The sequence below is a fragment of the Symsagittifera roscoffensis genome, chromosome 3 (genome assembly GCF_963678635.1).
Source record: "Symsagittifera roscoffensis chromosome 3, txSymRosc1.1, whole genome shotgun sequence".
Taxonomy (NCBI): domain Eukaryota; kingdom Metazoa; phylum Xenacoelomorpha; order Acoela; family Convolutidae; genus Symsagittifera; species Symsagittifera roscoffensis.
Genome location: NC_087064.1, coordinates 10,821,568 through 10,879,102, shown reverse-complemented (window position 1 = coordinate 10,879,102; position 57,535 = coordinate 10,821,568). Strand labels below are relative to the sequence as shown.

The 57,535-nt window shown below is 34.7% G+C and overlaps 2 protein-coding genes and 1 non-coding gene across 4 annotated transcripts; 2 read left to right on the top strand and 1 right to left on the bottom strand.

Moving 5' to 3' along the window:
- The first annotated feature begins 22,084 nt into the window (after window positions 1-22,084).
- On the top strand, window positions 22,085-25,497 carry LOC134842487 (glycogen-binding subunit 76A-like). Its single transcript, XM_063858850.1, has 2 exons — window positions 22,085-24,240; window positions 24,435-25,497. The coding sequence occupies exons 1-2, from the start codon at window positions 23,827-23,829 to the stop codon at window positions 25,305-25,307; spliced, it is 1,287 nt and encodes a 428-aa protein (XP_063714920.1). The 5' UTR covers window positions 22,085-23,826; the 3' UTR covers window positions 25,308-25,497.
- A 1,272-nt stretch (window positions 25,498-26,769) lies between these two features.
- Window positions 26,770-57,312, bottom strand: LOC134841445 (leucine-rich repeat and death domain-containing protein 1-like). Of its 2 annotated transcripts, XM_063857441.1 has the most exons (11): window positions 56,997-57,312; window positions 54,964-55,253; window positions 54,110-54,221; window positions 53,159-54,028; window positions 51,942-52,096; window positions 49,643-49,739; window positions 48,999-49,207; window positions 47,095-47,149; window positions 45,484-45,501; window positions 28,983-29,260; window positions 26,770-27,092 (listed from the first exon to the last, which is right to left on the bottom strand). In XM_063857441.1, exons 1-11 carry the CDS (start codon window positions 57,289-57,291, stop codon window positions 26,952-26,954), a joined length of 2,520 nt encoding a protein of 839 aa, XP_063713511.1. In that variant the 5' UTR covers window positions 57,292-57,312; the 3' UTR covers window positions 26,770-26,951. The 2 variants fall into 2 exon arrangements, with proteins under 2 accessions (XP_063713511.1, XP_063713512.1); XM_063857442.1 differs by lacking the exon at window positions 45,484-45,501.
- Trnam-cau (transfer RNA methionine (anticodon CAU)) lies at window positions 45,535-45,607 on the top strand. The gene has a single exon. It is a non-coding gene; the product is annotated as a tRNA-Met (tRNA).
- Window positions 57,313-57,535: the final 223 nt, after the last annotated feature.

The following is a 57,535-nucleotide window of genomic DNA, read 5'->3' as shown; positions in this document are numbered from 1 at the left end:
GTTTTGTAAATGCGCTTTCAGAGCAATTCTATGCTAATATCAAAAGAAGAGCACGGGTGGACAATGAAATTGTTTTTTGGTTAAAACTATCTGAAAAAAGTTTTGAGACATCATTTGAAAGTGATTTTTTTTAAACTTGAAATCTTGTTTATCAAAAATGGCAGTCAAATGGGTTTTTAAATCGAAATTGAATAAAAATCTTAAAATTTTGAAAACAAATTGGAGTAAAAACAGTTTTGGGCGCCACTTAGTTGATAGTATTATTGTGTGTGCAATTGTTAAACAATATTAATTATTATAAGTTTCGAGCTTTCTAATCAAGAAAAATTTATTTACAAGTACAAAGTTTACGTTTAAAGACGAGTAAAAATCATCCCATCAAATAAAAATTTATTGCGCATAAAAAGTAACTTACATCTAATTAATTTTTAAAATCAAAACATTAACATCATGGATTTTATTCAAATTTATCTGGTAGAATTTAAAAAAAGAAATACTGAATAAATTGCTTACAACTAGACAAATTATCAGTTTTTTTGAAGTTTCTTTCGAACCATGCGCAAGTACTTTTTCGTTTAAAAGGAATAGTTAAAAAGTTTTCTCCCCAAAGAATCAGGAAAGTAGTAAGCGTAACCGGGTCTTATAGAATTCTTAACGCTAATGACAAACTGTGGGTTGTCCCTGTTGAAGCACGCCTCTAGTTTCTGTTAGATTTCCGACCTTTGTTGTGATGATAGCAATTTTCCAATTTTTAGGAATTCCATCTTCAATGGATAGGAATTCTTCTGTGCCTGTCTTTAGCGCGTTTTTTTTTGTTTCAATGCTGCCCTGATGTCGCTGTTTTTACTTTTTCGCGAGCTATTCTCGAGTGCAATTTCTTTGGCTCGCATTCCCATTCCCTTGTGTTTTATTGAACTTTCCAATCTGTAATTGATTCATAAGCGCCGTTTAAGGTCATTCCGGAATATTATAGAAAAACAACTGCAATACTACATCATATTTACACGCGCTTCATTTAGGCTCTTCAGTTCTAAAAATTTATAGCTTTTTTTACTAACCATTGATGTTGCACAAGGTTTTTTTCACAGTAGTCCTTTCTAATATTAACCGACAATTAAGACCCATTTGACCCATTAGTGACTGAAGCTTTCTGATGAAGCATTTTAGCAGGCAATTGTAACACTTTTTGCATAATTTTAATATCTTTTCCATTTTATTCGGCTGAAAATTTAGAACCAAACTAAAATCGTTCCACAAATTGTGCTAGGGAGAGGGATGTAGCATCGTTAAATTTCTTAAAATTGCACATAATTGGATAAAAACTTGAAAACGTTGATAACGTAACCGATTTATGTATCAAACAAAACCTAAACGAAGAAAAATTTCTGTTTCATTCATTTAAATAATTATACCTATTGAAGTTTCAGTTAAAATTGTACAAAATATCTTTGGCAAACATAAAAAAGAGTTCAAAAATTTTTAAAACATGAATAAGAGTAAAAATAAATTGAAGAATTACATTTTGGACGTCATAATGTCAACAATGTTTGCATGGAAAATGTAAACAAAAATTGATTAAAACAAAAAATAACCAAAAATGTTTAAATTTTCAGAGCCAGTTTTAAGTTTCAACGGACTATCTACAATTCAAGACTAGCAGTTACAATATCATGGGGTACCAATAAATCATCGTCAATAAACGCTGCCAGATCAACCATGTGGGCTTTCAATGATGTCAATCAGTACCGAGTTTAGGAGTAAGGGAAAACTCAAGGATTCGACGCCCTCGCCACACAAAGGTCGTTGATGTGATACATTTTTACAACAAAAACTATGGCCGAACAAAACTGATGTTTTTGTAAATGCGCATTCAAAATGTAAACTGCTATTTAGTTAAAACTATCTATCAAAAATATTCCATCAAACTTTTCTTTTCAACAGTTGCTTCTTTTAGAATTGACACAAAATTCATCCTGATACGATAACGTTCTGCCTTTCTACGGAGAGCAACCATAATTTTAAAAAGTATCAATAAAAACAACAGCAACATTACTAACAACAGCAACACAATTAAAAACAACAAAAGAAGCAACGGCAGCAGTAACATCAACAACAACAACGAGCGCAGCAGCAATAGCAACAATAACTAAAAGCAGCAATGACAGCTTGAAATAAATTTGAGATGGATCAAATAATTTTGATTTCCTTCGCTGTCGAAACAGTCCAGACAGTCGAAATATACCCATTTTGATCGAGAAAGTCGAAACGTATCTATGCGGGGTCGACAAAAAAAAGTATTTTCAGAATTTATTTTGAGAAGATTAAACGTATCGAACCTTGGTCAACAAATTGAAACATAATAAATTTGGAGGAAAAATTTTGTGAAAATAGGGCCTTTTTGTCGATTTTGGAGATCATCTGCTAACTAAGAAAAATGAAAGGAAATCATCTATAATGGATTTTTGTGGTCTAAAATTTATGATTATACTCAATTCCGATGTTCTACTCAGAGGACAAAATGCAAAAATTAGCGATTTTAATCCATTGTTCTTATCAAAATCAAAATTAGTCACAATCCATTTAAAATCAATGAAAAAAAAATTTCCATTTCGTTGTAAGTTTCTGCATCATTCAAATGAGCACTGCGGAACACAATGACTGTACGGCCTAATTGATTTCCAAATCTTAACTTTCTCAAAATGCAAAACGATTCCATCGACATCTTCCCTCCCAGCCCCTCAACGTTTGTTCCTTTGACACGAGCATTCATTTAAAAATAATTATACGTATTGAAGTTTCAGTTAAAATTGTACAAAATATCTTTGCCAAACATAAAAAGAATGTTCGAAAATTTGTAAAACATGAATAAGAGTAAAAATAAATTGAAGAATTACATTTTGGCCGTCATAATGTCAACAATGTTTGCATGGAAAATGTAAACAAAAATTGATTAAAACAAAAAATAACCAAAAATGTTTAAATTTTCAGAGCCAGTTGTAAGTTTCAACGGACTATCTACAATTCAAGACTAGCAGTTACAATATCATGGGGTATCAATAAATCATCGTCAATAAACGCTTTCAATGATGTCAATCAGTACCGTGTTTAGGAGTAAGGGAAAACTCAAGGATTCGACGCCCTCGCCACACAAAGGTCGTTGATGTGATACATTTTTACAACAAAAACTATGGCCGAACAAAACTGATGTTTTTGTAAATGCGCATTCAAAATGTAAACTGCTATTTAGTTAAAACTATCTATCAAAAATATTCCATCAAACTTTTCTTTTCAACCGATGCTTCTTTTAGAATTGACACAAAATTCATCCTGATACGATAACGTTCTGCCTTTCTACGGAGAGCAACCATAATTTAAAAAAGTATCAATAAAAACAACAGCAACATTACTAACAACAGCAACACAATTAAAAACAACAAAAGAAGCAACGGCAACAGTAACATCAACAACAACAACGAGCGCAGCAGCAATAGCAACAATAACTAAAAGCAGCAATGACAGCTTGAAATAAATTTGAGATGGATCAAATAATTTTGATTTCCTTCGCTGTCGAAACAGTCCAGACAGTCAAAATATACCCATTTTGATCGAGAAAGTCGAAATGTATCTATGCGGGGTCGACAAAAAAAAGTATTTTCAGAATTTATTTTAAGAAGATTAAACGTATCAAACCTTGGTCAACAAATTGAAACATAATAAATTTGGAGAAAATTTTTTTGTGAAAATAGGGCCTTTTTGTCAATTTTGGAGAGCATCTGCTAACTAAGAAAAATGAAAGGAAATCATCTATAATGGATTTTTGTGGTCTAAAACTTATGATTATACTCAATTCCGATGTTCTACTCAGAGAACAAAATGCAAAAATTAGCGATTTTAATCCATTGTTCTTATCAAAATCAAAATTAGTCACAATCCATTTAAAATCAATGAAAAAAAAAAATTCCATTTCGTTTTAAGTTTCTGCATCATTCAAATGAGCACTGCGGAACACAATGACTGTACGGCCTAATTGATTTCCAAATCTTAACATTCTCAAAATGCAAAACGATTCCATCGACATCTTCCCTCCCAGCCCCTCAACATTCAACCCCTGCCCCAACGTGTGCCCATTTGCCCTCCCACGTGAAAAACACCCCCTACAACTGAACCACAGTCACCTTGCTGAAACTCAATCCCAGACACACAGACACCTGACCAACCCCCACCTGAACCACGAACATACCACCTCCCCTCGCCGCAAGAACCAATACCTTCACCCACCCTGATTTAGTCCAGGTTCTGTCAGGGGGAGTGTAGTTCAGATGGCGGGTTATGTGGTTCAGATGAAGGGAGGGTTGGTCAGATGGCGGGAAGAGTTGATAATTTCAAGTAACTAAAAAGTAGAAAAACGTTCATGTGCGTTAAATTTTGCATGTATACTCGACAAACCGAAACTAAAATTTCTACTTATGCGAAAATGAAGTTTGTCTGTATAAAAAATTTTTCACCATACTTTTTTCAAGCCTTTGCATTTTTTAGACCTGGCAACAAAAATTCATCCTGATACGATATCGCGTAGCGTTTTTACGGAAACCAACAATAACTACGAAAGCACAATCAACAACAACAGAAAAATTCCTAACGCCAGCATCACAAAGACTATCAATAACAACAGCAACAATAGCAACACCAACAGTAACAGCAACAAAAACAATGATCGCAGTAACAATAACAAAAATAACAGCATTGACAGCTTAAAACAAACCTGAGATGGATCAAACAAATTTTGATTTCATTCGCTATCGAAACAACCCAAACAGTCGAAACATACCCATTATGATCGAAAAAGTTGAAACGTATCTATGCGGGGTCAGACAAAAAAGTTTTTTTTTCAGAATTTGTTTCGAGAAGATTGAAACGTATCAAATTCTGGTCAAGAAAGTTAAAACTTATCTGAACTGGCTCAAACAAAATCAATCAATTTTTTTGATGGGTCGAGAAAGTAACAAAATATTTAAATTTTGTGGAGGAAGTGGAAACAGACCAAAAATTGACGCAGAAAAGATGGTTAAAATAGGGTCTTTCTTCACATATGGCAGAGCTTCTTCTATCTGAGAGAAATAAAGTAAATCAATTATAATGGATTTTTGAGGTCAAAAATTTATCAATGTATTCGATTCCGATCAGAGAACAAATTGCAATAAACTATCAATTATGTTCCATTGTTTTTATCAAAATTAAAATTACTTACAACCATTCATTTAAAATCAATTAAGAAAGGTTTTTTCCTTTTTCTTTTAAGTTTCTGCAGCAGTCAAATGAGCACTGCGGGAATGAGTGTACGGCCTAACTGATTTCCAAACCTTAAATCTCTCGAAATGCGAAACGATTCGGTCAACATCACCCCTCCCATCCCCCTAACGTTTGCTCCTTTACCACCTTCGTTTGCTCTATACCCCCTAACCTCCGCCTCAACATTTGCCCCCTTCGTTTGCTTTACCACCTAACCTCCGCCCCAACATTTGCCTCTTCGCCCTAACACCTGAACGACACCCGTACAGGTATCCATGCGGGGTCAGACAGAAAAGTATTTTCAAAATTTGTTTCGAAAAGATCGAATCGTATCAATTTTTGATCAAGAAAGAGGAAAATTATCTAAACTGGCTCAACCGAAATCAGTTATTTTTTGTTGCGTCGAGAAAGTAGTAAAATACCTACATTTTTTGAAGAAAGTGAAAACATGCCAAAAATTGACGCAGAAAAATTGGTAAAAAAGGGGTCTTACTTGCGATTTGGGAAAGCTTTTTGTATCTAAAAGTAAAAAGAAACCTTTTCTTGTACTTTGGAGCGTGAACAACTCGGCATTTTGTTTCCTTACCGATTAACACACTAATTTGGTTTACACAGGTGATGACAAATTTTTCTCGTCATATCACAGTGGATCGTAATCCACCGTCGGGTGTGTTGACAATTACTCGACAGAACCATGTTTTTTGCCCGTTGATGTTAAAATGTTATATCAAAAACAAAAATTTGACCACTCAGCAGTTTAGACAAGATTGTACTGTTTCAGTGTACATACTGTCTGTTAGAGCCCCAACTAAAACTTGTGACCTTTGAGGATTGAAAGTGTTGAAAAGTAGGTGGTTTTGAAATAATCCCATGTCCAAACTAGTCCCAGCATTTCGAGTTGGTTCGATTTATATTTTAACTAACGTCCTCCAATTATCCCCATGGTCTTCTTGTTCACAGTGTTTTTTTACAGTTTGTTGGCGGATCTTGTTCCCTATTCTTGAACTAGGATTAATGCCATATATTTCTTGGGTTTAAAACTTGGGGCTTTTTTCCTGATTTTTCACGTTTCTCTTTTTTGTTATGAATACTTTTCTGACTAGTTCCATTTTTTGGACTCCTGATTTACAATTGCTGCTAGTTTTGATGGTTCTTTCTGAAGGTTTCACAGGGCTCATGGCTTTTTCTGCGTCCAAAATGACTTACATTGTGCGTAGGTTAGATTTGATGTTATCAGAACGGTAATCTTCAACCAAAGTTCTGCAAAAATTAGATCTAAAATTTTTTTACTGGGATGTTTACATGCAAGACATTTTGGCCTTCTTTTTTTCGTGCTGAAATACAGTCGAAGATTGAGTTTTTATTGATGTCTCCTATCTGCAATTCATTTTTTTGTATTGTCTCCACTTTTTGGTTTATGGAATGACTTGGTTTGTCCCGAAGGATTGTTCACATTGTCTGTACCAAGAGGTTTGTGTAAACGTCTTCGCTCCTCTTTTTGTCCCATAACAAAACTTCATGTGAGTTGCTTTTATAGCAGCGTTCTTTTTTCTTCTTCAAAAATTGCCTGCTTATTTCTTTTTTTTCTGAGTCGTTCTCGAGCTTTCGAAATCTACAACTCTCGCCAAGTTTTGATAACTCTTGGTCCGTTCGCATAAAATTTTATGGGCTGTCCTTCTTTAGATTTTCTGATTGGGCTTGATTTTTCGATTTTCTCTTTGTTTTTGTTTCTTTAAATAATAGGTTTACATCTAAGGGCTTTCAAAATTGGGTTGGCAAGTTCTAGTGATTTTTTCTCTTCTGATCTAGATAGAACATTAACTGGAGAGCCCGATCTAATTTGCATGATTTTTTTGGCAGTAGCTATCTGATGATCCGGAGCTTCAGATGATTCGGAGCGTCCCAGTGTGATCTCCTCTCTCGGCACATAACCTTCCTATTTATATCTAGACGTATCAAAAGTTTTGTCCAAACTATTTTGTTTGGTGAAGAAAAACAGACTAAGTTGTGTCACATAGTGTTTAGCGTTCTATTAAAGGCGAGCAAATTACTGATTGTTGGATTAGTGTTCTTAGGGATTTTCAGAATTTAATCAACGCTAGTTTCAAAGTTTTCTTTGAAGTTTTTGAACCGTTATCAATAACCATTTCTTGACCATTTTAATTACTCGTTCGATCAAACCCGAATTTATGTGCTCTCACAATTCTACGTCTTGGGAAAACTTTTCTTGTACTTTAGAGCATGAAAAACTCGGCATTTTGTTTCCTAACCGATTAACACTCTAGTGTGGTATACAGACGCGATGACAAATTTTTGTCCTCCAATAGCAGTGGATCCGCCGTTGGTTGAGTTGCCAAATACTCGACAGAACGCATGTTTTTGATCGTTAATTGATGTAAAACTGTAATATCAAAAACAAAAACTTGACAACTCAACAGTTTAGACAAGATTGTGCTGTATCAGTGAACTTACCGTCTGTTAGAACCCCAATTAAAAAATTGTGACTTTTGAGGATTGAAAAAGTTGAAAAGTAGGTGGGTTTGAAATAATCCCATTTCCAAACTAGTCCCAGAATTTCGAGTTGGTTCAATTTTTATTGTAACTAACGTCCTCCAATTATCCCCATGGTCTTGTTGTTAAGGAAGCTCAGAAAACAAAATCTGATGTGCATATTTCACCCTCATTCTTAGTTTATATTACAATGGTGATTGGCTACTGTGTTGCTGATTTCTTCTTTGATTTTCTCAAATGCTACTTGATGTGAAGTTTGTCAGTTAACTTGCTTACTCTTCTGCATCAATTCCCAAATAATTGTAGATAAGGTCGTTTTTTCCGGTTAGTGTGACCTTAGCTCTCTGGAACTCAGTTGGCATAAATTGCAAGCCGTAAAAATCTGTTTCAAATCTGTACAAGCCGGTAAAACCGCCTCCCACTATATTCAAATCACATTGAGTTTTCATTTTTTCCGATAAGAGTATCTGATCAAAATCATATTCTAAATCAATTGATGAAAACCAGTTTTTAGTTTTCTTCAAGGCCGCTGAATGTCAAAGAGACAATAACGATTGATTTGATTATGATAAACATTTCATACTGTTCAAAATTATTTGTGTATTTAGAATCTTGAAATTCAAAGCCATGATTTTTGTGCTGTCAGTATTCTCCGTGATGACAATTGGGGAGATTAAGCAATCTTCCGGACGCTCAGAACATTTTTCTCTTAGCATTTCGTAGATGCCCTGCATCCCAAAAAATCTTACATAGTGCATAGATTAGTTTTGATGTTTTCGTAACGGTAGTCTTCAGTAACCAGAGTTCTGCGCAAAATTGATTTCTAAAACTTTTTCACCGGAGTGTTTACAGGTAAGACATTTTGGCTTTCTTTTCCCTGGGCTCAAATACAGATGAAGATTGAGTTTTTATTGATGTCTCCTATCTGTAATTCATTTTTTGCATTGTCTCCACTCTAGGTTTAGATGAGGATGGCTTGCTTGTTTCTTTCTTTTTTTGCTGCCCGACGGTTTGGGTCCTCGACCGCTTATATTAGCTCGATTAAAGAAAGAAAGAAAGAATTTTTTTCTCACTGTTCGATTATTAAGTATATCAGCTCATCGCTAACTGCTCGGCTTGTAACATCTTCGATGTGGACTGCATTTTTTCCTATGATCGGTAGCTGGAACCTTTCCGACCATTCCTCCCTCCCAATTTTGATTGTTATCAATCGTCGGGTTACTCCAAAAAAATTCTAGTGCACTAAAATTTAAATCAGTGAAGCAATTTGAAGCAAAATTTGAGAGGTTTGAGCGGTTTTTTTAGACGATTGCGCTCAAAATCTTGCTTCAAAATGAGCGGTTTGAGCGGTTTTTGAGCTGCTTATCTAAAACAAACCGCTTAAAAACCGCGCAAGATTTGAGAGCTTTTTGAGTGGTTTATCAAGAAAAGCCGCTCAAAAACCGCTCAAATCTTGCGCGGATTTTGAGCGGTTTTTTCAGATAAATCGTCCAAAAACCGCTCAAGCCGCTAATTTTGAAGCAAGATTTTGAGCATAATTGTCAAAAAACCGCTCAAACCGCTCAAATCGTGCTTCAAATTAGGTGAAAAATCTCGACTCGGGTCAATTTTGTCCCATTCGATAGCGCCTTGTTGAAATGCAAAAGGTTGAATCACAAAGGGTTAAGAGTTTAAATCGTTGAGTGGCGAGGCGATTCCGCAATTCCAGTACTGAAGACAACACTTTCTCTAAACATGCCAGCGATAGATTATTTACTCTGAACAGGGAAAATAATCAGCAAATGTTTTCTCAATTCCGCGACAAATTTTTTGTTATTCAAATAACTACTGAAAAAGCATTGGATGTGTAATCATTGGAAATCAATCTCATTGGACGTGTATTTGTGCCAACACCAAAGTCAAAATATTTCGCACCCTCTGGGTACCCCGAGCAACAACAAAAGAGCGTCTGTCTCGGTTAGTGAAGGTTTTGAAGGGTCAAGAGACAAAGGGTCAGCCACCCTCAACACACAGCTACACTTATAAAGCGACAGAAAAGCAAACAGAACATTAAAGCCTTTGTTGCTTTGATATTTCATAAAAATTACACGTAACCTAATGTTGCTTCTTAACTTTAGGGAAAAATAATTGGAAAAAAAATATATAAATTTTTATTTATTCAAAGTTATCATTTCTTGTTCAAACTTCTCGTCCTTTGAAAATTGTAAGCTCAAATTTGATGCAAAACACAAAGCATAAATTTTAGACTAATGATGAATTACAAGAAGAAGAACTATAGTGCTGATTTAAATTATCCGGACAAAACGAACAAAACTTGAATTTTCAAACGGGTTTTTCTCAAATTTGGTTTAGATTAGACAAAAAGTGAATAGAACAAAAATTGCTTAGAATTTCCTCAAAATTAATATGGTGCCATTTTTTCTCCGAAATTCTCAACAAAAATTTTACCCCAAAAATGGGGTCATTTTGACTTTTTTCAATTAATCAAGAATTACGCTGAAACTACCTTGATAATTGATATGAAAATTATATCACAGGAAGCCTCTTACGCAGTTCAACAAAGTTTAAGAAGGGTTAAATCTCCAAAAATTTGCGCAAATTGTTTAAAATTTATTTTTAAACAGAGATTCTGGGTTTTATATAGTAAAAATCACATTTATTGACTATCAAGTGAAAATTTTTTTCATTTATACTGGTTTTTGGAGAATTAACCCCTTCTTAAACTTTGTTGAACTGCGTAAGAGGTTTCCTGTGATATAAATTTCATATCAATTAACAAAATAATTTCAGCGTAATTCTTGATTAATTGAAAAAAGTCAAAATGACCCATTTTTGGGGTAAAAAATTTGTTGAGAATTTCGGAGAAAAAATGGCACCATATTAATTCTGGTGAAATTCTAAGCAACTTTTGTCCTCTTCACTTTTTGCATAATCTTAACCCAATTTGAGAAAAACGCGTTTGAAAATTCAAGTTTTGTTCGTTTCGTCCGGATAATTTAGATCAGCACTGTATATCATCTTTGAATGTTTTTGATTGATTTTTGTTCGAGCGTATTTTATGGGAAATAGCAAGTGGCTCTTTTTTACACCCCCATCAAAAGTAATCTTCGTTCAAGGGTATGTTTATAGAAAAACTATTCGTTTTAACACCCCACTAAAACCCCTTTCAATAATTTTTACGCTCACTTCACGAAATGGTCAGAAGAATCTTGCAATTTATGTCTTTTATCCCAAATTCGAACCAATAGCTCATAAGCAAGTAAACAGGTAAACCTTGTCAGTTTTGGTCTTAGCATTTCGTAGATGCCCTGCATCCCAAAAAAACTTACATAGTGCGTAGATTAGTTTTGATGTTTTCGTAACGGTAGTCTTCAGTAACCAGAGTTCTGCAAAAATGATATCTAAAATTTTTTCACTGGGATGTTTACATGCAAGCCATTTTGGCCTTCTTTTCTCCGGGCTCAAATACAGTCGAAGATTGAGTTTTTATTGATTTCTCCTATCTGCAATTCATTTTTTTGTATTGTCTCCACTCTTTGGTTTATGGAATCACTTGGTTTGTCCCGAAGGATTGTCCACATTGTCTGTACCAAGAGGTTTGTGTAAACGTCTCCGCTCCTCTTTCTGTCCCATAACAAAACTTTATGTGAGTTGCTTTTATAGCAGCGTTCTTTTTTCCTCTTCGAAAATTGCCTGTTTATTTATTTTTTTTTCTGAGTCGTTCTCGAGCTTTCGAAATCTACAACCCTCGCCAAGTTTTGATAGCTCTTGGTCCGTTCGCATAAAATTTTATGGGTTGTCCTTCATTCAATTTTCTGATTGGGCTTGATTTTTTGATTTTCTCTTTGTTTTTGTTTCTTTAAATAATAGGTTTACATCTAAGGGCTTTCAAACTTGGGTTGGCAAGTTCTAGTGATTTTCTCTCTTCTGATCTAAATAAAACAATAACTTAGAACGGAGAGCCCGATCTAATTTGCATGATTTTTTTGGCAGTAGCTATATGATGATCCGGAGCTTCAGATGATTCGGAGCGTCCCAGTGTGGTCTCCTCTCTCGGCACATAAGCTTTCTATTTATATCTAGACGTATCAAAAATTTTGTCCAAACTATTTTGTTTGGTGAAGAAAAACAGACTGAGTTGTGTCACATAGTGTTTAGCGTTCTATTAAAGGCGAGCAAATTACTGATTGTTGGATTAGTGTTCTTAGGCATTTTCAGCATTTAATCAACGCTAGTTTCAAAGTTTGCTTTGAAGTTTTTGAACCGTTATCAATAACCATTTCTTGACCATTTTAATTACTCCTTTGATCAAACCCGAATTTATGTGCTCTCACAATTCTGCGTCTTGGGAAAATTTTTCTTGTACTTTAGAGCAAAAACTCATCATTTTGTTTCCTAACCGATTAACACACTAGTGTGGTTTACAGACGCAATGACAAATTTTTGTCGTCCTATAGCAGTGGATCCACCGTTGGTTGAGTTGCCAAATACTCGACAGAACGCATGTTTTTGACCGTTAATTGATGTTAAACTGTAATATCAAAAACAAAAATTTGACAACTCAATAGTTTAGACAAGATTGTGCTGTATCAGTGAACTTACCGTCTGTTAGAGCCCCAATTAAAAACTGTGACCTTTGAGGATTAAAAAAGTTGAAAAGTAGGTGGGTTTGAAATAATCCCATTTCCAAACTAGTCCCAGAATTTCGAGTTGGTTCAATTTTTATTGTAACTAACGTCCTCCAATTATCCCCATGGTCTTGTTGTTAAGGAAGCTCAGAAAACAAAATCTGATGTGCATATTTCACCCTCATTCTTAGTTTATATTACAATGGTGATTGGCTACTGTGTTGCTGATTTCTTCTTTGATTTTCTCAAATGCTACTTGATGTGAAGTTTGTCAGTTAACTTGCTTACTCTTCTGCATCAATTCCCAAATAATTGTAGATAAGGTAGTTTTTTCCGGTTAGTGTGTCCTTAGCCCTCTGGAACTCATTTGGCATAAATTGCAAGCCGTAAAAATTTGTTTCAAATCTCTACAAGCCGGTAAAACCGCCTCCTACTATATTCAAATAACATTGATTTTTTTTCTTTTTTTCCGATGAGAGTATCTGATCAAAATCATATTCTAAATCAATTGAAGAAAACCAGTTTTTATTTTTTCTTCATGGCCGCTGATTGTCAAAGAGACAATAACGATTGATTTGATTATGATAAACATTTCATACTGTTCGCAATTATTTGTGTATTTAGAATCTTGAAATTCAAAGCCATTATTTTTGTGCTGTCAGTATTCTCCGTGATGACAATTGGAGAGATTAAGCAAGCTTCCGGACGCTCAGAACAATTTTGTCTTAGCATTTTGTAGATGCCCTGCATCCCAAAAAAAACTTACATAGTGCGTAGATTAGTTTTGATGTTTTCGTAACGGTAGTCTTCAGTAACCAGAGTTCTGCAAAATTGATTTCTAAAACTTTTTCACCGGAGTGTTTACATGTAAGACATTTTGTCCTTCTTTTCCTTGGGCTCAATACAGTTGAAGATTGAGTTTTTATTGTTGTCTCCTTTCTGTAATTCATTTTTTGCATTGTCTCCACTCTTTGGTTTAGTTAAGGATGGCTTGCTTGTTTCCTTCTTCTTTTGCGGCCCGACGGGTTAGGTCCTCGACCGCTTATATTAGCTCGATTAAAGAAAGAAAGAAAGAATTCATTTCTCACTGTTCGATTATTAAGTATATCAGCTCATCTCTAACTGCTCGGCTTGTAACATCTTCGATGTGGACTGCATTTTTTCCTATGATTGGTAGCTGGAACCTTTCCGACCATTCCTCCCTCCCAATTTCGATTGTTATCAATCGTCGGGTTACTCCAAAAAAACTCTAGTGCACTAAAATTTAAATCAGTGAAGCAATTTGAAGCAAAATTTGAGAGGTTTGAGCGGTTTTTTTAGACGATTGCGCTCAAAATCTTGCTTCAAAATGAGCGGTTTGAGCGGTTTTTGAGCTGCTTATCTAAAACAAACCGCTTAAAAACCGCGCAAGATTTGAGAGCTTTTTGAGTGGTTTATCAAGAAAAGCCGCTCAAAAACCGCTCAAATCTTGCGCGGATTTTGAGCGGTTTTTTCAGATAAATCGTCCAAAAACCGCTCAAGCCGCTAATTTTGAAGCAAGATTTTGAGCATAATTGTCAAAAAACCGCTCAAACCGCTCAAATCGTGCTTCAAATTAGGTGAAAAATCTCGACTCGGGTCAATTTTGTCCCATTCGATAGCGCCTTGTTGAAATGCAAAAGGTTGAATCACAAAGGGTTAAGAGTTTAAATCGTTGAGTGGCGAGGCGATTCCTCAATTCCAGTACTGAAGACAAACCTTTCTCTAAACATGCCAGCGATAGATTATTTACTCTGAACAGGGAAAATAATCAGCAAATGTTTTCTCAATTCCGCGACAAATTTTTTGTTATTCAAATAACTACTGAAAACTACTATTGGATGTGTAATCATTGGAAATCAATCTCATTGGACGTGTATTTGTGCCACCACCAAAGTTAAAATATTTCGCACCCTCTGGGTACCCCGAGCAACAACAAAAGAGCGTCTGTCTCGGGTAGTGAAGGTTTTGAAGGGTCAAGAGACAAAAAGTCAGCCACCCTCAACACACAGCTACACTTATAAAGCGACAGAAAAGCAAACAGAACATTAGAGCCGTTGTTGCTTTGATATTTCATAAAAAATTACACGTAACCTAATGTTGCTTCTTAACTTTAGGGAAAAATAATTGGAAAAATTATAAATTTTTATTTATTCAAAGTTATCATTTCTTGTTCAAACTTCTCGTCCTTTGAAAATTGTAAGCTCAAATTTGAAGCAAAACACAAAGCATAAATTTTAGACTAATGATGAATTACAAGAAGAAGAACTACAGTGCTGATTTAAATTATCCGGACAAAACGAACAAAACTTGAATTTTCAAACGCGTTTTTCGCAAATTGGGTTTAGATTAGACAAAAAGTGCATAGAACAAAAATTGCTTAGAATTTCCTCAAAATTAATATGGTGCCATTTTTTCTCCGAAATTCTCAACAAAAATTTTACCCCAAAAATGGGTAATTTTGACTTTTTTCAATTAATCAAGAATTACGTTGAAACTACCTTGATAATTGATATGAAAATTATATCACAGGAAGCCTCTTACGCAGTTCAACAAAGTTTAAGAAGGGTTAAATCTCCAAAAATTTGCGCAAATTTATTTTTAAACAGAGATTCTGGGTTTTATATAGTAAAAATCACATTTATTGACTATCAAGTGAAATTTTTTTCATTTATACTGGTTTTTGGAGAATTAACCCCTTCCTAAACTTTGTTGAACTGCGTAAGAGGTTTCCTGTGATATAAATTTCATATCAATTAACAAAGTAGTTTCAGCGTAATTCTTGATTAATTGAAAAAAGTCAAAATGACCCATTTTTGGGGTAAAAAATTTGTTGAGAATTTCGGAGAAAAAATGGCATCATATTAATTCTGGTGAAATTCTTAGCAACTTTTGTCTTCTTCACTTTTTGTCTAATTTTAACCCAATTTGAGAAAAACGCGTTTGAAAATTCAAGTTTTGTTCGTTTCGTCCGGATAATTTAGATCAGCACTGTATATCATCTTTGAATGTTTTTGATTGATTTTTGTTCAAGCGTATTTTATGGGAAATAGCAACTGGCTCTTTTTTACACCCCCCTCAAAAGTAATCTTCGTTCAAGGGTAAGTTTATAGAAAAACTATTCGTTTTAACAACCCACTAAAACCACTTTCAATTATTTTTACGCTCACTTCACGAAATGGTCAGAAGAATCTTGCAGTTTATGTCTTTTATCCCAAATTCGAACCAATAGCTCATAAGCAAGTAAACAGGTAAACCTTGTAAGTTTTCAAAATTGGAACCGTATTTTAGCCGTTCGAACCTGAATTAAAAAAAATTCTAAAAAATCATTCAAACAACTGTCTCTCAGTCCTCAGATTAATTGTATTTCAATTTTCATATCAAATCACCTAATATTCTCTCACTTGACAGAACTTTTTTTCAAAAGTCGATTATTCTTGTCAGCAAAAAACAACACAAAAAAATTGCAGCGAACAGATATTCTAGCGCAAAACACAAAAAAAACTTGAAAGTTTGAAACTATTTTTTGAGTTTATACTAAATTTTCGTGTTTTTTGAATTTTTGATTTTCAATTGTTGTATTATGAAACATGCACAACAAATGGCTATCCTTTTTACTGGTAAAAATTGTGTGCAAAACGCCTAACTGATAGAAAAAAGCACGCAGACTACCTAGGCTACTCCTTACACGTTTTTTTTTGCGAAATTAAATTTAAAAAATTTATTTAAAACTAGCGCTTGAGTTACAACGTAACAATTAATCTTGAGATTTTTGAAAATATTTAATAAATTTGGTGCAGATGTACAGATACAAACCCGGCAGACTAAAGCTGCAGTTTCAAACCACAAAAGCGCTTCAATTTAAAAATTAGAAAAAAACATGCTCTTTTAAATTAGTTCTTAGCAAAGTTAGATTTATTTATTAAGATTTCGGCTAAATGTTTCGCAGCGGGCCCCGGAAATTATTTGAAGAAAATTTGATTAAGACTTCCGTTTTTATAAAAAAAGATGCTGTATTAAAGGCAAAAAAAAGTCATTTTCAACAAACTTTCTGTACAAAATTCTAGAGGTCTTTTTACTTAATCAGCCCAAATTTCTCAATATTGCAATTTTGCTATGTTTAATGTATAAATACAGAGAACAAAACATTGATCGCACCGATTGCTTTGTTTAATACATTTGCGATCACTTTCTTGTTTAGCCGAACTCAAACAAGGCCGAAATTTGAGCAGATGTGAAGGTGGTTATTTTTTTCGTGGAGTTTTTTTTTGTGTTTTTTGCTGGTCTGGGAAAAAAAAAGAATCGTTTACAAAACATTCGATTTTTTTGCCGGTTAAGCTTAAACAAAATCAACCTAAAATTTGAGCAAACCATTTGAGTTGGTGCTGAAACTTGATTGGTTTATTCTAGCCAATCGGATTGAGTCAAAAATTTTCAATTCAAGCTGTTAAATTTTTGATTTTGGGCAGAATAATTAAAAAGACACAAAGGTGACGAGTCAGAAAGAAACCTCAGTTTTCCATTTACCGTTAAATTTTCGAAAAATTAGTTTTGTAATTTATAGCATCTAATCAACCCCAGGCTTTAGTAAGAACGTCAAAGTTTGGGTTTAGTTTTTCAAAAATTGTTAGTTTTTTTAAAAGTTTCATCAGAAGCGCATCTCTCTAATTAGTTTTTTTCATTCAAGTTCTCAGAAATACTTTGTCAGCTACAAAAAATAGTTATTTAATTTAAATCCGGGGTCTGCTTACAAAATCCGCAGAATACAAATTAAATATTTTTGTGTGGTTTTGTAAAACAAAATGGGATCAAAGCGATTTTGTCATTTTGTTTCTAAAGCAAAACACTGGAATCGAAAGAAAAAAATTTTTTTTATGATTTTGCAGCTCCCAGTCAGCCAATTTATCTTGAAAACAACTTTGAGCTGAATGAATTGCGTTTAAATTTTCTGATCGGGTTTCTGTCAGAACAAATTAATTTCGATACATTTTTCACCTATAAACCCTCTGACATCAATTCAGCAAATCTTTTTGGTGAAAATACCAAAAACATCATTGCATTGCAACATGACAGTCAACAAATTTATTAGCAGGCATAGCCGATTAATTTTTAAGTTTTTGCTTTTTGTTTGAATTTCTGAATGCTTAGCTGAAAAATTGAGGGTATTGAATAAGTTTTTACGTAAATAAAACTATGGAAAACAATTCAATTATTCTGTTTGTCTTGCAATTACACAAAAATTCTAAAAAAAAAATGCCTCAATTTTGCTTTAAAAGCGCTGTAACTTACAAATTGACCTCTTGAAAAGTAATTGTTAATCTTATACGAAAACCTTTTAAATTAAAGCTTGTATCTGCTTTATTGAATTAACAAAGTATTATAAAGTATTAAATTTGAGCGGCTTTAAAACTTGTTTTTTTTTTTGTTTTCAAACTATCTGTAAATAACGCATCATGAATTGAATTCAAAAACTGGAAAACCACAATCACAATTTTGCTTCTAGTGCAATGCATTTTAATTTAAGGCTGTTTACTTAAAAACATGTTTGAGTTCAGCTGAAGGAAAATATTGTTTTTTTTGGGAACATGTTTCTCAGATCCTTTTATACTTTTAAAAGATACTATTGATGCATTGAAGAGCGAGAAAAATTCCCAAAAAAGATTTTGCAAAGCTGCTTCTAAGTCGCTGCAGTTTAAAGTATAGCTCTTGAAAAAAAAACAGTCATAATTGTTTAGATTCTAACTGCTTAGGTAATTGTTTGCGGATTTTTGGGCTGAAAAGATTTCATGGAGAGAAACTCCATTGTTTAAAAAGCATGGGGAAAACATCCACTTATTTTTCTTTCGCTACAAGAATATGAATACCTTATCTTATATGAAAATCTCTTCTATTAAAGCTTGTACTTGTTTTACTGAAAAAAAAAACAAATTTTAATTTTAGTGGTTTCTAGAGCTAGTTTTTTAGTTTTCAACCTCTCTGTAAATAACGCATCAACAATTAAATTCAAAAATAGGAAAACCACAATCACAAATTTGCTTCTTGTGCAATGCAGTTGAAATAAAAGCTGCTCATCTTAATTCATGTCTAAGTTAAGCTGCAAAAAAAAGTTTTTTTTTGGGAAAATTTTAGCTTCTCAGCTAAAAAAACCTTAAATTTTAAAATTTGAAAGATGAAAAATCCTCAGATGAACTTCAATGATACTATTGATGCATAAAAATATTTTTAAAAAGTTTCGGTAGAAGTAAAAGTTTTTTGCAAAGATGCTTCTATTTCGCTGCAAACTTAACTATAGTTCTTGAAAAGAAAACAGGCATAATTATTGAGGTTCTGACTGCTTAGATAATTACCTTGCGGGTTTTTGAGCAGAAAAGATCTCGTTGAGACCCTCCATTGTTTGAAAAGCTTGAAAAAATATCCACTTAATTTTTCGAAAATCTGCATTCAATTTAGTGCAGTTCATTTTTAAAGTAAGACTCGCCTGATTTAAGCCTATTGGCTTGTTTTTTTTAAGGTCGCGTTTCTGGTTTTCTAATAAAGAAGTTGAGATTTTCTAAAACTTTTCAAGTTAGTGAGCTATTCCAATAAATTCATTTCTAAAGCACTAAGAAAAAAATTCTGAGAGCTTTTCACTAAATCGGCTTGTAATGCGCAGCAACAAAAATTTAGTTTTTAAGAAAAGTCAGCGAGCTCATTTTGAAATGTTAGTTGGACCAGGCCTCTGAAAAAGATAATCTGAGGATTTAAGACAAATTTAAGGGTTCAGAGGCTTTGGTTTTTAAAAATCTCAGCAGGGACACTTTCAGTCATTTGCTTCAAATGCACTGCAAATCTCCAGTGCAACTTGTGAAAAAGGATGTAGCACATTTTACTTAACAAACATAATCGTAGAAGTCCTTTAGCCTTAGGCTCTAAATAATCTAAAATTCAAAAAGCTTTTTTTTATCTATCTCAGGGCTTATATAACTTCTATATCTATCCCAAATTGGTTTCTTATGTAGTAAAATTTAGGCATTTAAACTTGATGCATATCAAAACAAGGACTGCCGGTTGTTGTGCAAGTCGCACAGATTGTTCAGACCAGTCTTAAAAAATACAAAATTATTGTTTTAAAATCGTGTCATTTTTCAGCGTGGTGTGATAAAGGAACATGAGCGAGAAATTGGAGCTTGGATCATTGTTAAACATGCAAAAAGGAAAACAATTTTTAAAGACAAATAAGAAAAACAAAAAAATCAAAAAAAAATCAAATACAATTTTTTAATTTTTCAAATTTTTCTCCCGAACATTTGAAGCTTTGTTTTCCTAAGATGAACTAGAAACTCCAAAAACTACTTCAATTGAGTAACACTAAATTTTGAAGGCTTAAATAAAGCATAAATAAGTTAATGTAAGCTTGCTCACACGCTCGAAATTAGACAAAAAATCGAAAATTTCAAATCAATTTTTCGCAACATTGAGACACTTTTTTGATTTTGTTTTAAGGTAGTTCGAATCACAATTGAAAAAGCTTAAATATAATATATCACTCAACCCAGTCCCGGTTGAGCTTCAATGTGATATATCACTCAACCCAGTAATTATATGTGGCACGGGATTTTGCATGGAAAACAAGAAAAAAACTAAAACACACCAGAATACAAAAGCTCTTCTCATTTTCAATGGTCGGAAGTTTTAAGTAGAAAAAGTTATGTAAAAATCACACCACTGGTTTTTTACCTGATAAATTTGAGACACTTTTACCGGTATTTACTTTATAAGAACGAAAAAACTTTCGCTGCTTCGATTTTCAATGCAATAACACGTCGAAGCAAAATTTCTTGATAACCAGGCCGCAAATCTTTTTCTAGCGCGCTTTGATTTTTAAATTGGCCGCTTCAAAACTTGAAAAAGGCATAGCCTAATAAATTTGAAACACTGCTCAGACCAGGCATCTGGCTGCTTTTATATAAAAAAAGGAGTTTAGTCGGTTTTTACGTTAAGCGCTGTAAAAAACGACATGTCTGTATCTAATGCACCAGCAATTAAACCCGAGAAGTCTTCCTCAAATCTGCATCTAATGCCCAGTTTTTTACAAATAAGGCTATCAGAAAAGATAGCGCTGAAAGTACTTAAGATTTTAATTTTTTCGTTCACACCTCTTCATTCTGAGTTGAAAAAAAAAAGAAGTTGCTTGTTTTTTTTTGCGTAAAAATTTTCTGGAAAACATTTCAAGTAAGTTTTTTCTAGAGCACTAATACATTAAAACAAAAATTTTAAACAGCAATTCCAGAAGTCTATCTTATACGCAAATCTACATAATTAAAAAATGGAACTCTAGAAAAGTAAAGCATAGCTTAGCAAAGCTCAAAACAGGGCGGATACAAGGTTTCATGAAGGATTAAACAGACCTTCTTTCTAGCAGATTAAACAGATTATCAGATTTTGTGGATAATGACGCCTAAGGCACTTTTGGAAAAAATATTCGTCCGTCAAAAATGAATGTCTTGAGAAAGTATCAAAGAGTTAAAAAGACCCCTCGGGTGGTGAGGTTGTCGAGTTCCTGTCGACAACTAGAAACCAATACTGTCTCAAATATAAAACTTTTGAGTGAAGCCTCTTACAGCTTAGCTAAATGTAAAAGCGGCGGTTGATAAAAATATCTGAAAAATATTTCCACGGATTTGCGTCTGATGTCTTGAGACAAAGGGGGAAATAGTTCTAGTCTGATGCTTGCAGGTTTTAATCTGTCCATAAAACTGAAACAGGATATCGCTTTACACGCCAAAATAGCACACTGCAAATTACATCAAATTTTTCCTTGGTTCTCAATTTATCGTTTTCTGCAATATTTGATACCACTTATAAGCTAGAAAATTTACAAGAATAAAGCTTCCGAGAATTGAAAATAAGAAGGTCCCATTTTTACTTATTTGCATAATTCATTGCTATTTTTAGCTTTTTTCTTATTCTTCAAATTACTTCGGTCGGCAAAATTTACATTTTAAAGTTGCCGAGGGAAGATTATTTGTGCCCGTTTTAATGTGTCAGAACGCTTCATTATAATAAACAATTTCAAATAGCTTTTTTTAGCTTTAGCGAAGAAATATGTAGGGATTGTTTTGCATGTTTAGGGCTAAATCTGGGCCATGAAACGGCGTCATGCGCTTTTTTAATTCGCACGGCGTCTTCATTCTTTTTGATTATCAAATTACATTTTGACTAACTTCATCCTTCAATACTAAATCGTTTAGTCGCTATTGTGCGGAAATCACTAATTTCAACTCAGAAAGATTTAACGGCATACATATTCTTTGGTTGATTATTTGGAAACATCAGGCGCTTAGAGTAGTTTTCCATAGTACGATGGTTAAAAACTTTTTTTGAGTTCGTAAAACGCATTCTCCTGTCAAAGATTTCTTCGAATCTATCAAAAATTTCTTCGAGTTTACACTAAACTGTCAAAAATTTCTTCTAGTTTAACTTGCAAACACTTTAAGCACTCTAAGATACGACTTATTTCATATTCTTGCTTCATATCTGAAAAAAAACTCTGTCAGTTGAAATTTCGGCTTAGAAGTTTGTCTGCCAATTGGCTGTTCACTTTCTGCAGGCAGAGTTTGTCCCTGTGTTTGATAATATTCCACGTTGCATTAATTGCCAATGGGGGACTATTTGAATTGAGGAAAAAGGAACGCGGCTGTTGTACTTCCATATAAGCGTGCGCCGACCTTATTGAGCAAAAAGAGGTCTTCCAAATTTACAAGGCAAGGGAATTATCTTGCGATTAGAGAAACGAGTCTTTGTCCTGATTTTGGGCCAAATTTGACGCAATCGTTTCCATTTTAGTGTTCTTAACATTCATTGTAACTAGCTAAAAAAACTTTCTTACCCAACGGCTATACCCACTCGCTAATTTTCCAAACATTCCTAAAAATTTTAACCAATTTTTTATCCTTTCAACGCAAGGCTTTCGCCGAAGGTTATTCGTCCTTCTTGTCAGCTTGAATTACAAATTGAAGAAAAAGCTTCCCGCAAAGAAACAACTTAATTATAGTCTAGAACTGAATTTAAACTTTTTTCCAACTATGTTCAAAAATCCAACGTTTCTACCAGATCTCGAGCACTGATTCTTTGTCGCGAGAGTTTCAAGGGGATTCGTTGATTACTTTGATTGGACGTTTATTTTCATTTTACAGATTTTAGCCTCGTGCAAAATATACTAATTTTGGTCCGACGTTTTGGTTTTAGTTAATCCGCAAAACCTCCACAGTTCCATAAAAGTATCATTCGGTTTCTTTAACGGGTAATTTTTTATTGATTCATTTTGTAGTCCACAGAAAGACAATCTTGCATAAATAAATCAATATTTATGATATCAATCGCACTTAACTTGAATTTCCCACCAGACTAAATTTCTAATTTATTCACGTTCATTAATTGACTAAATGTCAAGGACATAAATTTAATTTATCAGATTTTATAACCTTTATGTTCAAAATACACGCCCTTCTCAACATCGCAGATTTTCTTTGGGAGTGCCTGAAAATCAAAACGAGTCCAAATTTGTCAAATTCTTAGAATTCCTGAAAATAGTGGGTGTTATACACTTCGAGGTCTTGGTTGGTATCTAATTCAAACAAACTTCGCTTCAGTTTCAGTTCAATTTCGAAATGTTTGAAAGAATTTGGTATTTTACTATTGACGTATTTGAAGTAAGTTATTCGGAGGGTTTCAAATCTCTATCTAAATTCTCAAATGCGACACACCGTTTCAAATTCGTTGTTCTATTGGTTAATTTTATTTGTACGTTACAGTCAACTGAACTTTTCAGTTTACTCAAACTACATATTGATTGAATTTACTTTCAATCTGGTACCAAAATATCTTGTACGCAAAACGCTCTTTTAATATATTAAACTAGTCCAGAATTTTCTTGTTTTGTGGACGAACATAAAAAATTAACGTATATTTGACAAGAGCTAAAATCAGTTTTTTGGCTGAATCTCAATTACAGCGTTAAGAATTCATAACCTTTAGAAAAATCGAAGCTGTCAAATTATCTCCTCTGTAGATACCAAATATGACTTCTGTAGCTTGAAAAATTGACCAATTGGTGCATTACCATTGTCAATACCAATACCTTCTGCGCTGCCTCGATTTCGTCATTACTGCAGCAACAAGAATTACGTTTAACTTTGAATTCAATTGTTTGTCTCGTGCTGAGCTCCAACAAAGCAGTAAAAAACATTTTTTGCACTAGCACCAATCGCTTAAATTTACAATTCATTTTCAATTACATCAGCCAAGAATCTTGGACGTTCAACTCAATCTATTGCTCTTCAACAGAAAACATCTGAAAAGTAAACTTGCTCGATTTATAAAAAACTGAAACTTGCTGAACATGGCAGCCGATACTGCGTTCGTTATAAATGATTACCTGAGACGGGATTTCAGATTCTCCCAGTTGATAGCCCCATGCTTGGGGTCCCATTCTGGGGGTTGTCTAAGTGCCTCGTTGGACCAGATCAACAGGGTATGCAATGACAGCCAGCCTACTATCCAAGTAGCCGAAGAATGCATAAAAAGGTCATCAAGGTCACTTACAAACGGGAAGACAAGAACAAAGAATACACAGAGTAGGCTTGTAAATCAGTCGGCCGGCAGAATTTCAGATGTCCTGGTCTTCGATATCGGGATCCCGACTTTGCAATCAGAATCCCATAATGCCAGATCATCAACCGAGTCTCTCAATTCGATTTCCAGTCTGCCCGAGAACTCAGATTTTCAGATCAAGGCAAAACAGACCCCTTTAAACGTAAGTTCTAAGATTTTGTTTACTAATCTTGAAAACCCAACAAAAGAGATTTTTTGCGTATTTTTTGAGAAAACTTTTTTAGAGACTAGAAAGCTGCTTAAACTTGATAGGTATGCGGTTGGAATCTCAGTCAAATCTAAATTTAGCTTTTTTGCAAATAGATACTTTTTAATTTGATTATATGTTTGTTTCAGAGACTCTGCATCAAGCAAATCACCCGCAAATTGTCACATCCCATTAAAAATCCACTCAAACAGAGGTTGGCCAACAAAGGAACAACCAAATTAGACTCAAGTAAACCCACTGCTAATTCAAATGTCAGATCCAATTCAAGTTCCGAAGCATCAAATTGCAAACATGCCGAACATTTATTTGCCGTAGACGTTAATAACAATGAAACTGGTTCTATTTTCTCTGCAAACTTACTTGAAAAGGTCGCTCATTCTGATTCTAAAGCTATTCAAAATGAAAAAGAAATTTTTTCATTTGAACGATGTACAGGTGCCGAGTCTTTAGCAAGAACCGATGAAATCATTGAAACACATGTAAAACGACGACATTCGGTCAGTTTCGCCGATGATTTTGGTTTCGACTTAACCAAAACTCGCTTTTTCGAAACTTTCGACCGCCTATTCTTCGAAGTTGAAGAAGAAAATAACAAACCCAAAATCTTTTCACCGATCAAGAAAATGAGAACGTTTCTTCCCATGTTTCATTTGTCATCGAGACGTGACAACTTGCTTGAAAAAGTAGCTGAACAGAAAGTGAGGCTCGAAAGTGTTCACATTTTTGGCACGCTTGTTTCCGGTTCAATACTAGTCTACAATTTGACTTTTCAGAAGGAGGTTTCAGTAAAGTACACTACAGACGGTTGGGCCGCATACAACGAAATTTCAGCTTCGTATGCTTCAAAGCAGAATGAAAGTTTCGACAGATTCGAGTTCGAACATTATTTCGAGCCTTCCGCAATTGAAAAAGAGGTCGAATTTTGCGTTCGATATCAAAACCCGTCAGGAGAATTCTGGGATAGCAATGATGGGAAAAATTATATACTAAAACTCGACTAGATGTAGATAGTCAGACTGGCATTAAAAACTTGTGTGCTAATTTGAGATGTATAATCTATTTTTCTACTTACTTTGTCCAAACCCCAAGCTCACTTGCCGCATATTTAGCAGATTCGAAATATAACTCAAATACACATCAAATCTTAGAGTAGTTGCAATATTTTTTTTTCAATTAATGATTTCAAAACTCTTTTCCTTTTCTACGAGTTACCGCTTTTTAACTCTCTAATTTTTATGAAGTAGAGTGTTTAAAAGAAACGATTTCCTCAAAAAGCAAACAGAGGAGCTCAGAAGAGTTCAACAAAATTAGGTCATTGTTAGAGCTTCGAAAGATCCCAAATAAACATGGAAAATAAAAAAAAAACGATAAACCGCCATGTCAAAAATGCCGGTACCCATCACTGCATAACAGCAACCATACGTGAAACATATGTTACTTCGGTCATAGATTCTTCCACATAATTTTTTACAAAAAGAATTTTTCTTAATTATAAAAAGATGTCCGAATTTTCTGCAAAATATATCTGCAAATTAGGTTCAGACTAGTACGAAAAGGGGCTCAGAGAACTAAATATATTGGTGCCATTACTATCAAGAGACCAAACATTTGCACTCGAAACCAAGTAAACAATGCAATATCCGTTCTCTATTCTAGCAAGGCTAATCACAAATTACGTTTCCGTTAATTGATTTCAATTTGCTCTCGTGCCGAGGAGGCGGAGTTATGTCAGAATATAGACACGTCGTAAGCCAATCAGAATCGACAAAAGAAAGTACTTTGTACGCTTCAATACTAATCTCGATTCTAATTGGCTTACGAAAGTATATTTATGACCTGTCTACTTTTTGCTTAGTAACGCGATCAGGTGAAATTTTTCTGATTCTTCAGAACAATTTAACCTAAGTAGCTTAACCATCAATTAAGTTGATATCTCAGCAAACAAAAAGTTCACATGAACCATTCGACCTTAAGATCATTTTAATCATTTAAATTTAACTTCACTTTAATGGTAAATTTTACCGACCGATATGCAAATCAAATCCAGGAGCATATTTATTGATTGAGCGATAAATTCTTTCGAATGATGCTAGAGAAAAGCTTCAGTTTCATAGCTCAAGATAACGAAAAGCTTTAATTTCACTCCTTTGATTTTGAAATCAATTGAACTCCCACCAATAGCGCTTATAGCAATGCAGGTCGTTAGTTTTCACAGGGCTTTTATAGCTCGACCAATTTGATTTTAAAGATCATAGATTCCTAATTCAGCCCACCTATCAATATTGGAACATATTGGCGTCGAAAAGCGCATTTAGATGAAATTTAGAGTTGCGCGAGATTATGGCGTGATATGGTCGAATTCCCGAGGCATTAGGGACGTGCCCCCCCCCCTCCAAATCGTAAAGATGTATAAATCTTGAAGCGTAGAAAAGAGCCTCCGCCCAAATCGAATAATCAAAAATAATTTGTATTCTAATTTTTAAATTTTCAAGTGTCCATTCGCTCATATTTTGACATATTTACATTTTTCTACATATCTGCAATTTTTTATTCACACCCTTTTTTACAGACTTTTTTTCGATAGACATTTTTTTTCCAATCTACAGTGGAAAATGCTCAGAAAATGCTCACACTAAATGCTCAGTTCAGAACTTGAAGTTCTGGGCGAACACTTTGGTGGCTGTGAGTTTGTCGGCCAAATCCTCGTAGCCAATCAGCTTCAGCACTCTGATTAGCTCCTCCTTAGTTGCAGCACGCCCCTTCTCTTCTTTCCATTGCAGAAGAGCCTCAAACGAATTCAAGAATAAATAGTATAATTTTCCCGCAAATCGATTTAATGCGAGGGGGGAGGTTGGTGGTGGATAAAACATGCGTTTGAGTTTTTCAGAAATTAACTTTGAGAGCAAAATAAATTGATCTAATTGATAACTCAAATAAAACAAAAGATTGTAAGAAAATCTGTCTTTTCACTTATCCGCCCTATATAGTTTATAAGAGCCCATCAATAAGTAATTTAAGGAGCCGATCAACTTTCATTTCTCAACCCGTTGAATCCCCTGCACTACTGATTCTGGGGTTATGGTTGCGTTTCAATTCATCGCAAAAACGCCCCGACCACTAGCCAGCTAATCACAAAAATTAAAAACGTCTGTCGCCTGGCGACACGGCATCAAATTTAATCAGCTACAGCTTCAGTCCGCGAAAGCATGATAAGATATCAAGAAAATGGCGGGAAACTTTTCCAGCATCTCTTAAATGATTACTTTTTTTATGAAATATCAAATGTCCACGTCTCTTCTACAAGGTGCTAAACTTTTATGGGTCTACGACAATTCAGTTAGAAATGACAGCCTTTTCAAAAGCGTCATAGGTTTTGGATCACCCAGTGTTGCGAAAAGGGAAAACAATTCTTTGCTAACTTCGAAACCAGTAGCGACTTTTCGAAAAACCCACCGCTCTTAGAGACAACCCTAGATCAGCGTCTGGTAGAAAAGAAATGAAACTCTAGATCAGCGTCTGGTTTTTCGCTCAACAAAAAACGCTTTTAACGACGTCACATTGCGACAAGAAGATTAATCTTTCCATTAGCTCTAGTATTGAATTAATTTTCACGAAAAAAGCTTAAATCTCCATCGATGAGAATCTGAATTGCACATAAAAACTTCATCTGCAGATGGCACTTCAAAGATCCTCCTACATTCCTGAATTTAACAAACATTGCTATCCCAACTAATTGAATTTTACGCCTTCCGTTCCGTTAGTCCACAGGAATTATTTGAACTATTAAGTTCAAACCACGACGCTTAATTCACTCCAGCCTATAGAATTGCAAATGAATCGCGTGACATTCCTTCATGCGTACTGCTCGTTCTACCATTTTAGGTAGAATAACAACAGTATAAGCCGTCTATTGTACCAATTCAATGGCTAGTAGTAGGTCACATGTTTGTATTTTGGAATTAACATGGGACTTAGAGGTTAGAGGTAAGCAAATTTGAACCAATAAGAACGTCTGTAAATACACACCGTCAGATGACGATAACTGAAAACAAAAAGACTCAGAACAGCACTGCTTTAGACAGCAACAAATCGACCGCACGGCCAAAAGATTTTTTTCATGAGTTGGTGCACGTATAAGAAGTCTTCGCCGGCGGCCAGTGATTTATCGTCATGATTACTTTGCTAATGTGACGGAACGGCTCTGGCTTAAGTAACCGTAATTACGGACCAATTGATATATAATGTATCAACCTCCCACTGACACAAAATTTTCAAATCTGAAAACTATAATACTTGAAAATGCACGCAAGTTAAAAACAATATATGGGACATGTTTCTATTTTTGGTAAACAATCGTAAAATTGTTCTAATAACGTCTAAATAAAAAAATTTGGAAAGAGTGCGCGGAAAAACGTGATCGAAAATGTTCCCCAAAACCCCTAATCCCAAAAAAATCTGCAGCTCAGAAAGTTAGGGTCTTTAAATAGGGAGAGCACGGAAAATTATTTTGGTCGACCTGAAAAAAAGGACAGTGTTTTTTTCGACAAAAATCCCCTCTTCTTGAGAAAATACACGCCTCGTTATCATTAGCACTAATGATAACCAGGCGTGTATTACGCTTTTCTTTCGCACTAATTCCATCTCAGGGTGGGGGGTAAAACATGACGTCACCCTACCCTGTATATATCGTCCTTGTTCGGAGGGGGAGGAGTCCACTCTTCTTCCTCCTCCGCCGCCTCCTCTTCCTCTTCATCTTCGTCCCCATCCCCACCCTCGTCAGGATCCTTCTCCGCTCCCCCTTCGTCACTACCCTCGCCTTCTCCTTCGGGGGGTGTCTCTTTGACAGGGGGTTCCACAGGGGGCAACTCGATTTTTAGTCTGTGAGCTAGATGGTGCAGCTCAATCGGGTCGATGTCCAAAGCAGCTTGCTGCATCAAGATGTTGATAAGTATATCTAAAAAAACTATTTTATGAAAGAAAGAGCCGAAACAAACAAAAATAAGAAAAAGAAATGGCTGGGATGCAAAAAAATCAAGTGATAACTAAGATCTGAAAAATATATGCTTAAGGCGGAAACAACTACAGATAGCGGAGGTGAACAGGGGGGGGGGGGTTTAAGAATGAACACAACGGATGTAAATTTCGCAATAATTTTTCCTGACACCCTGAAAATGACAGAATTTGCCTTTATTGACGATTACATAATGATTATGTAAGCTTTTGTTTCGTTGGTATTAATGCCTCAGCTAATGTTGAGACCACTTTCCTATGTAAGGCTAGCAGACCGGCCTATGATAAAAACAGGTCTAAGATAAAAACAGGTCTAAGAGCAGAATCGATTGAAACGAAGAACTATTGCCATTGGTTAATAAAAACTAGCGCGTAACGCACCTCCGTTGCTTCGAATTTTCAACAACTCAAAAAACCGTTCTTTGAATGTACTCTGAGAGCACCTAAATACAGGGTTCGTAATTACAAATTTTGCAAAGTTTTTTATTCAAGTTTTTTATACAAATTTTGAGTAACCATAAATTTTGTGAAGTTTTATATAAAATCTTCGACAAATTTAAAATGAACTAAGAAACGTCACATCTGGGAAACTGAAAGCAATTGAGCAGTCGCATTTGGACGCAAGATTTGCAACTCCTTAGAGTACTCTTACAGTACCCAACTACAACGTTGGGAAATTCAAAATTTGAGAAACTTCACCTGAAGTTTTCTAAAAAAAGGTATTCACATCTCAAAAACTACCAAAATTTGAGCAGTCTTCTTTGATGGCAATAAGCGCAATCTTTGAAAGTACACAACTACAGTGTTGGGAATTTCACTTGAACCAATTATTTTGTAATTTGAGTTTTTTTGAAAATTTCCAAAAATCACAAAAAATCTTCGTATCTCTTAAACAAAAATGATTTGGGCATTCTTAATTGGAGGCCAAATTTGCAAACCCTGAGATTACTCTGACAGCCTCCCAACTACAGGTTAGGAAATTCAAACTTTGAAAAAAAAATTAATTTAATTTCATGAAAACTTTTTTTGAAAAAATCACAAAAAACATCATATCTGGAAAACTACAAGGATTTGAGCAGTCAAAATGGGACGCAAAACTCGCAACTTTTGAGAGTACCCTGACAGAGCCTCACTACAGATATGAAAATTTCAAGTTTTGTGAAATTTTTTATACATAAGTTTTCTGAACAATTTTGAAAAAAAAAAAACCTAAAAAACGTCATATCGCGAAACCTACACGAATTAGAGCAGCCATATTCAGAGGCAAGAATTGCAATTCCCTGAGAGTACCCTCACAGATTCCAATAGCAGGATTGATATCTTCAAACATTTGGAATTTTTTAACTTTCTAGTTTTTTTGAAAATTTCGGAGAAAATAAAAAAAACGTCATATCTCAGAAAATACAAGGATTTGAGCAGTCATACTTAGCGGCAAAATTCGCAACTCCTGAGAGTACCCTGACAGAGTCTCACTACAGAGATGAAAATTTCAAGTTTTGAGAAATTTTTTAAATCTAATTTTTCTGAAAAATTTTTAAAAAATCCAAAAAAAAACGTCATATCTCGAAAACTACGAGGATTTGAGCAGCCGCAATCAGAGGCAATGATCGCAACGCTTGAAAGTACCCTCACAACATCCAACAACAGGATTGAGATCTTCAACGTTTTGGAAATTTTTAAAATCTAAGTTTTTGAAAATTTTTTGAAAAATTCATAAGAAACGTCATATCTCGAAAACTAAAAGGATTTGAGAAGTGAGAATTGGAGGCAAGAATCGCAAAACCTGGGAAAACTCTGACAATATCCTACTATTGGGTTGCTTATTTTAAACCTGATGAAATAAACACTGAATTTAAACTGGAAAATCGAAAAAAACTTAATCATTGCAATATACGATATAGCTTAAACGTGAAAAAAATTCTTTTTTAAACATGCAAAAATAATACGTTGAAAAAGCTTAAACATGGCGAGATAGTGAAGCCCGCATTTAAATATATAATAGATAGATTACGGACGTGACTGCAACCGCAACTAGAAATTGAAACTGAAAGATAAATATAACTAAAAGACATTGAAATTATCTCGTTAAAGATGAAAAGGCAAATCCCATTGTGCATACTCAACTGGTGCGTATTCATACCAGATATTCTGTATCAAAGTGAGATGCTGAGCCCACAGGTTATAGTGAGCCTTACATGTTAATAAATATCGAAACGCTAGCAACTAAGAGTACTTCAATATGATACCTCACTTGAGCACCTGAGAGTTTTTTTGGGGTAGTGAAAATCAGCTAGGAAAAATCCACCCATGTCACAGTTGCTTCGCACTCTTTGGAGAGTGGTCAGAACATGAAGCAGCCGCATAAATACCAATATTATTCAATTGGATAAAGAGTAGTAAGTTAACTATTTTTAAAATTAATTCTAATTCTTAGCGTAGATTTGAGATGAGGCCCAATACACGCTACGTCAGGGCCAAATGGTTACTTGAACCACATTCAAAACGTAAGGAACACGATAATCTATACTATATTTAAATGCGAATGACAGCTATCTCCCATTTTTAAGCATAAAAATTTTGCATGTTTAACGAAAGAATTTTTTCATGTTTACGATATCATATATTGCAATGCTTAAGAAAATCTTTCAATTAGTTTTCCGCAAGGTCATTAATTTTTCAGTATTTTTTTTCGAGGCCAAATTAAGTCTGTCTGTATTTTAATTAAATTGATTATGTCTGTCTACCCGTCGCCTAGTTTTTTTTTACTTTCATCTATTATCTTTTATATTTTTAAATGCGGGCTTCACTATCTCGCCATGTTAAAGCTTTTTCAACGTATTATTTTTGCATGTTTGACAAAAGAAGTTTTTCACGTTTAAGCTAAATCGAGTATTGCAATGGGTAAGGTTTTGTTTTCGATTTTCCAGTTTAAATTCAGTGTTTATTTCATCAAGTTTTAAATTAGCAACCCAATAGTAGGACATTGTCAGAGTTTTCCCAGGTTTTGCGATTCTGGCCTCCATATATGAATAACCAAATCCATTTAGTTTACGAGATAGGCAATTTTCAAGATTTTTCAAAAATTTCTAGAAAATTTAAATTTAAAAAGTTTCTCAATTTTTGAGATTTTCACCCTGTAGTTGGGTGCCTTCAGGGTACTCTCAGGGGTTGCGAATCTTGCCTCTGACTATGGCTGCTCAAATCCTCATAGTTTTCGAGATATGACGTTTTTTTGGAATTTTTCAAAATTTTTCAGAAACTTTAGATATAAAAAATTTCATATAACTCGAAACTATCATCTCTGTAGTGAGACTCTCAGGAGTTACAAATTTTGCCGCCAAGGTACTCCAAGGTACCGAGGTATTTTGCCGCGAATTTTGCCTTCAAGATACTCTCAGGAGTTGCGAATTTTGCCGCCAAATATGACTGCTCAAATCCGTGTAGTTTTCGAGATATGACGTTTTTTATGATTTTCTCCGAAACTTTCAAAAAAAGTTATATGTTAAAAAATTCCAAAAGTTTGAAGATCTCAATCCTGTTATTGGAATCTGTGAGGGTACTCTCAGCGGGTTTGGAATCTTGCCTCTGAATGTGAATGCTCAAGTTCTAGTAGTTTTCGAGATATGACTTTTTTTAGGTTTTTTTTCAAAATTTTTCAGAAAACTTATGTGTAAAAGTTTCACTAAACTTGAAATTTTCTTCTCTGTAGAGGCTATGTCAGGGTACTCTAAGGAGTTGCGAGTTTTGCCTCCCAATTTGACTGCTGACATCCTAGTAGTTTTCCAGATACGACGTTTTTTGTGATTTTTTCAAAAAAAATTTCAAGAAAACTAAATTAATTTTTTTTCAAAGTGTGAATTTCCTAACCTGTATTTGAAGGGCTGTCAGAGTAATCTCAGGGGCTGCAAATTTGGACTCCAATTAAAATTGCCCAAATCATTTTTGCTTGGGAGATACGACGATTTTTGTGATTTTTTTGGAAATTTTTAGGAAACTCAAATTACAAAATATTTCGTTTAAGTGAAATTCCCAGCCCTGTAATTGTGTACTTTCAAAGATTGCGAATATTGCCATCAAAAAATACTGCTCAAATTTTGGTAGTTTTCGAGATGTGAATACCTTTTTTTTAGAAAACTTAAGGTGAAGGTTCTCAGAATTTGAAATTACCAACGTTGTAGTTGGGTACTGTTAGAATACTCTCAGGAGTTGCAAATCTTGCGTCCAAATGCGACTGCTCAATTGCTTTCAGTTTTCCAGATGTAACGTTTCTTAGTTCATTCTAAATTTTTCGAAAAATTTATAATAAAAATTTATGGTTCTTCAAAATTTGTATAAAAAAATTTGCAACATTTGTAATTAAGAACCCTTTTAAGTCTTTTGAGTCGTTGACAATTCGAAGCACCAAAGTACACGCTAGTTGTGCTTTAAAAGATGGGAGCAAAGAAGGCGGGGAGTAACTGTTTTCGAGTGTGTTTTATTTTTAAAACCTTTTTCCCTAAGCAAATTCAGGTACCATAAGTACTCATTGGAATAGATCGATGACATATTGTAACAATTGTTGTGAGAAATTTATTTAAAAAAAGCTTCAAAAGCAGAAATGAAAAATAACATGAATCTTGACGGAGGCGAATAAGAAGCCTCTGTCAACAATACTAGTTCAAAATAAATTATTAATAAACCCCGCTGGTCTTAACTCTCTAGAGTTTCCTCAAGAAAACTTTGGACTTGCAATTGGCAACAATTATCGCAAATTTTTGAGGAAGTCAAAATTACCAACCACTATCTATGGAGACAATGTGATTTTAAAGCTAGCAGTGAAGCAGAACTAACAGAAGGATATAATTACAGAGACAATGCCATAAAATTTAACTCACAAAAATGCGCATGTCGATGAAAACGGGAGAAGAATGTATGCAAAAGTTACCCAAAAGCCGCTGAAACAAGCAAATTTATCGAAATCTGAGATATCAATTGCCCAACGACTGCCTACAAAAAAATCACGGAGAACCAAGACCGTTCGCTAGGCAAGAAGAGTCGGTGAAGCAAATCTTTAAACGATCCAACATAGCCGGCAATTGTGCAAGTAGCACAGAATGTTCCGACCCTAATCGAATTAGTGCCGTTTTCTCTGCGTGGGGTGACCAAAAACAATGAATGAAAATAGATAGGCAAATTCGACTGTTGCGAGTAATGAAAGCGGGGAGTAATTGTATTCGAATGTGTTTTATTTTTTTAAAACTTCTTCGCCGAGCAAAATCAGGTACCAGAAGAATATCATAATGGAAAAATTGTTGTAAGAAACTTTTTAAAAAGCTGCAATTAAAAGCAGAAAATAAAAATAACATAAATCAGGATGCGGCCGAAAAGGAAGCCTCTGACAACAATACTAGTTCAAATTAGATTATCATTAACAGAGGGTATATTAATAACTTAATTTGAACAAGTATTTTTGACAGAGGCTTCTTTTTCGCCCGCATCAAGATTCACGTTATTTTTCAATTCTGCTTTGGAAGCTTTTTATTAAGTTTCTCAACAATTTTTCCATTACGATAAATTCTCTAAAATCATAAAATTAAGAAGGGCATTTTAGACGTGAGCCATAATCCATAGTTTGCCTTTCTTGTAGCAAAACAATTAAAACTGAAAAGAAGGATAGCCGGTTACTGAGCAAGTAGCACATCATGTTCCGACCAGTCTAAGAAAAGTTTAAAATTTCTTTTCTTCAAATTATTTTGTCGTTTTTTTTCCACATGTTGTGAAAAAAAAAGATCTGAACGCAAAAAATAACTAAGGTATATTAGACCTTAATATATTGAGAGGTAAAAAACTCATTCGGAAAACAGTTTTTGAAGAAAATTTACTGGAAAAACGAAAAAAAAAAATGGAAAAACAAGTTGACAAAAAAAATTTAAACAAAATTTCAAAAATTGTTGCAGAAATTTTTGGAATTTTAACCTTTGTATAGAAAATGAAGCTAAAAACTCCAAAAACTACTTTTATTGGAGTACAAACAAATTTTCACGGCTTAAAGTAAGCTGAACTAAATTGTGAACCTACACGCTCACACTATAATAGCTCGAAATTACATGTTAAAGCGACTGAAAGGGCTTCAACATTATATATCACTCAACCCAAACCGATCAACATTTGTGGTACCTGATTTTGCGTGGAAAACAAAAAGCAAAAAAAAATTAAATAGCCGGTTACTCTGCAAGTAGCACAGAATGTTCCGACCGGTCTTAAAAATTACAAAAAACTGTTTTTTACAAATTGGTGTCGTTTTTTTCTGCATGTTATGATGAAAAAATCAGAACGAAAAAATAGAATTTAGACATATTTGAGACTAATAGTAAAATAAGTCAATTGGAAAACAGTTTTTACAGAAAAACTACTAGAAAAACGAAAAAAAAAAATTAAATTAAAATTTTCAAAAAATTCCAAAAAATTTTTCAAATGTTTTTCGCACAAAGTTTTGAATTTTTAAGTTTTGATTCCCAAAATTGCACCAAAAGACTGCAGAAACTAATTTTATTTGAATAAAACTAAGTTTTCATGGCTGCAAATAAGCTTAAACAAGCTATTGTAAGCATATACCGTCACTTTATTAGCTCGAATTTAGACCAAATATCAAAAACTTCAAACCAGTTGTTCTCGACACTGGGAAAATGTTTTGGAAATTTTTCAATGTGGTTCGAATCACGACTGAAAGGGCTCTGTTATAATATATCAGTCAACCCAGTTCGATGGTTATTTGTGGTACGTGATTTTGCGTGGAAATCAAAAAGCAACAAATAACAAAACAAAGCAAGGATAGCCGGTTACTGTGCAACTAGCACAGAATGTTCAGACCAGTCTTAAAAAAAGCGAAAAATTTTTTTTTACAATATGTTGTTGTTTTTTCGGCATGGTGTGATTAAAAAAAATCTGGACGAAAAAAAAAGAGTTAAGCCAAAAACAGCTGTTGTCAACTTTTGGAAGCTGCCAAATATAAATATTAGATCTAGTAAAACACCATGAAGAATTAGAAGCAGGCTTGCCTCATCACTTATCAACTCTGAAATACAAAAGAAAGGCCAAATATAATCAAGCCATTGGCGAATTATCAGAAAAAAAAACCATGCAAGCTTACCTCTCAAATTGATTTAAGCAATGAGAAAAAAATTTGAGTACCGTTATACCTCAAATATCACTGTATGTATCGAGCAAACCGATGCATATCGCTTTCTCGTTTTAGCAAACTCACTGTTGTTTGGCTGAGACTTTGAAAAGTTGAATAAATGAAGAATTTTTGATCAGAAGAAGAGAAATTTGCATACTTTTTTCAAAACTTCGCCAGAAAATGCAATCATAGTGATACTCACAAAAAGAACTTTTCGATATTTCTTCATGTTGGTTTCATTCTTTCCCTTGAATTCATCCCACGGCAAAATTCGAACAAAATGGACAGGTTTTGATTTAAATTGAAGGTTTCGGATTTTGAAACTTTACTCGGATGTTTTTATGGAAGGTCTTTTCGCAAGCATGAGGGATTTAACACGACCATAAAATGCGAAAACATGAAATGAGGCAGGAACCAAATAAATGGAATCCAAAACAGCTCCAATTTTTTTTTTGAAAAATTTGAAAGTTCAAAACTTGGAATGACGAGCTGAAACTCCCGCCAAAAACAAAACAAGCATTTCGTGAGCGGCGCATGTCAACTCCTCTTTCTCACAACAAGACGGCAGTGTTTCGCAAAAAAACATTGAGAAGGAATCGTTCTGTTTGCGGAATGAAACTAAAAGGAATTAAAACAATTTGCTCAATTTATGTTCGAAAAAAGTCCACGATGGGAAAAATATATTAAGAAAAAGAATATCGCAAATCTGAACATGAATAAACGGCTGCTGAGCAAGTAGCACAGAATGCTCTGAAGCACAGAAAAGATCTGAATGAAAGCCTAAAACTTGATCATAGGTTATATTTGACTGTCATAGTGAATTGCATAACAGTTTTTGACACAAAATGCCCCGAAAAAATCGTTTATTCCCATAATGGCACTAAAAAACTTCAAAAAAAAAAAATTTATTAGGTAAAAACTAAAGTCATACTGTTTAAAATTCTATAATGAGCTTTGTAGCTCGCGTTACTTGCTCGAATTTCAATTAAAACTCAACATATGCCGCGTGCAAAATAATGTAATCTGGTTGGTACGTAGTGCGAAAATGTCAAAACCGAATCACGAATTGTTTATGAACGCCCCTGGCGCAAAAAAAGGCAACTAGGAGAAAGTAAAAGTGCACTCAGAGCAAAGCGTTTAGCAAATGGGATTGAATAGGTTTCGCACTATGCTATTTAATTGATATTTATCTAGCATTCAATTCCTTCATAAAAATAGCCCCCATTAAAATCATTTCTCTGTTAACGTTTGCTCAAAATTGTTGTAATTGATTTTCACGAGGGCTTAGCGAGAAGCATGTACGCCTATTACCATGTGATAAGTGTGTTAATTATACATTAAATCAGACGAAAAACAATTTAGCCTATATATTTTTTTTAGCTCAAGTGCATCATCAGTGGTTAGTTCTCGGAACTAACACTTAATTCTATTTTTATTCAATTTTCAGCGATGTGTATGCAAGTTTGAGTTACTGAGAAAGTAAATTAGGTAGCGACAAAACTGCATTTTTTACATAGGCATGTTGACCGACATACATGCTAGTAGGCGGGAGTCCCTATCCATTTTTTCTTCGTTTTCCTCACTTGAATCATTTCTGTCCTGAAACCACTCTCATCACTTCACTCTCTCCGCTACTTTATTCGGGCTACTCCAAATTGAAATTTCGTTAGTAAAGCTTACTTCAAAAAAACAGTTGAGTTCATGGTATTATGATAATGGGGTTTAAGACAAAGATCAATTTCGAATTAGATAGCAATGTTTTGCTTGTTGGGTTAAACTTATTGGTATGAAATTGCCATGCTTGTGGAAAAGACTAACGAATTAAGAAAAAACATAAGTTCATTGCTCAATTTATATTTAAAAAATCATATCGCGGAAAACCTCTTTAACTGAGGGACCGAAAATGGGGAAAAAGCCAATCAGAAATGGGATTTACAAAAATTTCACAACATAAGAAAAACTCCAAGACAGAAAATAATTTGAGGAAAGCAAATTCAAAATTTGCCGAAGAGAAATTCTGCAGATAAGGCTATCAGGCTGACACAATGTCCAAGATTGTCAGAGCCGAAACACGAACAGAACAATTTAGACCTGCTAACCGACCAACATGACGATAGATTGGTGCCGAATCGACTTCCCCTGACTTTCTGTTCTTTTTCACTGGGACTTCAACAAGCTGACGGAATTTCAAGTCGAAAAAATTTCAAATCAGAAACTCAAATTTTAATTTTCAAGAACTTCAAAACACTAGAACTATATAAATAAATTAAAAACAACAATTTTGGCAACAAATTTTACCATTATAACCAAGCAATATTCAAAAATTGCACCCACCTGGCACCCACCCCATCAGGCAAAAGTAACCTTTGTTGTTATCAAACTTGGTAATTTCGAGGAAAAATTTATCACGTTGGAGCTCATGATTGGCACATTCTTCTCAGAATTACCCCAAGTTGCTTTTAATTTAAGTTTATAAGTTAAGTTAATAGTAACTTAATAAGTTAAGTTAAGTTAAGTTAATAAGAATAAGTTAATAAGTATAGTTGATAAAAAAGTAAATTAGGGAGCGAGAAAACTGCATTTTTACATAGGCATGTTGACCGACATACATGCTAATAGGTGGGGGTCACTATCTATTTCCTTTCTCTTTTTCTTCGTTTCATGCTCTTGAATCATTTCTGTCTATCGACCACTCTTATCAGTACACTCCATCTGCGGCTTTATTCGGGCTACTCCAAATTGAATTTTCGTTAAAAAAGCTAGCATCAAAAAAATGTTGCGTTCATGGTATTGTGATTTCGGGTTTGGGACAAAAAGCCGACTCGAATTAGATAGCATTGTTTCGCTTCTCCGTAGTAAACTTAACTTCATAAAATTATTGGATTGATGGTATCATGATAGTATCTTAGCATAAAAAGCAGACTCAAATAATGTAGCTTGTTTACACTGGGAAATCTGAAAAATGACTTTTTCGTGACTTTCAACTTTTACTGCTCGATGGAATTGCTCTTCCTTTTAACGAAGAAAATGAGCTGCAATTGAAAAAAAAATCATGCGACCAAATCGCGAAAAAGTAAATTAGAGCCTGTACAAATTTTAAGACTTTTCTTTTAAAAAAAATCATCACGACCTACATAAGAGTCTGAACTATGTCATCGACTAATAACAACTAAACATAGCGCTTCTATCTGCGAGTCTCAGAAAAGCCATCAAAGGCTGTGCAGTCCGTCTAAGGATACTCTGTTTCGTATTATTTACTCACACTCCAGACTGAGTCATTTTGTTAATCCGGTTTTTTTTGCTTCTCAGGGACGTTTTTTTATCGGACGATATTTTTGTACTGGCAAAAGATTGAATACATGATCTGATACTCTGAGAGTGAACGCCCAACCAGTATGCTAAGAGCCTCAGATCAAACCAATTATTTTTTGATTAATCCAATGAGTCTGTACTAGCAGGCCTAAATCGCAAACAAAATTGATTTTGTCCGCAAAACTTGAAGGCATTCGCAAAATATTAAACTATAAAACTTCTAAACAAATTCAGTTGATAATTTTGATCAATTTTTTCGACTTATGTTTTCCAAACGCCTGTTCAGCAAAAACATGTTGCATTCAAGTTGTTTCTGGTAGCTTCACACCACTGCAATAGCTTTGCAAAAAAGTTCACGAAAGTTGATTCGCAAAAACTACACAATTCTAAAGCAAAATAATTACAGGAAAAAATTTCAATTGTGTTTTAACAACTTGTTTCATAAAATGATGTACGGTTAGAAAATCAATCTTAGAAAGCGACATAACTTGATAAAAATCTATAATTGATTTGAAAACAAAATCGCAAGAACTTAATTCCCAAGAAAGTTATTCCAAAAAAAAACGATTTTTAAAAAATTGTTTTGATAGTTTTTAAACCAGCAATTAAAACAAACTTATCTTTAAAAAATTGAAGTTGCCTTAATGGCTTGAAAATCATTAAGTCATTAGGCCACAAACACGGCCAACTTACGTTGGAAAAGTCAAAGAGCTCAAAGAAACAGAAAAAAAAGTTGACTTTTTTGTTGAAAACACTTCAACTTTCAAATCTCAAACAAAAAAACTATATGGCTTAAAAGCTCTTCGAACTTCAGTAGCAAACTTTTCTGGGCACTTTTTGATTAAAATAACCCTATTTGAAAAAACATGATCAATAAGTAAAATTTTTATTTCGCTGGGAAATCTGAAACTCAATTCCACTTTCGAAACTAGAAATCGATCACGCTTTTTGTTACCTTTTAACTTTTACTGTTCGATAGAAGAGTTGGACCTTTCAAACTAAAAATGACCTGAACTTAAAAAAATTCAAATGTGAAAAAGAGAAAAAAACAAATTTTAGCCTGACATATTTTAAAACTTTTCCTGAAAACGCAAAAAAATCACCACCCATATTAGAGTCTGAAACACTTGATCGACTATTAGTATGCTTGAAGTGTTTTGAAAGAAGCTGTTTCAGAGATGAAAACTCTAATCATTTCACTTTGCTTTGGTAGCCTGCAGAAATGGTCCGCAAAAAACAGACTTTTAGCTATCTATTGAAGCGAACAAATTTTTTGAAATAGTTCGATTTAATTTGATACTTTGAAAAGCTGCGCAAAACTTTGAAACTCTTCCTTTTTACTAAAAGACTTTTTTTTCGATTAAACTTCGAATCAATTCAAGTTGCCTTGATAGCTTGAATTCATGCGCAAAAAATCGACGATTTTTGAAGCAGACTCGTCGAAAATTAAACTTAGGCATTTTCAAGTTGTTTTGATAGCTTGAATTGATTTTCATAACACTAAACCCTCAAAACACTTACTACCACTAGGCTATCATACAATACATATTTTTGAGCGATCAGAAACATAAACGATTTAATGTTGCCTTAAAAGCTTGGCAAGAATGACTGATCGTTTTTCAAAGCAAGCAAGTCAATCGATGACACTTTTCAGCAGTTCTTCTTATTATTAAGAGCTCAATTGTTTCAAAAAAAATTTTCTGACAGTTTTTCTAAAATAAACAACCAAAAAATTAAATTTTGGAATATTTCATCTGGTTTTGGTAATTTGATTTGTTTTTAATTAAAGCTAAACTTTTTTGAACCAAGCTATTGAAATCGTCAAATTTTGGTTATTTTCAAGCTGTATTGAAATGCATATTTTACAGAATTATCTTTCAGAATTAATACATGCTTGGGGATGTCATTTTAAAGTGGGGGGGGGGGGGGGGTAATTGTTCTATTGATCCAAGTTAAGGTTGTTTTGAGCTTGCTAAACAATTTTCACCCAACAAAACTCACTGGAACGTGTACGATAGTTAGAAAAACGCTACGATAACAAGAAAATTACACAGAAATCTTGGATCTAGTTAACAATTACCCCCCCCCCCCCTTCAAAAAAAGGGGGCCAATTGTAAATTTAGTCAAATTTTCGACAAATCAGAAAGCAGCCGAATTCAAATTTTACATAGAACGCTCTAGTGCTATTTTACTACCTTTTTGAAAAGGGGTTTCAATTCTTAAGTAGATGACATAGAGAGAACAATTGTCATGTGGATCCGAAATCTTAATTAGGATCAAATTCTTGTGCAGCACGACCAATTTGGAAAAAGCTTCAAGTTTTTCTAAAGCGAGTTTTACAAGTTTTTTCAAATTTTTCAAACTGTTTTTAAAGTGTTTTAAGATCGGTTCGCGAAATTGGTAATTTTTTTAAGCAAGCTAATTGCGCAATAAGACTTTGAAGTACGTCATATTATTTGCATTTCCTGAATCGGCTAACAAAAATTTAGATCTTCAACTCAAGCTCATTGAGCGACTAATTTTTATAGTAATTCAAGTTATTTCAGCGTGATTCAGATCACAGAAATTCAAAAATTTAGCAAGCAGGGATGATATTTCGAAATTTTCCAAACTCTTTCAGAGAGCACATCGGTTGGCAAACAGTTAAGTTTTTACACCTAGGTTTTTCCAAGAAAGTAACTTGAAAATTTTCAAAACACCAAAACGCAAATCAATTATCGAAAAAATTGTTCCCTAAAGAATTTTTTTAACCCATGTATCCTATAAACTTTGTGTCTAGAGAGGATTTGGCGTTAAGTCTAAATAATTGATGCCTACTTTTTATCATGATCGACATTGGTGTCTTCACACTTACTCCGCCCAAAAAAAACTCACGAGCGCTTTACTCCGCCCAAAAAAAAAAACTTTACTCCGCCCAAAAAAAACTCACGACAGTAAAAATTTAATGTCTTGTGCAACTTTGCTTGAGTCGCCAAACGTAGATAATTCCAACCAAATGGATTGGAGAATTTTAATTTCTTCATTCTTCATTTCATAATTTTGAATTGACGAACTCGGGCGGAATAAGTTAAATGCCCAACCATGGTGATCCTAAGTTTTGCAGGTTTTAATTTCAACAACACTTTTAAACACTGCAGATAGGGCTGGTAGACTGTAGAACAGCAGTAAGTCTGGGTGCCAATTTCCACTCTTTTCCACAACCACCCCCCCTTTCAAATTTTTATTTTGTTTCCAACTTTCTATATTTGTTTTACGTGTTATTATGGCTAGCAGCGTGATGCTACGATGCAAGGTACGAAGAAAAAATCTAATCACCAATGTTATTTTGCACCAGTTTTCAGCTCTTTTCAATAACCCCCCATACCCCCTCACCCCGCCGCTTTCAAATGTTCTATTTTCTCAGTAGTCTTAGAAGTTACTATAGTTGAATGCGTGATTTTACGATGCAAGGCATGGGGATAAAGTGTGTCCTCAGTCTCCTGACAAGAGACCGACGCGATTTGAGGACAAACTTCGAACTGTTCAAGTCGATCAAAACAGTAGCTAAAATAAGTATAAATAATTTTCTGAGATAGTTAGAAGAATATTGATACATCACAACGGGTGCTTTAACTATAATTCCGGTATCTTGCGTATTCATAGGTCCCAAAATAAAAAAAATAAGTCCCATAGGTCCCAAAATAAAAAAAGCTGTCGCATAAGTCGCAATTCTTTTCAATTGGTCAAAAGACTAAATTATCCGAGTCTCGGTTTGAGGTCGCCGGTGGGCGCGCTACGCCGCTTCGCAGCGATAACCGGCTCTAAATTTTGTGTTTACCCTCTGTTTACAAGCTAGCAACACGGTTGCTCGGCTGCGGCGGTCACTATTCTGCAGCTTGAGCTTATGCTGCTTGAACTGTAAACAATCAGTCCATAAATTCGATGGCTCAAATTTCAACTAATCAGAATTTAACAAGTTAAATTGGTACTAATATGATAGTGGTCCCTTGAAAATAACCAGGTCCCTTGAGAATAAGACACCAAGAGCTCTCAAATCCTTTAATAATTATGATTTCGTCATACAAAGATGTCGCTGTATATTTCAAACAAATTTTATTTTTGTTATTCGTAAAATCCCCCCCCCCCCCACTCGCCACTTTAAGGAGGAAAATTCAAAAAAACAACGCCAAAATTGAATTTTGATGAAAATTAAGGTAACCCAATTATGTTAGTTAAACTGTAAAATAAACAAGCGTGCAAATTTCTTGATATAAACAATGAATTAATTACAGTTTTCAATCTGAAAAGTTATTGACTGAACATATTTTGCAAGATTTTTGAAATGAAAAATTTATACACAAATTAGTTTTCAAAATTATAACATGCGAAATGCATGCGGGACCTGTCTATCATAGTTGCTTTCTCGGGGGACCACTCTATCATAGTAGTACCAAACCCCTGATTCGGAATAATGGTGAATTCCCATAGGTCCCAAAATAACAAATCAGTCACATAAGTTGTAAAATTTGTCGGTACTACTATGATAGAGTGGTCCCTCGAAAAAGCAACTATGATAGACAGGTCCCGCATGCATTTCGCATGTTATAATTTTGAAAACTAATTTGTGTATAAATTATTCATTTCAAAAATCTTGCAAAATATGCTCAGTCAGAAACTTTTCAGATTGAAAACTGTAATTAATTCATTGTTTATATCAAATTTGCACGCTTGTTTGTTTTACAGTTTAAGAAACATAATTGGTTGACCTTAATTGTCAACAAAACTCAATTCTGGCGTTTTTTTTTGAATTTTTCCTCCTTTCAATGGTGAGGGCGGGGGGGGGGGGATATACAGCGACATCTTTGTATGACGAAATCATAACTATTAAAGGATTTGAGAGCTCCAGGTATCTTATTTTCAAGGCACCACTCTATCATAGTAGTACCAGGGTTTTTTTGGGTCTTTATATCAATAAGTTTTTGAAAGACCCGTCCTAGACCTGACTCTTTTCCACTAACCCCCCCCCCCCCAACGTTAAATAAGCTTTTCAAAATTGAATTTGAAAGGGGGACTTTTTTCCAGTCCCCCCCCTTTCAAATTCAAATTTGAAAAGCTTCTTTAACGTTATCATAATTCAATGAAATTTGGCGTGGTGAACAAATCGACAACTGTGAACAGATTTGTTATTCATACTTTACAGGGTAGCATCAAGCATTTAGCCGTGCTAACACGTAAAACTAAAATAAAACTCGGTATTTTGAAGGGGAGAACTGGAAAAGAGCCGAAAGGGGGAACTGGAAAAGCGTTCGAGATCTTATATCATTTTCCTGGTTAATTTCCTGGCTCTTTTCCAGTCCCCCCTTTCAAATTCAATTTTGAAAAGCTTAATTAACGTTGTCATAATGCAATGAAATTTGGCGTTAGCCATAATAAGACGTAAAACAAACATAAAACTCGGTGTTTTAAAAGGGGGGAACTGGAAAAGAGCCAATTTCCTATTTTGTTTATTATCTGACCAGAAATAACCAAGCTTCATGCACGAGTGCTAGTGACAGATGTTCATTACAGACTATTACTCTCGACCGATCCGAGATGCAAAGATAGAAAATACAGATAAAGAATTTAACAACTATGAATACGTGAATATAAAATTACGTCAAGCTTGGCGAGGCCAATACTAGACGATGCAAAGATAATACAATGACCATTCAGCTTACCATTATGCCGCTGCCATTCTAATCAAATAAAACACGGTAACCTCAATTTTAGGCAGGATGGCGCAGCTGGAAGCGTGCTGGGCTCATAACCCGGAGGTCGGTAGATCGAAACTACCTCTTGTCGAAGTCTTTTTTTATATAACAACTAAAAGTAATTTTATTACTTCAACATTGTAAAAATCATATAGATTTTGATCGCTTTTTTAAAACAAACATTTGATTCAAATCTATTTAAAATGGCTTTTGATACTTTAAACTGGAGTAATAGGTGTCAAGCATGAACAAGTAAACGGATATTTAAAACATTTCTCTGATGCAAACCGCCGTATGAACAACTTAAAAACAATTTCATTTTTAATAAAAACAAATGGCGAGATATCGTTCAAAATTGCAGTCTACACACTGCACTGGAAAGGAGCCGAGGTACAAGTGTGGGGTCTTATGTACTTAACGGCCCAAAATCACTATTTCTTCATCTTTCTTGAATTCATATTAATAAGGTTGAATCTGATTCGCAATTTATACACTCAATTCAAATAACATGGTCCTGCTCCTGCAGTTGAATTGAAATTTCAAGCAGATAAATTTGTTGGCCGGCATGACCAAAACAAGAAAAGGCTCTTTTCCACTTTCCCTCAACCTTTTAAAATATCGATTTTTATGTTTGTTTTACGTGTTATTACAGAGCCCAAGAAAAATTTTAATCTGATGAAGCCATTTTTTGAATTTTTCTCGGCAGAAAAATTTACAATGTGACTTGAAAATAATTTTATTATTAGGCAAAGTTTAACATTTTGGTATTTTCGGCTACAAATTTTTTCTGCTGGAAGTTTTGATTGAATTGCCTGGCCATGTTGGTTCAATTGGATTGGCTAATACTAGCCAATCAGATTCGACTGTATAAATTTCGGCTCAAGATATAAAAATATTGATTTTGGGCCGTTTTGTGCATAAGACCCAAGTGTGATAAGAGGTCCTGGTAAAAACCAAGTGTGTGTGTGTGTGAGAGAGAGAGGGTGCTAGGTAAATAAGACGACAGGCCATTAAGATGACAAGACACAAAGACAAATAAAATAAGAGTAAATTAAATGTAAAATGAGCAGTTCCAATTTAAGCGGTTTAAATTTCTCAAAAATTCTATGTGGAGAATTGCGTGGAGCGTCGTCTGAAGTCTCATCAAAAACGGTTGTCGTCTTAAGAGCTGTCGTCTTATTTGCTGGTCACTGAGAGAGGGGTCAGCCGAAATTACATAAAATTTAGGAAAATACCGCAAATAAATAACTCAATATGCACCGGTTGGTCGTTCTAAAGCTTTTTCTCAAACGTAATTAACCTGCCTCAATCGCGCAAACTTATACGATACTTTAATTGACGTCATCAAAGCATTAATTTGAATAACTTTGATGTACTCTATTTACATTAGGGACCCGGTTAGTTCCTTGAGACCCCTCTATCACAATTTTACCAGGAGCCGTTATTTTTGCGATTTATAATCATTTTTTATTTGGTTTTGAGTAGATTGTCGGAAATTTTTCTAAGCATGAAAACTGAGGGCGAGGCGGACTAGATATACCAGAAGATATCACAAACCGTGTAAAACTATATACTCACTTTCACGCTGCTCTTCAATGCCCAAGTACTCCCCGATCGCCCGAGCACTTTGGTTCTAAAATTCAACAATTTTCGTAAAATTTACAAACTTCTAACAAAAACAGCCGATTGCTGTGGAAGTAGCACAGATGTTTTCGACCATATTCTTTAAAAATTTCCAAAAAAACTTTAACATTAGTTTTTTTGGCTCTTTTCCAGTTCCCCCCTTTCAAAATACCGAGTTTTATATTTGTTTTACGTGTTATTACGGCTAAATGCGTGATGTTAAGCTGTAACGTAAGAAGAACAAATCTGTTCACAGTTGTCTATTTGCTCGCCACTCCAATTTTCATTGCATTATGTCAACTTTAAATAAGCTTTTCAAAATTGAATTTGAAAAAGGGAACTAGAAAAGAGCCATTTTTTTGCGATTTGTATGATGAAAAGATCCGAACGAAAGCCTAGAACTTAGGTACTTCCAATTGTCATAGTTAAATTGGCATATTGGGCAACAGTCTTATTCGGAAAATGACCCAAAAAACGTCAATTTTGTTTTGCAGGAATTTTTCTGATTTTTTTATTCCCAAGATGACGCTAAAAAAACTTCGAAAACTAACTTTACTGGATTTTCCAGGACTCAAAAATATTGCCAGGTTTTGCTTCACTCCTAATACTGCCACCAGCCACTTTCGAATTTCGAAGTAGAAAAAATGGCCTTAAAGATCTTTAAGTTTCTAAAAAAATGTATGAGTGACACATTTTTGATAATTAACCCAAATTGAAAAAAGTGGACCAAAAGGTACATTTTTTTATTTCGCTGCTCAATCTGAAAACCAATTCCATTTTTGAAAGTAGAAGTCTATCGCGTTTTTTTTTGCTGTCCGATAGTGGAGAATGCCTTCGTTTTAACAAAGGAAATGAACAGAACTTAAAAAGAAATCAAGTCATACCGACAAAATTAATTTGAGCCTGAACAAATTTCAAGGCTTTTCCTGAAAAAAGAACAAAAAAAATCATCACGGCCAACATAAGAGTCTGAACTTTGTTCATCGACTTTTAACAACTATATATGGCCCTTTTAACAACTAAATCTGCGAATCGCAGAGAATCTATCAAAAGAGACTTTGGAAACTTTTTCCTGAAAAAATAGGCAAAAAATCACCAAGACCTATAACGGAGTACTCACTACATTCATTACTCTTTAAAAATGATTGACACTCGAAACAAAAAAACTAAGTGCTCTGATTGGTCATGTTTTCTTCATGTTTTGCTCAACTATAAAAATTGACCAATCAGCGTTGATTTGCAAAATTTTTTATTGTTTTCACTAAATAAATGTTCAGTATAGTTAAAAAGAACCACCTTTCATACTTTATCAGTGGTAACTTTGTTACTTCAAAATTTTAGTGATGTTAGTCTACAAACTGAAAAATATACCAAAAAAACAGGCACCCGAAATATATTATGACCCCCACCTACAGTAACCGGCTGTATTTTTGAATTTTGTATGATTCCACTGACTAAACACTAAAATCGACTCGACTTTGGGTTCGAATTTAGGGCGTTCTAAACAAAGGATTTCCTGTCGGACACTGAAATATTTGACCACCTCGGTCAAAACAAAATTCCCAAATCTTGAATTAGTCCCAAATATCTCTCTAGCCCCTCACGATCACACGGGATCTTGAAACATCGGGATCTTGTTAACACAATTCCCACCCCCTTTTTCCAAAAAGGGGGATTCGTTACAAAATTCGTATATGCTTAAACTGTTTATTTCTTTCTTAATAGGGGGGTGGTATTCGTTACAAAGTACATCAAGGGGGGGTGGTATTCGTTACAAAGTACCACAGGGGGGGTAGGGGGGGGGGGATAGTAAACAAGGTCCGAAACATGATCTTGTGTAGAATGTTTTGCGAACTTACCTTGCATACAAAGAGTGGCGGCACACGGATGTTGTTGTTTTCGATGTCCAAATCAGTCATGTTGGCGAAGTTTCCGAAGTCGAAGGGCAGATTTTTCAGCTGGTTGTTGTTCAGGTTCATGCTCTGCATCTGCTGCAACATACACATCTCTTCTGGCAGTTGACCCAGCTTGTTGTCTGGCATCGAGAAGTGGATCAAGTTGCGCAGTTCTAAACAGTGGTAGGCAAACTATATGAAGATCTAGGCAGTGGTTGGTTGGCTGGAGTTCTAATTTGTCGCCCATGAATGTCAGTTCATTGGTCTCCTTTTATTCAATTAATTCGTGCCTTTCTACTATTAGCCCCTGGAAATCACAGCGAGCAACCAAAAACCTGATCAGCAAGTAGTCAGGCTTAGATTACTTTTCTAGCACCTATCGGCTATTATCATTCCGACATCCCGAAACACTCTTAAAGTATGAACCCCAATATCTCATTTAAGCTCAGGGCGCCGATATTTTCAAAAGGGTATAAAATATCACGGTGTGAAACTACTATTTTGGTAAATTTTGCATAAAAAATGTTTGACTTTGACTTTGGTGAGAAAAGCACTGACCACATATCACTTTATAAATTGGAAGGCTTAAAAAGGGGTGTATATCTCACTGGCGATTGTGGGAGGCAACTCGGCGATGTCGTTGTGAGCGAGGTACAGCTCCTTCAGATTTGTCAAATGCATGATGTCTTCGGGCAGAGACTCGATCTAAAAAAAAACACTCAATTTTACATTCCAGAGTAGAAGCCGATTTAGAGGGAGGCGCACGCCGTGTTTTTTCGGTTATAATCCCTTCTATAATCGGAGGGGGTATAATCGAAAAAAAACTCCGGATGCCCCCCCCCCCCCCCCCCAGGGTTTCGATCAAAGCAAAGGTTCCCCTTTGGTACTTTTTAAGAAACCCAATTTTGGCTGACCAACCCTAAAACTTTTCTAAAGGCGCCTTTGGTGGCAATATATACTATTTTTGAGTGGGAGCGCGCGCCAACAAACAGAATTTTTTGTTTGAGACTTTTAAAAAGTGCCTAAAAACCCTTTTCGGCCTGCTTTTTCAAAAATTCAATTCGAAAAATCAATTTGGTCGACCTTAAAAAAAGTCGACAAAATCTTTTGATAATCCGCCCCCCCCCTCCCCTCACGAGAAACTTCTAGAACCACCCTGTTTCAGACAACTCATTTTCGTTCTCATTAGTTCTGCACGAAATATTTTGGTTTTTATCAGTAAATAAAGCGCATTATCACATTTTTACAGTAAAAACTGACTTTGATTCCCCAGTTGATTCCCAATTGTGAAATTTGAAGGTTTTGTAAGAAAACTTCGCGTTATGCCATATCGGATACTACCAAAGATTTGAATTAAGTAATACGAAAACTTAAGATGACTTTACTAAGTTCATGACAAGATATAGTCAAAATTTTTTAAATAATTAAATCCTACACTCTTGTAAATGGGTCTAGGACAACAAGCCGACAGGACTTCAGGCCGAAATTTATACTTTAAAAGCACCTCAAACACTATTTTGTCATCTGTAAAATGGTATTTTTCAAAATTTAGGCCAGTTCATTCCACAATTAGCGTTATTCATGACAATGCACCCCTTAGGAATGGCATCCATAATTTAAATCTGCCGGATTGATCTCGAATTGAATAAATTGTACAAATAAAAAGCGCATACAACAGTGTTTTAATTTTCAACTTTCCTAAATATCAATTACAGACAAATATTTTCCGAAAAAGCGAAAAGATGGTTAAGGAAGATTGTGAAATTGAGAAATTCTTCAAACCAATCCTTCATTTTAATCATATTTCTTGACTTTTAGAGAAAATTTTCGGCTTGAAGTCCCTTTTTTATGATTCGGCTTGAAGTCCCATCGGCTTGATGTCAGGCAACCCTTGTAAACGAAAAAGTGATAATACAATGGGGGCCGGATATCAAGCCAATGGGACCTCTAGCCCCATCGTAAAAAAAAGGGACTTCAAACTGAAAATTTTCTCTTAAAGTCAAGAAATATGATTAAAATGAAGGCTGGTTTGATAATTTTATCGATTTCATGATCTCTTTACCTTTTCTGGCTTCTTCGAAAATATAAGAATCTAATTGAAGTTTAGGAAAGTTGAAAATTAAAATTTTGTTGAACGCGCTTTTTATGTTTATAAGTTATTGATATCAAAACCCCGCCGATGTAAAATATGGATGCCATTCCTAAGGGGTGCATTGTCATGAATAACGCTCATTATGCACTAATCTTGCCTAAATTTTGAAAACTACCATTTTACAGATGAAAAAATGGCGTTTTGAGGTGCTTATAAAGTTTAAGGGATCTTGTTAACTATTCCCCCCCCCCTATTTCGATTTTCAGAAATTCAACTTTGGCGGCCACATTTTCAATAGCTTAAAACAATTTTCAGAAAAGATAGATAGTTAAAACTTTTTATGTGAGTAATACAAATACGAAGCTCGAAAATGAAAATCACCATAATTGTTGACATTTTTGAAATGCATATTTTATACAGAAATGGTTGTCAAAAATAATACAGGCATAGAGGAGGGCGGGGGGGGGGAATAGTTAACAAGGTCCAATAGGGGGGAAATAGTTAACAAGATCCAGTTCAAGTTTCGGCCTGAAGTCCCTTCGGCTTGATTTCATGTCGGCTTGTCCTAGACCCAAGAAAAGGTTTGATAATGCTCATATTGTTTTATTGTTAATTCATGATCGCCTTATTGTTGATTCATAATCGCATTAGGGGCGTGATCACGCTCAAGTTTTGACGTAAATGAAAAAACAACAAAAAATAGGAAACTAAGGAAACAAAAGACTATCCTTGACAAGACCTGTTTTGAATAACTCTTTTAAAAATCCCCACCTCCTGGTTAAATAAATGACCTTGAAAGAGTTTGTCTCGCTAACCTTGGTTCCATTATTCTGCACAAAGTGCAGCACTTGTAGACTGGGCATGGTGCATATCTCCGGCGGGAACTTGGCGAAGTTGTTATTGCTCAAGTTCAGGAAGGTCACTGACCGCTTGTTCCGCATCTTTAGGCCAATTTCACTCAGCGAGTTATCTGGACAAGATCAAGATTTGCAAATTAAGAAAAGTTGAGAACATCGTCAACAGAAGTTTGGAAAGTGTTTATGAACCCAAGAAAACCGAAAAAAAATTACACTTCTATGAACATTTTTCAACTTCCGAAGAAGTGCATCATTTTATAGCTCTTTCAATTTCAAGAAATTTTCGTAATTGACACTTTTTTTCTTAGAATCAAACTATTTAGAAAATACTGGGTCAAAAGGTAGTTTTTATATTTCGCTGGAAACCAAATTTCGAAACCATTTTTCCGCGCTGAGCACAATTTCCCCTGCTTTTAGCAAATGAATTTAAATAAAACTTGAGCAGAAATCAAAATCAAACCACAAAAAAATCGCATTGAGCGTGACTGGGCGTGAAAGAAAGCAAAAAACATCTAAATAAGTATCTCACATGTGTGAATCAAATCAACGTTAAAAAGCAATCTACAGGTGCCTGGATAATTTATATGCCTGGACGGAGATCTGATTAGCAGTACTGCCCATCGAATCGGTTAACCTGGAAGGAAAAAGAAGATCTTCTATCCCAGCATCTTCTATGATACAAAAATACTATTAAACGAAATGGTCTGAAATTACAAAACAGTTCATAAAGGTGCCGATTTTCTTTAAAGTAGTTATTGAAAAACTAAGTTGAAAGAATCCCACAAAACTTGTAGCATCTGCTTTAAATATGTAAAATTTGTAAACCCTTAAATGAAAGCGAAGCGATCTTTGTTTACGTTTGTTTGAAAACTTCGTAACTGCAATTAAGCCTTTTGTTTTGCGCCCAGTATAAATTTGAGACAGAAAACCATTATCTTTCTTCGATCTTAATTCATCGAAAATTACAAAAAGCCAAATAGATATGCCACCATTGAAGCTTAAATTAGTCAGGTTGTGGTAGACTTGAGCTAGACTTCAAGTGAGAGCTCGCCCTCACACACTATCATTACCATCACAGGAGATCGAATGCATATTATGAAGTTATCAAACAGAAAACGCCTTTACAACATGCTATAAATCTGTCTTTGAGCCAATTACGTAATAATGCAACTAACCGGACATGTCCAAAATGGACAAACTTGGGATGAGTGCCAGCTCTTCGGGAAATTCTGAAAACTTGCAGCTCTGCAGATGCAAAACTGTCAATTTAATCAAACTTGATACATCTTCGGGCAGCACCCTTATCGCGTTGTTATCCATGTGCAGAATCTGCAGGTTGGGCAAGTAGCAGATAGGCTCGGGAAACTCTGTGAACCTATTTCGCGACAATGCTAGATACCTCAATGTCGTCAGCTCCTGAATGTCATCGCTCAGCCCTACAATTCGGTTCCCGCAAAGAGATAAAGACTCCAGACATGGCAGAGCCGTTAGACCTGGACACAGTTCCATTAGCATATTGTCATCTGCCGAGAAATGTCGCAAGTTCTGGAGATTTTCAATTTCAATAGGGATTTCAGAGATCTTGTTGGAATCCACGCTAAGCATTTCCATCAAATGCAACATGCATAGTTCCTCCGGGAACTCAGACAACATGTTTGCTCCCAAGTACAGCTCCTGAAGATGGTCACAGTATGCGATTTCAGCTGGAATGGTCTTGATCAGATTTCCTTGGAGTCCCAGAGTTTGAAGATTCCTTAGATACGCAATCTCAGACGGAATCGAGCTTATCTGATTATTGTTCAGACCCAAATGCCTCAAGTTCTCCAAATTAGCAATTTCCGCGGATATCTGCGAAATTTTATTTCCAGATAGAGCCAAATCTTGAAGAGCCGAGAGCCAATATATTTGGACTGGGATAGTGCGCAATTTATTATTGTCAAGGAGCAGCTCTTTCATATTGATAAGATGTTTGATTTCGGCAGGAAGCGACGCAATAGCGTTGTCTGATAGTCCAAGCTTGGTCAAAGATTCAATCTGGGTGATTCCTGAAAATCAAATGAAATCGAATAACATAATCGAAAACAAAACAAAACAACAGTTAATAAATGTAATCAAAGCTTGCTAACCTGAAGGAAGACAAGACAGCTGATTGAAATTCAGGCCCAGTACTTGCAAATTAGAGAGACGTTTGACTTCGTTCGGCACGTCTCTCAAGTTGTTCGAGTTGAGACCCAGAACCTGAAATTGAATGGAGATATAAGCAAGCCATAGCTTACCAGAAATCATGAACTCCTGGCAATAAACTCGCCAAAGACTGATATAAATGAAAAAGTTTTCGAACATCGGTTTAAAAACTTATCATAGCTAAGATATTTTTTTTCTGGCAGTTTATGTCAGCCTCTTCTTAAGCTTTACTTCAGATCATTAACATTCCAAACGAACGGTTGATCTTTCTTTCTTTCTTTCTTTAGCATATGTTGGGTGGGTTCCGCTCATCCGTCTCCAGGCTAAGAAACTTCGCTACTTCAACCGGCCTTGTTTAAACCTGCCTAATTTGTACCAACTACAGCTTCATGAGAAAATTATAACAAAATTGGTAGTGAAATCCTCAACTACTCATCTAGCGTTAAATTGGCCTGAGGTCGTTTTTTTAATGAAATGGTTTCGTGAACACTTTTCGTAAGGCATTTTTGAACAAAAAGGGACATTGGTAAAAGAAAGGATCACAAGTGACTTCAAGGAACCAGCTTTTTTAAAAGAAACCAAGATGCGACCATGTCTCAGTCTATTGAAAATTTTTGTTCAAACCCAGAATAAATTTTGTCGAATATGGTCCTTGAAAAATAGCATTTCGAGAGAAAAAACTTCAATCTTGTCTAGTTTTTACCACTAATGTACGTTTTGAATGTTAGCCGGTATAAGTGAAAAAGCTCTTCGTGCATTAACAGTTAAAATAAAAAGTAAACAATTATTTGTTTACCGTTAGTTTATCCAACGCTAGAATGGACACTGGGAACTGGTCGAAGTTATTGTTATTCAGAAACAACTGTGTCAGAGAACCGAGCCGGGCCACGTCTGCAGGCATTTCACTTAGATTGTTCATACTCAGTTCCAGAACAGCGAGGTTGTTCAGACGCGATAGATGCGAGACATCCAACTCCGCGATTCGATTCTTCCGAAGCAACAACACTTCGAGGGTTTCACGGTACTGTTCCAAGTCATCTGGCACTGAGTCGAATTGATTGTCATTTAGAACCAAATAGTGAAGTCCTTGAACAAAACAACAATGATATTGAAATGATCGCATGCTTGTAAGTAGAACTTTCAGGTTCGAAATGGTATTAATCGGTATTGATTTTTTAAAACTTGATTTGGAACACCAAGACACGCTCACATTTGCTAGTTTGAAATAGACACAATGAATACATCTATTTCGGATTCATATCTAATTCTTTTTCGAAAAACCTTTCGCTTTTGCCAGTTTTTCTGGAAATTCAAATATGATCTTAACATAAGATAGGACTGTTATGTTGACAACTTGCCCAGAGGAGACGCCACTCAGCAGATTTCCCAAGTTGGTGCTTCATCAATTTATACATTATTTGAACTTTGATTGTAACATACAAATTTGGAGAAAAATTTTATTGTTCCGACCATTGAACAGGAAATTTGTATTTGTGTGTGTTTTAGTTTGTTCTCTATTTTTGTCTTCCACGTGAAATCAGTTATCACAAAAATCATTGGACTGGGTTGAGTGATAAATCCTATTAAACCCCTTTCAGTCGTGATTCGAACGACATTGATCAACTTCCAAACAAAATCCCAGTGTCGAGAAAAACTGGTTTGAATATTTTGGTTTTTTGGCTACTATCATAACTTGATCATAAAAAGTGATCATAAAAAAGTGATCATAAATTGTTAAATTACCCATTTAGATTTTAAATTCTTGAATCCTCCCAACGAAAACCAGTTTTGAAACTATAATTGGCACTTCCTTGGCAAGAAAAATAAAAAAAAAATAAAATATTGCTAAATTTCGAAATGTATTTTGATTTTTTTTTTTTCATTTTTGTTTGTTAGATTATTTTTTGTTTGTAATTAATTTTTGATGCCTAATTTACTAACTTTTACGCGTTTATACAGTTTAATCATCACACCACGTACAAAAACAACACTAATTTGGAGAACTTAATAATTTAAAGAACTTTCATATCTAGTTTTGATGACTATGGTCGAAACATTCTGTGCTACTTGCCAAGCAACCGGCTATCCCTGTTGTAAATTAGCTTTGGATCTATAGACGTTTTTGTTATTTTAAGACCATAAACTAATTTCGAGAGAATCTTTAGAGCAGCTTGATCGATATAGTTATCTATTCAATCTTACCAAAAAGCTTTGAACTATCAAAATTGCTCCGACCAATGAAAATTGGGAAAAACTTAGTATATTGAAAATTGGGAATAACTTCAGTAAAGTTATTTTTTTGGAAATTGTTCGCAACATTTTCTTTCTAAATTCAACAAATTTTGAATTTTTTCAAGATTTGTTTTACGTTTTTTTGTTTTTCCAATAATTACTCTACAAAAACTGTTTTCCATTTTGTCTATTTTATTATGACTCGAATATGCCTAAGTTCTAGAAAAAAACATTTTTTTTTGTATTTTTTAAGGCTACAGTCGGAACATTCTCTGCTACTTGTACAGTAACCGGCATGCTTGACTTGATGTAAATTTTTGAATTACTTTTTTTTCGTTTTCAAAAAATGGTCTATGATAAATTTCTGTTTATCCTGGTCTTGTTCCTATGCTTCTAGGGAATTCACTTGGTTTATTTCAAATCATTATCATTTTCATCCAGCTTCAAATTCAAAAAAATCAACTACCAAGAATATACTTGGTATAAAAACCAAACATAGCAATACAATTAAAAAATATTTACAGTTCGGCAATTGGATTGATTTCTTCTCTACAATCAAGACAGATAGTCAAATAATTTCCTGGAATGGTTTCTTACCTTGATCCGACTGCAGATACGAACTCTTTTCTGGTACTTTTTTCAGAGCCCGAGAACTTAATTGAAGTCCCACTTTGCTATCCTCAGTCAAGAACACCGGTTCGAACCCCGGCCCGGTCTGGCTGTCTCCACTTTCAGATAGATGTTCATCCTCTCCCGTCCAACTCAGCTTCCTCTGCGTTGATCCCGGTCGCACGTGGTCATCAGTCGTGACCGGCCGACTGATCACAACTTCCTTGGCTGCCTGCTGGGAGGAAGTTGCTAATGATGAATCTACATCTACGGATGAAACCATGATTCTAATCTGAAAGTATTTCAACTAGGAATGAAACTACTGATTTGCGTGGCAGATGATTTTGATGAACTCGTAGTAAAGTTTTGGTTTCAATGAACGATGAAACAAAATAAAAATTAGACTCAGACTAATGATGAAATAAAAACAAATTGTTTTTGAATAAATATGACATTTATGATTGTTATCTAAACAGTATGTACCATGTTATTGAGAACTTAAGGAGAGCTACTGCTCTGTTTTCAGA

Bases quoted from the DNA above. Each gene is read 5' to 3' on its own strand.
- LOC134842487 (XM_063858850.1), top strand. From the start codon at position 23,827: ATGGCAGCCGATACTGCGTTCGTTATAAATGATTACCTGAGACGGGAT. The intron at 24,241-24,434 runs GTAAGTTCTAAG...TGTTTGTTTCAG, and splicing joins CAAAACAGACCCCTTTAAAC to AGACTCTGCATCAAGCAAAT.
- LOC134841445 (XM_063857441.1), bottom strand. From the start codon at position 57,291: ATGGTTTCATCCGTAGATGTAGATTCATCATTAGCAACTTCCTCCCAG. The intron at 49,740-51,941 runs GTTAGCGAGACA...GTTTTTTTTTAG, and splicing joins TGCAGAATAATGGAACCAAG to ATCGAGTCTCTGCCCGAAGA. The intron at 49,208-49,642 runs GTGAGATATACA...ACCACTGTTTAG, and splicing joins GTTGCCTCCCACAATCGCCA to AACTGCGCAACTTGATCCAC.